The following is a 67,120-nucleotide window of genomic DNA, read 5'->3' as shown; positions in this document are numbered from 1 at the left end:
CGATGGCCAGGTTACGGATCTGCACGACTACATCGACAACCTTCGCTAGCAACTCGACGAGCTCAAGTCTACTTCAACTCCGGCCACTCCTCATCACGCTCATGCTGGATCAGCTTCCCTCAAGGTGCTAGGGTCCGCTCATCTAGACCCGTCCTCTCCGAAGGCGGCATCTGGGCCACATGGCCACAGCGATGAAACCCACCACCGAAGCGATGGTTCAGGGGTCGTCTACACCCTCGAACCACCTTCGGCCAGTGGTATGAAAAATGGATCCCCTCATCCTCATCCTCGCTCTAGTTTTGAATTCCATCATCATACTTCGTGCGGCCTATGTTCTCATATGAGTCCTGCTATGCCTCAGTTAGATTTTCCTAAATTTAGCGGTACCAGTCCCAAGTTCTGGATTAAGCAATGTGATACCTATTTTGATCTGTATGAGGTCCCTCCTGAGAATTGGGTCAAGTTAGCCACCATAAATTTCATCGGTACCGCTACTTTTTGATGCAAACCATAGAGCTTAATCTTAAGAAATGCACCTAGGAGCATCTCTGTCAATTGGTAGCAGATTGATTTGATAGGGATCCGTTTAATCATTTTATTCGCCAATTTTTCCATGTCAAGCAAACTGGAACTGTGGTAGAGTATATCACTCTGTTTGATGATCTCATGCACCAGTTGCTTGCCATGACCCACTCGTTAATCCTGCTATACTCACTGGCAAATTCATAGATGGTCTGAAACCTAAAATTAGAGCAGCTCTTTTATTACACAAACCAAAAGACCTCGATACTACGAGCTCTCTTGCCATTTTGTAGGAAGAAGTACTGGCTGGACCTATCGTCTAAGATTTCAAAAAACTAGACAGTTATGTCTCTCACAAAGCTGTAGTCAGGGCCACAACAACTTCTGGGATAGTTCCAGCTCAGTCTTTGATTGCTAAACCACCAACTTCTAAACCAATTGCCAAGCCTGATGAGAAGCTATCTGCACTGATGACTTATAGGAAAGCTAGAGGACTCTATTTCAAGTGTGGTGGCAAATGGGGACCACAACACAAGTGTCCAGCTACTGTTCCCTTAAATGTCATAGAAGAAGTTTGGCAATTCTTAGGAAACTCTGCTTACTGTTCTAATGAATCCAATTCTGATTCAGATCCTGATGAATTGATGGCTCTGTCTGACTAGGCTATTAAAGGCACCTGTGCAGCTCACACACTTAAGATTCATGCTTACATTCATTAGAAACCTGCTATTATTCTTGTGGACTCTGGTAGTTCTCACAACTTCATTAGTAAGCACATGGCCGCTGATTTACATCCCTAGACTCCCTTAAAACACTCTATGTCAGTCAAGGTAGCTGATGGTGCCACCCTTGCCTACTTCCATGAGGTGGTCAATTGCTCTTGGACAGCACAAGGAGTCATGTTTACTACAACCTTAAAAATTCTTCCTCTGCAGTGCTATGATGCTATATTAGGCATGGAGTGGCTTGAAACTTTTAGTCCTATGCAAATTCAATGGAAGGAGAAGTGGCTTAGTTTCAACCACCAAAATTCTACTATTTGGCTACATGGGGTTCAAGATGATGTGGCTAATGTTAATGAGATAACTTTGAATCAGTTCATAGCAATGGCGAAACAAGATTTAGTTTGGGGTATTGTGGAGCTATATTCTGTTGAATAGCCTGCTGAACTAGTTGCACATGCATTACACCCTGAAATTTAGGAGTTAGTTACTCAGTTTGCTGACTTATTTGACGAGCCTTCTAGTACTCCTCTCAACAACACTCTCACACATTCCATTCCTTTGGTTCCTGGCGTTCAACCCTTCAGGCATAAGCCAAATAGATACACTCCATCTCAGAAGGACGAGATTGAAAAGCAAGTGGCTCATTTGCTAAAATCCAACATGATACAAGAAAGTACCAGTCCATTTGCCTCTCCTGCCCTTTTGGTCAAAAAGAAATCTGGTGAATGGCGACTCTGTGTTGACTATAGAAGGCTCAATGCTTATATAGTCAAAAATAAGTTTCCTATGCCCATCGTTGAAGAACTTTTTGAGGAGCTGATCGTGTAGGCAAGCAGCACCAGCAGGGCTAGCCTGACCACTTCGACAAGCTCGTGGAGAGCCCGTGCACCAACCATGCCTACCCTGTCAAGCACCTCTACAAGGACTGCAAACTCCTCAAGCGCTTTCTATGACAGGCCGGTGGGCCAAAAGAAGGAAAGGGCAAGGAGGCTGCGGCCAAGAAAGGAGGTGCAACAGGCAAGGATGGGGATGGCTTTCCTAATCCCGAAGAATGCCTCATGATCTTCGGGGGATCTAATGCCATCTACTCCAAGCGCCAACACAAAGTGCGCTATAGAGAGGCATGCGTCGCCAAAATGGCCATCCCCTCCTTTCTTAGCTGGTCAAAATCTCCGATCACTTTTGATCAGAGGGACCATCCATCCCACGTCGCTAGACCGGGTCGCTACCCGCTTATCGTTGACCCCATTATCCACAAGAAGCATATCACTAAGGTGCTAATGGACAGAGGCCGTGGCCTCAACATCCTCTACGTCGACGCCCTAATGCCATGCGCATCCCCCGGTTGGAGCTCCGCCCAGTGAGCTCTCCCTTCCACGGTGTGATCCTAGGAACGCAGGCATACCCGCTCGGCCAGATCGATCGGCCCGTCATGTTTGGCGACCGAGCCAACTTCCACTCAGAGGTCCTCACCTTTGAGGTGGTCGATTTCCTAGGGTCCTACCACGCCATCTTAGGGCAGCCATGCTACGCCAAGTTCATGGTGATCCCCAACTACACCTACCTCAAGTTGAAGATGCTGGGACTGAACGACGTCATCACTGTGGGTAGCACATTTTTGCACACCTACACGTGCGACCGCGAGCATTACGAGCTCGCCACTGCCATCATCAACTCAGCCGAGCTCCCTTGGCTCGGAGAATCATTGACCCCAACAGTCCCGGACTGCAATAAGCCAACCTCCTCAACTGCCTTCCGCCTACTCGAGGAAACTAAGATGGTGGGAATTGACCCCACCGACCCAACCAAGATAGTGCGGATCGGGACCCAGCTCCTGGCCAAATAGGAATGCGAGCTCGCCAACTTTCTATGCGCCAATCGCGATGTCTTCGCATGGAAACCTTCTGACATGCCGGGCATACTGTGGGAGGTCACTGAGCACACATTACGCCTCGTCCTAGACTTGAAGCCCACCAAGCAATGCCTGCATCGCTTTGACAATGAGAGGCGTAGGGCCATAGGCGAGGAGGTCGCCAAACTCCTAGCAGCCGGATTCATCAAGGAGGTATACCACTCTGACTGGCTTGCTAATCCTGTTCTTATTAAAAAGAAGACCAGGAAATGGAGAATGTGTGTTGATTATACTGGCCTCAACAAGGCATGTTTGAAGGACCATTTTCCTTTGCCACGCATAGACCAGATAGTCGACTCCACCTCGGGATGTGAAATCCTCTCCTTTCTAGATGCCTACTCAGGCTATCACCAGATCACGATGAAAGAGTCCGACTAGCTCGCAACCTTGTTCATCACCCCATATGGTTCGTACTATTATGTAACCATGCCTTTCAGTCTAAAGAACGTTGGTGCCACCTATCAACGGTGCATGTAGCAATGCTTCGCTGACCAAATCGACCTGCTCAACTAGCCTAACCAAGTCGAGTGGCCAAAACCAACAATCGCCGTCTATGTTGATGACATAGTGGTCAAAACGGCTCAAGCTTGTGACCTGATCGCAAACTTGGCCGCAACGTTCGTGAACCTCCAAAGGTTCAACATCAAATTGAATCATGAAAAATGTGTTTTTAGGGTTTCAAAGGGGAAGCTGCTTGGATACATCGTGTCCGAACGTGGCATTGAGGCCAACCCCGAAAAAATCACGGCCATCCCCAACATGGGCCCTATATGCAACGTCAAGGGCGTACAAAGGCTCACCGACTGCTTGGCCGCCCTGAGCCGGTTCATCTCCCGGCTAGGTGAGCGAGGGATGCCTCTCTACAAGCTTCTCAAAAAGACAGACGCTTTTGTCTAGACTGAGAAAGTACAGCAGGCTTTGGAGAGCCTCAAAGCGTCACTGACGTCGGCCCCAATCCTCGTCGCTCCCGAACGGGGAGAACCCCACCTCCTCTATGTCGTGGCAAGCAACCACGTGGTGAGCGCATCCCTAGTCATTGAAAGGGAGGAGCTGGGACACCACCTTATGGTCCAATGACCCATATACTTCGTCAGGGAGGTACTCACCGATGCCAAGGTTTGATACCCCAAGGTGTAGAAACTTCTATACGCCATGCTAATGGTGATCCGGAAGCTCCTACACTACTTCACTGACCATGAAGTCCTGGTCATCACTTCATACCCACTGGGAGACATCATCCACAACCGCAATGCCATGGGACGAATCTCCAAGTGGTCACTCGAGCTAATGGGCCACGACATCAGGTATATCCCCCGCACCGCTATCAAGTCTTAGGATCTCATGGACGGAGGTCTAGCTCCTGACCCTAGATGTCACCCACGAGTACTAGATGATGTAATTCAATGGGTCCATAATGGCGCCTGGCTCGGGGGCTGGAGTGGTTCTAATCTCCCCAGACAGGAGCAGGCTTCGCTATGCGATCCGCCTCCATTTTTTGGCCTCAAACAATGCCACAGAATATGAGGCCCTCATCAACAGACTGTGCATTGCCATCGAGCTTGGAGCTACATGGCTCTACGTCCACGGCAACTTAGAGTTGGTCATCGACCAAGTCATGAAGGAGTCCACTTGCAAAAAGCCCCCTCATGGCAGCATACTGTCAGGAGGTGCGCAAGCTTGAGGATAAATTCTAGGGGATCAAACTACATCATGTCCCCTGAAAGGACAACGATGTTGCCTATTTTCTCACAAAATTGGCTGTCAGGCGGGTTCTGTCTCCAAATGGGGTCTTCATCAACGACCTTCTTGAGCCATCCACTCGAATCCTAGAAGGTCCGATCCAGACACACCCCGATGGCAACCTAGCGCATAGGGGCTCCGACCTCGGTGCCTCTATGACAACATCGCCCACCTATGTCGCAGTGGTAGCACTCCATCAAGCCGACTGGCGAGCATCGCTACTCGCCTACCTCCTCAAGGAGGTTCTCCCACCCAAAAGGACTAAAGCGCAATGGATCGCTCGATGCGCCAAGACATTCGTCACATTTGGTAATGAACTTTACAAATGAAGTCCATCGAGAGTACTCATGAAATGTGTCCCTACCAACCAAGGGAAACAGCTCCTCCTTGAGGTCCATGCTAGAATCTATGGACATCACGCGTCCCTGAGGTCGCTGGTCAGAAAAGCCTTTCACCAAGGTTTTTACTAGCCCACCGTGCTACGAGATGCAGATGAGGTTGTTCGCTGGTGTGAAGGTTGCTAGTTCTACGCCCGACAAACTCATTTGCCGACATAGGAGCTTCAAACCATCCCCATCACCCGACCATTCGTGGTATGGGGCCTCGATAAGGTAGGACCCCTCAAAAAGGCCTCGGGCGACTTCACTCACCTACTCGTAGCAGTGGACAAATTCACCAGTGGATAGAGGCGAAGCCCATCACCAACATTCGTTCGAAAGAGGCAGTCAAGTTCTTCCTCGACATCATCTATTGTTTCAGAGTTCCTAACTGTATCATCATGGACCACGGAACTAACTTTATCAGGAAGAAGTTCCTGGACTTTTGTGATGGATACGGCATCAAAATCGATTGGGCCTCGGTCAGACATCCACATACTAACGGTTAGGTCGAGCGGGCCAATGGCATGGTCCTCCAAGGACTCAAGCCGTGCATCTTTGACCGACTCAATAAATACATCGAGCGATGGGTTGCAGAGGTCCCAGCAATCCTCTAGAGCCTGAGAACGACCCTGAACCAATCCACAGGGTTCACACCCTTCTTCCTAGCCTACGAAGCTACAGCAGGGCTGCCCTCTGACCTCGACCATGATGCCCCAAGAGTGAAGGCCTTTGACTGCGACCGAGCCATGGAGGCTTAGTAGGACGCGGTCGACCTGCTCAAGGAGGCTCACGAGACGGCCATCATCCGCTCCGCTCGCTACCAGCAAACTCTCTGCAAGTACCACAAAAGGAAAATCAGAGGGAGGATCCTCGATGTCGGAGACCTCATACTTTGAAGAACCCAATCAACCAAGGAGAAACACAAACTCTCTCCCCCATGGGAAGGTCCCTACACGGTAACCGAGGTGATCCGACCGGGCACCTACCGACTGAAGGACGACAACGACAGTGTTCTCACCAACACTTGGAACATCGAACACTTTCATCCTAGGTCGCTCGAGGGCTCCACGAGGGTATGATACCACCTCTCTTTTTTACTATCATATAGTAAATACTTTTTACCCGAACGAAAGGGTGGTCTATTCCTTTAAATTACCCTACATAACTTTGTTTTAAACTCCCGACCGATCATACCCCGCCACAACCTACGGTTATGAGCAGCTGAGCCTTGCGGGCCACGCCTGGGTTCTTAAGGTTGTAGCCTATGGGTCAAACGGGCAGGTACAAAAAAAGGATAAAAAATAGAGCTATGCTAGGGTAAAAATAAAGAACGGATGGGACAAGCTTCCCCTTACAAAGTGATTCCATCACAAAACAAAATTGATGTATTCATGAATACAAACTATTCACACGGATGCTTCCCCACAAACTTATCCTTTACATATGCTGATTACTTCTACTCTAAACTCTACTATGGCCGCACGACGGCATCGGCTGATGGCGCGACCGACGAAGATAAGGGATGCTCGCTCTTCGATGGGGCGACGTTCGGTTCAGTCAGAGGTGGGACGACGCTCGCCTCCGACCCGCCCTCCACTCCATCCGCAGGCTGGATGACGTCTTCTTGACGCACGCCTTCAATTTTAGAGTCCATCGTGTTGAGTTTGTGTCATGGTCAAGGTCTTGTTGCTGGTTAGGTCGTGTTGGAGTCCAGTTCGTGTATTTTCCCTCATTGTTTTCATCAAATCTTTGCCGCCGTGACCAATTTTGCGCATATTATTTCCGTTTTGTCCTCTAATTCGGAGCCAATTCTTAAAACTGGTCTAGTTTTCGTATACGAACTCGGATTTCGACGTTCCATATATCAAAATCGATTAGAAATTTTTTTTGGATCCGTCTATCCCCTGCTTTATCGGAGTCGGAGATTTTTATTTTGGTCAAAAACTAGTCACAAGATCATCTTTTCGTGGTCACAAGCTTTTTGTCGTTTTTGAGCACATCTTCTGAAATTTCCACAGGCCACATCGTTCACTTGTTTAGGCTCATATTTTCTATGGTTACTTCTTTTGTGCTCCTAAGTGAAGGAAAAATATCAAAAAATAAAAAGAAAAAGTCAAAATTTCCCAAAAAAACTACAACAATCCAAAAAATAGAAAAAAGAGACGGGCAAAAGAGGAACAATATCTAGAGGAGCACATAGAGAAGGCTAAAGTGAGCTGTGTTAGCGTGTGTTGTCTTGTTCCTTATTTGTGTTATTGTTGCTATCCACCATACTTGTTTTTCACACACCTGTCACCTTGCTATCCATCATACTTATTTGTCACAGACCTGGTACTTGAAACATTTTAGACCAGCAACGAGAATAAGTACTTTGGACTATAATTTAGTATTACTTTCTGTTACTGACTTGTGTGCTAAATATGCATATTATTCTTTGTGTGCCTTCCAAGCTCCACAAACTCTTCAGATCAGTACAGAAAAAAGGGCCTTGCAATCTCAGTACCACTGCCTCATAGGTATCACGAACCAGCCGCCAGTTGTATCGCCCACTGCTTGTGTTGGTAAGAACTTTGTAAGAGCTTGGTAAGACGCTTCCACTTGCTGTGAAAAGTGACACCACTGCAACTACAACCACGTAGTCATTTGGTAGGGATAACTTTCACCGTTTGTTCCTGTTTTTGTGTTTACAATGGTAGGAGATGATCTGACTGGAGATAACAATCCTAAGAGTTTCAACGAGTGTGTCAGCTAAGAGCAACTGCAAGCTGTTGTAGAGGATGCCCAAAAAAGAATGAATGAGGCCGTTGGAAGGCCGTCACTAACGCACTCATTGAACTCAACATTGGCAACAACATGGAGAGATTGGACAAATGAATTTCCACGCTAACCGATAAGGTTACTGAGTTGGAAACCTTTGTGGCGGACAATAATGACGTCTTCGACAGCAACACCGATGGTCTCTTGCCAGAAGACATGGTGCATGATGCCTGTGGGAACATAGATCGAGCAGCCTTCCAACAATCAAGATTACGATGGCGTCTTCGCCGCAACACGCTAGGTATGGGTGGTGTCCACCACCATCAAGGTAATAATCACCGTGTGCCCGATGATCCTTATGCTAAGATTAAGTTCACAATACCATCTTTTTCATGTCATTATGATGCTGAGGGATATCTTGATTGAGAGATGACAGTAGAACAAAAGTTTAGCGCTCACCTTGTGCCTGAGCATCATAGAGTTCGACAAGCTACTAGTGAGTTTAAGGATTTTGCCATTATTTGGTGGAATGGGCTAGCTGCACAGGATGCTTTACCTGGTTCGTAGGAAGAACTTAAGGTAGCTATGCATGATCGCTTTGTACCTCCTTCTTATCATAGAGACTTGCGTAAGAAATTGATGCGTTTAGAACAAGGAGATAAATCTGTACAGGATTACTATGGTGAGCTCCAAAAGGGATTGATGCGTTGTAGTGTTGTTGAGGGGAACGAAGATTCCATTTGTCGTTTTTATTTGGGTTTGAGGCGCGAGATTTAGGACATTGTTGATTATAAAGAATTTAACACTGTCAACCAGTTGTTTCAGTTTGCTATGCTTGTAGAAAAGGAATTGTAGGGGCATGAACAACAGAGCAAGAGCAAGGTCAGCACCACATACACGCCATGCTCGGCACCATCTTCGGGGCTGACCAAGCCAACCACTTTTTAGGCGCATCCACCAGCGAGCAAGTGACCAACAGCCTCTAGAGTTACCGCTACACCTAAGGCACCTCCCGCATGACCTTTAGATTTAGGTAAAAATTCTTTGCAGGTGCCTACCAAGAGTGCCTCATCCGTTGCATCGACGGGACACACTTTGGGCATTCAGTGCCACCGCTGCCATGGCATTGGCCATGTGTAGAAGGACTGGCCAAGTCAGTGGGCATATATTGCTACAGAAGATGGTTACATCAGCACCTCTGACATTGAGGATGAAGAAGACCAAGATGCAGATGAGGAGGATGGCGAAGTCCTTGGTGACGAGGCCACGGCGGCCTATAGGAGCATCATTGTACAACGGGTGCTCAGCTCACAAGTCCAGCAACCTGAAAAGCTACAACGCCATAACTTGTTCTAGATTTTCTTCGTCATCAGCAACCGTCGAGCACGTGTCATTATTGATGGAGGTAGCTGCAATAATTTGGTGAGTTCTGAATTGGTCAAGAAGCTTGGCTTCACCACACGCCCACACCCATGTCCATACCATATTCAGTGGCTAAATGATTCTGGAAAAGCAAAGGTAACATAAACTTGCAGAGTTTCATTTTCCATTGGTTTTTATGTTGATTCTGTTGATTGTGATGTGGTACCTATGCAAGCCTATTCACTCTTATTGGGTCATCGTTGGGAACATGATAATGATGCTACACAGCATGGTAGAAGTAATAAATACACCTTTGAGCATAAAGGAAAGAAAATTACTCTGGTACCTTTGACCCCTGCTCAAATTGTACAAGCTGATAGAGAACGCGCTGCTAGTTTGAATGATGTTCAATCTAAAAATCAGTAAGTTGCTAATTCTATTCTCCCACCTAAAAAGGATAAGTCTACATCTAATTCTAAGGCCGAGGGGATTAAATTGAACGGTGGTGTTATGCTTGCAACAAAATGTGACTTTGCTGAAATTTCTGATGATGATATTTGCTATGCTTTGGTATACAAACGAGCTATGTTTTTGCTTGATGATATTGTTAGCTCGGTGCCTCCTACTGTCACTAACCTTTTGCAGGAGTATGAGGATATTTTTCTAGCTGAGATACCCCCGGGGCTGCCACCTATAAGAGGGATAGAGCATCAAATCGATTTGATTCCAGGAGCAACCTTGCCCAATCGAGTTGCCTATCGAACCAATCCTGAGGAGACTAAGAAAATTCAGCGGTAGGTCCAAGACCTTTGGGACCGTGGGTATGTACATGAAAGCCTTAGTCCTTGTGTTGTTCCTATACTTTTGGTTCCTAAGAAAGATAGAACTTGGCGTATGTGCGTTGATTGTAGAGCCATCAATAATATTACTATTTGGTATCGTCATCCTATTCCTAGGCTAGACGACATGCTTGATGAGTTGTGTGGTTCTATAATTTTTACCAAGATTGACTTGTGAAGTGGCTACCACTAAATTAGAATGAAACTTAGAGATGAATGGAAAACTGCGTTTAAAATCAAATTCGGGTTGTATGAGTGGTTAGTAATGCCTTTTGGTTTGACAAATGCACCTAGCACTTTCATGCGCTTAATGAATGAGATTTTAAGAGCTTTTATTGGTCGTTTTGTGGTAGTTTACTTTGATGATATATTGATTTACAGCAAGTCTTTTGATGAACATATGGATCACTTACGTGCTGTTTTTAATGCTTTATGTGATGCACGCTTATTTGGTAACCTTGAGAAGTGCATCTTTTGTGCGGATCAAGTTTCTTTTCTTGGCTATGTTGTAATGCCACAGGGAATTGAGGTGGATGAGATGAAAATTGAAGCCATAAAGAGCTAGCCGGTTCCCCAAACCGTCACACAGGTGAGGAGTTTTCTTGGTCTTGTAGGATTCTATCGCTGCTTCATCAAAGATTTCAGCACCTTTGCTGCCCCGTTGCATGAGTTGACAAAGAAAGGGGTGGTGTTCTATTGGGAAAAGGCACATGAGGAGTCCTTTGACACTTTGAAGGACAAGCTCACACATGCACCATTGCTGCAACTTCCAAATTTTGGTAAAACTTTTGAGCTAGAATGTGATGCTAGTGGAGTTGGCATTAGGGGTGTTTTGATGCAAGATGGTAAACCCATTGCTTACTTTAGTGAAAAATTGCATGGTCCTATTCTGAATTATTCCACATATGATAAGGAATTGTATGCACTTGTCCGTTCTTTAGAGACGTTGCGTCATTATTTGTGGCCTAAAGAATTTGTTATTCATTCTAATCATGAATCACTTAAGTATCTTCACTCTCAACATAATCTGAATCGTAGGCATGCTAAATGGGTTGAATTTATTGAATCTTTTCCTTATATTATCAAACACAAGAAAGGGAAGGATAATGTGATTGCTGATGTTTTGTCTAGACGATATACATTGATGTCCCAACTTGATTGTCGGATTTTTGGGCTTGAATCAGTAAAAGAACAATATGCGCTTGATCCTGATTTTAAGGACGTGTTGCTAAATTATAGAGAGGGACGTACATGGAATAAGTTTATGATCAATGATGGGTTTTTGTTTAGAGCTAACCGCCTATGCATTCTAGTTGGCTCCTTTCATCTTTTGTTGTTGCAGGAGGCACATGGAGGCGGATTGATGGGACATTTTGGAGTTAAGAAGACAGAGGAGGTGCTGTCCACATATTTCTTTTGGCCTAGGATGAGGCAAGATGTAGAACGGTACGTGGCTCGGTGCACCACATGTCAAAAAGCTAAGTCGCGGTTGAACCCACATGGTTTGTATATGCCTCTTCATGTTCCTTCTACTCATTGGGCCGATATATCTATGGATTTTTTGTTGGATTTGCCAAGGACTAAGAGAGGGAGGGATAGTATTTTTGTGGTGGTTGATCGTTTTTCTTAGATGGCACATTTTATTCCTTGTCATAAGAGTGACGATGTTGTTCATATTGCTGACATTTTCTTTTAAGAAATTGTTCGCTTGCATGATATGCCTTCTACTATTGTTTCAGATCACGATATAAAATTCTTGAGTCATTTTTGGTGCACTTTGTGGAATAAATTGGGGACCAAGCTGTTGTTTTCTACAACATGTCATCCCCAAACTGATGGGCAAACAGAGGTAGTGAATCGAACATTGTCCACCATGTTGAGAGCAATTTTAAAGCGCAATTTGAAGATGTGGGAAGAGTGTTTGCCGCATGTGGAGTTTGCATATAATAGGGCGGAATATTCCACCACCAAGGTAAGTCCTTTTCAGGTAGTGTATGGTTTTAACCCTCACGCTCCTATTGATCTTTTGTCTTTACCTACCACTGAAAGAACACATAGTGATGCTAGAGAGCATGCTAATTTCATTCGTAAGTTGCACGAAACAACTAAAGCAAATATTGAAAGAATGAATGAAAAGTATAGAATTGCTGGTAGTAAAGGTAGAAAAGAAATTAAACTTGAACCGGATGATTTGGTTTGGTTACATTTGAGAAAAGATAGATTTCTTGAACTGCGTAAGTCTAAATTAATGCCAAGAGCAGCTAGTCCTTATAAGATAATTAAGAAAATAAATGATAATGCCTACAAACTTGAGTTGCCACCCGAGTTCGGGGTTAGTCCCACCTTTAACATTGCAGATCTAAAGCCTTATTTGGGAGAAGAAGATGAGCTTGAGTCGAGGACGACTCAATTTCAAGAGGGGGAGGATGATGAGGACATCACTCCTTTGGATGTATCCACTGATCCTCCAACCGTCATGCAAGGTCCAATGACCCGGGCTCGAATACGTCAACTCAATTTAGAGGTGAGCTCATTCTTAAGCGATCATTTTCATACTTTTGAGAATAGACTACTACCTAATGATGTTATCTTGCTTATGAACATTGGAGAGGGTCATGAGGGACTTAGCGGACGTGGTGGAGGCGATGATGACCAGCAAGGACGTCCAACAGAAATCGGAGAACCGATCCAACTTTTTTTTGAGTCTGCCTCGGCCTCCAGGACCAGTCTACCTTAAACTGGTCACTCAGGACGCATCTGGACTCCATTTTCGACGATCCACATATGGTTGGAAAGCTAATTTGATAAGGAAGTCAATCCAAGTGGTTTCACATCAAAATCCCTTCAGACTCAACAGCAATCGTCAAAATAAGTCAGCATCCAGAATCTGTCAGGGTGCTGCGACACCGTCTTTTGGTCCGTTGGACCGTGTATCGTGTTTGGGCCCATTAGGGGGCGTGTCCAGGGTAGGCGATGACCCTAAGACCTTTATAATCATATGACACCACCGACATTAGGTTTCGGGTTTTGCTTAGATTAATCTATCAAGAACAGTTTCGCCGTTCATCGGTTTGTGAGACCCCAACTTCGTGAGATTAATCATTCATCTGCAATTTGGTTGCTTTCTTTCTTGTTCTTGTTTGTGTTCTTCGTTGCACAAGCAAGGATTAGCTTTCTTGGCGAGGTCAACCAGATCCATGTCTTGGTTTATAACCAAAGGAATTGTGGTGCTAAGATTGCAGGGTTCGATCTTTCGATCTGAAGCCGGATCGGTGTGTCATTCTCCGCCACAATGATAGTTACCTCTACCTAACGGAAGATCGGGATCCTCATTCCCATTAAGTGGTAATCAGAGCTAAGGTATATTGTCAGATTCACATTTATCCCCTAGTTTCAAGTGTTTCGCATTTGTCCCATAGTCCAGTGCCATACTTGTTTTTTCCTGTCCTAGAACCTTCCGCGCCATAGCCTTTGCATATTTCAGTTTCAGAGTCCGTCGTGTTGAGTTTGTGTCCTGGTCGAGGTCTTGTTGCTGGTTACGTCGTGTTAGAGTCCAGTTTGTGTGTTTTTCCTCATCGTTTTTATCAAATCTTTGCTGTCGTGACCAATTTTGCGCACATTGTTCCTGTTTTGTCCTCTAATTCGGAGCCGATTCTTAAAACTAGCTTAGTTTTCGTATACGAACTCGGATTTTGACGTTCCATATATCAAAATCAATTAGAAAAATTTTTTGGATCCGTCCATCCCCCACTTTATCGGGGTCAGAGATTTTTATTTTGGTCAAAAACTGGTCACAAGATCATCTTTTTGTGGTCACAAGCTTTTTGTCGTTTTTGAGCACGTCTTCTGAAATTTCCATAGGCCACATCGTTCACTTGTTTAGGCTCATATTTTCTATGGTTACTTCTTTTGTGCTCCTAAGTGAAGGAAAAATATCAAAAAAATAAAAAGAAAAAGTCAAAAATTCCCAAAAAAACTACGAGAGCCCAAAAAATAGAAAAAAGAGAGGAGCAAAAGAGAAACAATATCTAGAGGAGCACATAGAGAAGGCCAAAGTGAGCTGTGTTAGCGTGTGCTGTCTTATTCCTTATTTGTGTTGCTGTTGCTATCCACCATACTTATTTTTCACACACCTATCACCTTTCTATCCATCATACTTATTTGTCACACACCTGGTACTTGAAATATTTTAGACCAGCAACGAGAATAAGTACTTAGGACTATAATTCAGTATTACTTTCTGTTACTGACTTGTGTACCAAATATACATATTATTCTTTGTGTGCCTTCCAAGCTCCACAAACTCTTCAGATCATTATAGAAAAAAGGGCCCTACAATCTCGGTACCACTGCCTCATAGGTATCACGAACCAGCCGCCGGTTGTACCGCCCACTGTTTGTGTTGGTAAGAACTTTGTAAGAGCTTGGTAAGATGCTTCCACTTGCTGTGAAAAGTGACACCACTGCAACTGCAACCACGTAGTCATTTGGTAGGGATAACTTTCACTGTTTGTTCCTGTTTTTGTGTTTACAATGGCAGGAGATGATCAGGCTAGAGATAACAATCCTAAGGGTTTCAACGAGTGTGTCAGCCAAGAGCAACTGCAAGCTATTGTAGAGGATGCCCAAAAAAGAATGAATGAGGCCATCGGAAGGCCATCACTAACGCACTCATTGAACTCAATATTGGCAACAGCATGGAGAGATTGGACAAACAAATTTCCATGCTAACCGACAAGGTTACTGAGTTGGAAACCTTTGTGGCGGGCAATAATGACGTCTCCGGCAGCAACACCGATGGTCTCTTGCCAGAAGACACGGTGCATGATGCCAATGGGAACATAGACTGAGCAGCCTTCTGACAAGCAAGATTACGACGACGTCTTCGCCGCAACACGACAGGTATGGGTGGTGTCCACCACCATCAAGGTAATAATCACCGTGTGCCCGATGATCCTTATGCTAAGATTAAGTTCACAATACCATCATTTTCGGGTCATTATGATGCTGAGGGATATCTTGATTGGGAGATGACAGTAGAACAAAAGTTTAGCGCCCACCTTGTGCCTGAGCATCATAGAGTTCGACAAGCTACTAGTGAGTTTAAGGATTTTGCCATTATTTGGTGGAATGGGCTAGCTACACAGGATGCTTTACCTGGTTCGTGGGAAGAACTTAAGGTAGCTATGCGTGATCGCTTTGTACCTCCTTCTTATCATAGAGACTTGCGTAAGAAATGGATGCGTTTAGAACAAGGAGATAAATCTGTACAAGATTACTATGGTGAGCTCCAAAAGGGATTGATGCGTTGTAGTGTTGTCGAGGGGAACGAAGATTCCATTTGTCGTTTTTATTTAGGTTTGAGGCGCGAGATTTAGAACATTGTTGATTATAAAGAATTTAACAATGTCAACTAGTTGTTTCAGTTTGCTATGCTTGCAGAAAAGGAATTGTAGGGGCATGAACAGCAGAGCAAGAGTAAGGTCAGCACCACATACACGCCACGCTCGGCAGCATCTTTGGGGCTGACCAAGCCAACCACTTTTCGGGCGCCTCCACCAGCGAGCAAGCGACCAATAGCCTCTAGAGTTACCGCTACACCTAAGGCACCTCCTGCACGACCTTTAGATTTAGGTAAAAAGTATTTGCAGGTGCCCACCAAGAGTGCCTCATCTATTGCATCGACGGGACGCACTTCGGGCATTCAGCGCCACCGCTGCCATGGCATTGGCCATGTGCAGAAGGATTGGCCAAGTCAGCGGGCATATATTGCTACAGAAGATGGTTACATCCGCACCTCTGACATTGAGGATGAAGAAGACCAAGATGTAGATGAGGAGGATGGCGAAGTCGTGTTTGGGCCCATTAGGGGGCGCGTCCAGGGTAGGCGACGACCCTAAGACCTTTATAATCATACGCCGCCGTCGACATTAGGTTTTGGGTTTTGCTTAGATTAATTTGTCAAGAATAGTTTCGCCGTTCATCGGTTTGTGAGACTCTAACTTCATGAGATTAATCATTCATCTGCAATTTGGTTGCTTTCTTTCTTGTTCTTGCTTGTGTTCTTCATTGCGCAGGCAGGAATTAGCCTTCTTGGCAAGGTCAACCGGATCCGTGTCTCGGTTGATAACCAGAGGAGTTATGGTGCTAAGATTGTAGGGTTCGATCTTTTGATCTCAAGCTGGATCGGTGTGTCATTCTCCGCCACAATGATAGTTACCTCTACCTGACGGAAGATCGGGATCCCTGTTCCCATTAGGTTAGCACTCCCAATGTCCCATAGAACATCCTGTCAGAGATAAGCTCTCGAACCTCGTTTGGGACCTCCACCAGCTGGATGGCGGGCGTGCTGGTGCTCGGCGTCGACCCGAACACCTTAGAGACAACCACCTGGGTGATGTTGTGGATTTGGTCGAGCCCCCCATGAGAGCACATCGCTCTTCAAGGGACTCGGCCAGCGCCTCCGCGCTTCGACCGATCGCCGCCTTGGCTGTCTCCAGCTTCCGCTCTAGAGAACCAATTCTTCCGCCCTATTCTAGAAAAAGCATGACAAGTTCAGAAGCAAGGGAAAGGAAAAACCAAGACATCAACCAAAGGCATAACAGGTATGTACCGAGGCGGGTGTTCTCGAGGATGGAGAGTCCTTCCTCCTGCTGGGTCACCTTCTCGAGCAGCCGAGTGTTCGACTCCTTCGCCCTAAGCACTTGCCCCCGAAGCGCGAGCACTTCCCAATCGACCTTCGGCCGGGCCTTCTGCTCTATCTCTAGGGTCTCCAAGGACTTTTGGAGTGTCACCTTAGTCTCCGTCAGGTGGACCTTTGCTGCCACGAGTCCCTGCTTGGCAGCGGTCGCTCGTTCCACCGCGAGCAGCTCCGCCACCCGCACTCCCATCGCCTCGGCCACCCGATCTTGGGACTCGTAGTGGGCGGACTCTAGCTGGCACTCAAGCTCATCAACCTGCCATGACATAGTGGCTTCTCGCTCCATCCAACCGTGCTCCTCTCGAAGGAAACAGGACTTGCGGATCAACGTTACCTCTAACTCCTGTAAAGCAAGAAGCAAGCACGCTGAGACAACAAGTAGAAGACCAAGGAGTTGAGGACAAACACTAAAAACATAGAAGGCTTACCTCAGCAATGTGTGGTAGGTCAACTGAGACCACCTGATGGATGAGCTCAACCCGCTCCAAGGCCTCCTTGAGCTTTGCCTTGGTTTGGGCAAGGTTAGACTCCATCAATAGTCCACTCTCCTCCAGGAAGTGCCAGAGCGCCACCTCCTCCCCATCACAAAGGATGAACAGAGCCTTCCTCAGGTCGCTGAGGCAGGACCACACCAGGTCATGGGTCGCCCCCAACCTGCTGGAAGTTCCAGTTGTCGTAGCATCATGCGGCGACCGGACCACCACCAGCTCCTGCGATGGCGGGATGGCCGGTGGCTCCACCCTAGCGCCTACCTCATCAGAGCAGGGGATCTCCGCTACCTTGACCCCATGGCCTGTCGGTGAATATTCTGCCTCTGACCTAGCCGCATCACCTCCCGACGCCTCCAGCTCCAACCAGGAGGGTGAGCTGTGCATCCCTCCGCTAGGTGAGGCAGGGAGCCTGGTCTCCCTTCTCTCTTCCACCATAGCTGGTGTGGGAGGGATCACAAGGGTCATCTCAGACCCAGCCTCCATCATTGCCACGGGGATTGCCACCATCACCGCCGCTGCCCCTACCACTGTGCTCATGATCGATTGGGAGGGTGCAACCCCCCAGATGGGAAGGACACACCGTCACCAGCTTGCTTTCCCTGGCGCTTGTCACAACTCGCTGCTGGCTGGGTATCCACTCCTCCCGCATGGGAGGCGTGGGTGATGCTCAATCCCATCAATACCTGGCCGCTGTAAAAAAAGTACAGGTCAGTCATGCTCAAAAACTCAACTATGAGATCAAAAAGGGACATGGATGCATACCTAGACAAAAGCGGCAGGGCCCTAAAACCCCGACCCGCTGGCAATGAGCCTGCCAGACGAGGACCACTCAGAGGTCATGACCCATGCCCCCTCGTATCGACCGAGGGAGGAGTTGACCCGGCCGGTTCCCAATCGGCCCACGAATGGCCACGCCTGTCGGCTCGTGGTGCGCTCGCCGGAGCAACTGATGGGGCTTCCTTGACACGGGGATGTCACCGCGCCTCCCTGCATCCCACCCACCACTGGCGGATGCGGTCACAGGCGCCCGATGCTCCACCGAGGTCGCAATGATGCCCCGGTTTCCGTTGTCCTCGGAGGTGCTCGTGTCACCACCCATCTTCATGGGCTCCTCCGACTCGAGCTCTGCCTCCATGTCGCTCTGGTTTTCGCCAACCCGCACCCGTTGGGCGATCTCCTTCTCCTTATCGTGCCTCCGCCGAGCCTTCTCAGCTCTCTTCTTTTTGTTGGCGTCCGCCGCCTCCTTCTGGGCAGCTTGCTGAGCCGCGCCCTCTGCCCCCCTTGGAAGATGCGGTTGAGATTTGTAACCGGCAAGTCCCTACAAAGCGGACGACTCGAAGTCAAAATACAGGAGAGCAAAATGAAAAACACAGAATAAGGAGAGGGTAGCGTACCAGAGTGGATAGCTTCACGATGTGGAGGGGTCCGGGCTTTCCTTCGAGGGACTCTTGGGCCCTCAGATGTAGAAACCGGTCGAGCTGACTCTAGACCTCGTCCTTCGCTAACTCCACCAGCGACGTGCGGTCGGGATCTGTTGGGCCCAAGTAGTTCCACATCAGCCACCTCCTCTCCGCTAGCGGGGTGACCCGATGGCAGAAGAAGGTGTGGAACACCTATAGCCCATCGAGGTCATGCTACACCAGCTTCTAGAGCTCCGCCTCGATGACCTCTAGCTTGTTCTGCCGACTAGACAGCCCCCACGACCAGCTCTCCTGCCTCTTCAGCCTCCTTTCGGTGAACGGCGAGAATGGTGCTTCCACTGGGTTCCTGATATAAAACCACTCCCTATGCCACACCCGATTGGAGTCATAGGGGGAGTATGCAGGGTAGGAGCCTGGTGGCCATGGCTTCTTCTACAGTGCAAAGCCCCCAACCAGCACGATCCTAGGTAGCTTCCCCTCCTACAAGGCTCTCTCGGTGAAGATCCACCGGAAGAAGTCCACGTGCGGCTCCATCCCAAGGAAGGCCTCGCAGACGGTGACAAAGCCAGTGACGTGCAGCACCCTAATCAGATTGAGGTGCTGCGGCTCCAGGCCCCACTCATTAAGGAGCCCATGTAGGAACCAGTGCGTGGGATATCCTAGCCCATGCTAGTGGAAGGCGAGGAAGGAGATAACCTCGTCGGACCGAGGTTGCGAAACAGCCTCCCCGGGCGTAGGAGCCCTCCAGTGCGCCACCTCCTTCGACAGAAGAAGCCCCTTCTCAGTGAAGGCAGCCAGCACTGCCTCATCTACGTTGGATGGCCTCCAGCTCGACATTGCGCTCTAGATTCACGAACGGATCTGTGAGTTCTCCTCTCTCTCACTTTACTCTCTTTCTCCTAGGAACTGCCTCGGCGCGTGAATGGGCTTGGCAAAAAGGAAGAAGGATGAGAGGCAGCAGTTGGAGAATAGGTGAAGGAATAGGACGAAAACCCTCTCCCTTCCCCTATTTAAGGAGGAGATGTAGCAGTTAGGAGAAAGGAGAAGGACTGGGGCGAAAAACCCTCTCCCTTCCCCCATTCAATGCGGATGGGATGCGGTAGGATGCGCCCTGACTGAAGGGACGCGCCTTGCCCAACGAAACGACGCCTGGTTAGACAGGATGTGGCCTAGGCATGGCCCACCACTACTGCATGCTGGGCATAGGAAACAATGCGCAACCACACACAAGCGGCCCTCCGCCTTCCCAGGCAGGACTTGGAAGGGCCCAACGACAGGATCTCCATCGAGGAGAGACCAATGGGCTCCCTAAGTCAATCGGACAGCTCAGGCGAATGCCGAGAAATAGGTAAGGAGCAGAGGGATGCCCCATGTGGGCTATGCTGACTCCACCATAAATGACGGACACGGATCATGTTCGGACATATCCGATAAGAGCTCCTCAAACCCGTCACTCGAGTCATCAAGGTAACTTTACCAAATGTTCTTACTTTATTTTCTGATTCATGATCATTCATTCAACCATTCTCATGCATGCATTCACACATTCATTCATACAATCATTCATTCATCCCATACATCCAAAGCATCGCATATGCAATTAATGCAACACAACGCTTTGTGTTGCATCACGAAACGGTAGTTGCCTCATTCAACATGAGCAACAACCGACCGAGGTTCAAAGGCTGGCCCGCGAAGGGCTCGAGGCCACCTCACGTCAAACAGAGCCAGGGGAGAAAATGCAGGTGAGCCCCAGAGGCCCTCGCCTAATCTGCCCAGAAGCAGACATGGTCATCTCAACCTTCTCATTCGATCCTAGCCTCGAGCCATGCTCACAGAATCTCCATCAAGGGGAGGCCAGTGGGCCACCTGAGTCGCTCTCCGGAATGACCCAGGCATCTACCGGGAGGTGGGTTAAGGAGCAGTGGAATGCCACATGAGGGCTATGCCGACCCCGTCACAAACGACGGACCCAGATTCTGCTCGAACGCGCCCGTTAGTGAGCCCACCGAGCGCGTCACTCGAGCTATCAAGGCAAGCGACGTTAGCTCAGCCCCTTCGATTGCAAAAACCATGGACGAGGTAATGCACAGAACTAGGCCAACCCCTACCAAACCCAACGGGGCTTAGGGGCTCAGGTCACCCGACGCCGACTCAGGAAATAAACCGACCGCGTAAGCCACGGGCGGGACAAACACGAGCGAACACCCCGAACGATAGAAACATAGGAGTCTACGGCCCCAGGAAAGAGTACCAAGATGCTCAGCCTCCAACCGACTCACCAGTTGGATGCAGGCTCGGGGGCTACACCCATGGGGTGCGCTCGCGCGCACCCGCCGGCAAGTCAAAAAAAACCCCAAACGATTTTACCCAAATCGCTCGGAGGCTTGGAGGCTACACCCACCGGGTGCGCTCGCGTGCACCCACTGACAAAAATGAAAAATCCCCTAGATGATTCTACTCGAATTGCCCAAGGGCTCGGGGGCTCCTGTCGGGTTCATAAACCCGGGGTCCCTAATGGACCTGCTTCCCAGCAAAAGCACGGCCCAGCAGACGATGTTGCGAATGACGCACAACTCCTGGGCCATCCCAGATACCTAAAGAACAGACCGGAAGGCTTGGCCAAGGAGGGGACCGCGCTCACTTCTGACTCTGACCCGCCTCTCCGATCGGAAGGCCTAGCCAAGGAGGGAACGACGCTCGCTTTTGACTCCGACCCGCCTCTCCGACCGAAAGGCCTAGCCAAGGAGGGAACGGTGCTCGCTTCTGACTCTGACCCGCCTCTCTGACTGAAAGACCTGGCCAAGGAGGGTACCATGCTTGCTTTTGACTCCGACCCGCCTCTCTGACCAGAAGGCCTAGCCAAGGAGGGAACGGTGCTCGCTTCTGACTTCGACCCACCTCTCCGACCGAGAATACACCGAACCTCTGCTTATGGCTCTTCTCCGACCGACGCAGTCAGAGCCAACTGGGAACGATCGACCGGGGATGCCCGCTCGGTGAGGACCCAAGAAATTAGCTGGAGCAGATAAGGTAAGGCACTCAAAGTCAACCGCACTACCGAGGACCGTACCCTGCACACCTACAGGACAGTACCACCAGACCATGTTAGCCAGGCATGTCAGAACATGAACAGTGTTGTGGGCGCCGATGTTTGTCCTACAGTATGGTAGGTGCCGACATTTGCCATACCAGAAGAATACGATGGAGCCTACCACATGCATCTAGGCGTCAACAGTATTGTGGGTGCCGACAAACCGTCTTATACCCGATGGCATGGGCAATAAGACTAGGCAGCACACACACTCTCTTTCTCTCACTCTCTCTCTCACTTGTAAGGCCGTCTCCTTCATCTATAAAAGAGGATGCGCCCTATCCCAACAAAGGGACGACGAGGAGGGACGATCGAAACAGACGGATCATTCTGACTCACTCTCTGCTAGCTTTAGACATTCTAAAGCTATACAGAGCATATGTTTCAATACATAGTGCACATAGGATCTCCTGTCACTCTCGGCCCTTCGGTCCAGAGTCCAACCGGACCTCTAACACCCCCATCTTACTCCCACTCGTTTATAACCCCACAACAAACTTTGAGCACCTGGGCTCAGGAATAAAGTCACCGACCGACTCAAACTGGACGTAGGGCACATTGCCTGAACCAGTATAAACCCTGTGTCATTGAGTGCTAGGCCACATCCGACCACAACGTATAGAAAAATGACAAATATTTACTAGTTGGTCACTTTTTCGCACCGACCTGTATGAAGTAAAGACATACGAGAATGGATATTATTTAGAATATTTAAGGGTTTTTCTTGAAGGAGAACTTAAACCATGTGCTTACATATTTATTTTATCTTTGAAATTAATATCCTGAAGTATTAGTAGTAGAGGTGGTGCATTAAGTTTTAATTCCCGTTAAATTAAGTGGTTCTCATATACTCGTAGAAGAGTTAATGGTTAATCTATTGGCTTGAAGACTAATGTGAAGCATTTAATATTTTTAGTTGCAATTTTTACTTGTAGTAATATATGTTAATCTTGCATGAAATGAATTATGTTTTACATATAAACAATTGCCTATTGCCTATCTAAATAAATTTTGCATTAATTTATCCACAAAGAAGCATCGGTTAATCATGAAGGTTATCATTTTTTGTGCACTACTACCATGTAGGTAGAAGGGAAATTGAATTTTCTAGAAGCACATGAATAATTAGACTGTACTGGCATATAAAGTGATCTTAGAAGGATCAATTTAGCCAATAAATAGTATAATCCATATACCAAGTATTTAATACTTTAGCCTAGAAACTAGAAGTTTATGTCCTACCCTGAATCTGTTGTTGTACAGTGAATAGTACACTGTATATGTGAATTTCATGCCATCACCAATGAATACCAGAAGTATGATTGGAATCTATGGAACATTAGAAATGATTATTTATAGATGATGCATGTAGTATATTACCACTTGAAGTAATTATGGCGTAAAAAGGGGAATGAATTTTGGGTAAAGACATAAGAAAATATGGGTAATATATATTTAATAGGCATAGCCTTCCTAAATCTATCTTTAAGGGCATGTATCAGGACTTGAAGTCATGGCCGCGTCCCTTCCGACCGAGTTAACTTTCTCTACATTGCAGTAATTGCAAGCTTGTAGTTTTGCACTTTGTTGTTATCTATTACGTTGAATTGAATACCAACTGTCACATTACACATGAATGTGTATCACTATGCTGTGCACTCTCGTCGAGCTACAACTATCTCCACTCTTGCATAAACATTAGCATAGCAGCTATAGTTGTATCTAGTAGCTACCTTTGCACTTCCCTCGTAATTAAATTGGCTAGCTAGCACGCTATGTCCATATAGTTCTCGTTGAACTAAGAAATAATTTGCTTTCTCAATGCATCATATGCATAAGCAATAGATTGGTCTTGGACCAAGCAGCCTAAGATCAGGGGGAGCAAGTTAATATGAAATTTGCTCAACGAAGACTAGCCCAAGTGATGGGACGAATAATTGTGAAATTAATATGGTAGATAACACGCTTATGATGATTTGGGATTTATGAAGAAAAGGCATTTGGAGAATTTTGCATTAATGGCAATTAGAAAGTCTAAAAGAAATTCCATGTGAGTTTGATTGTTGTGTATTCTATATTTTTAAAGTATATGATCCATTTTTTATGTATGAGTACTTGGATCAATTATTTTGGCTAAACAATAAAGAAGCTAGACAATGAAATAGTTTTCTAAACTATGATATGTACAAATCAGGGGAAGAACATTCTGAGTTTGTAGGAATGCTGAACATTCTTAAGTGCTCTTTATGTATTCTAGCTCGCTCCATTAATAAATAATAACCCAATGTTTAAATATGTGCGTTAATATTTCTCATAAATCTCTATCATAGCATACATGAATGGGCCTCCACTTGTAGTTGAAGATACATGAATTTGAATTATTTTAAGCCCATCATAGGGGATATCTTTTGAAGTATGCTATTAAAGATTTAATATTGGCATTAGGGGGAGAGAAAACATATGTTGAATGCCAAATATTATTTCCATAGAAGAAAAATGATCTTAAGAGAAAATATTTCTTAAAGTTTGAAGCAGGAATAGTATCATGCACTAAATCAAACAATAGTTTGACTAATGCTCTTATGAAGCATGAAGCAGAGCATATGCTAGATATTGTTGAAAATAAGAGGAGTAACCTGAAGTTATAAATCAGAAGTTATGTTTATTAGTAGTAAACTAAATGTTATATACTATCAAGTTAAAATCTATGGGACCCCTATAGGTTCTAGTTTAGTGTATATTTGTTAAATGAAATAAGAACAAATTCCTCCATTCTTATGAAGAGAACACATCATGAAGAAGGTTAAGCACCTCATGAAGAGGATCATCATAAAGATGAAATTCAACACACTAAGTGCACGCATCATTAGTGTTGATATGCAGAATAACAAATCATCTCTTGTTTGGGAAATGACAAAGAGATAGAATAATCTCACATTGTGAGAATATTGGGAGAGAATTATAGTTATCGACAACGCTACATCTATAATTGCAAAGAATTCTCTTATGAGGACCTGGATCCAAAAAAAACAAAGTTCATGACAAAGTCGCTTGAAGCGATTATTTCAGGTCAATAAAGAAAGCAATTGATGATGAATCTCCTACTAAGAAAAATAAATGTTCTGCTATATCTCTGGCAAATGTAATGAATGAATATGAAATATGCAGTTAATAAGTGGATTATGAAGATCCATATTGTTCCTGAAGAATATAAACCATAACATATAAAAATTAAATCTCATACCAAGTATTAAAAAGTCTAAGGTATAATATATTCCTGAAGGAATATTGAAGTCTCAAGAAAAATATGTCCTAGAAGAAATAGTCATTGAATGACTTTGTAGTGAATAACACTATCTCATTGTGTATGTCAAATAATAATCTCTCATGTAGTAGAGACTATATCTCATAGAAGAGAATAATTATTCACTAAGAATGATAACATCCTTAAAGAATTTAATCTATGAAGGATTTACCAGCCGATTCTTGAAAAACACCGTCAATCCCTGAAGTGAATGTTGACCCAAGAGAAAGAAAATGAGGAATCCTATATATCATGAAGGTATCATACAAACACTCAGAAAAGTGTATATTGTAAGGCTAGCAATGAAGTTTTGGTATCCTCTAAATACCATAGAAGGTATGAGAATATTGGTGATTTTGGCAATTGAATTATCCACTAAATGCCAAGACTAGATTTATTATTTAGTGGTACAATAAAAATCCTGAAGATTTATAGAACATATAATTTGAAAATCCACTAAGGAAGAATTATAAGTATTCAAACTCTAGTATAAGTTTGATGCACTATCTAGAAGATATTGAATATTGTAAACTATTTACCCCCCATAATCCTCTGAAATGATTTATTATTCTGAAGGATAAATTTTATTTGTTTTGCATAACTAATAAGTGGTCATTTATGCATGAAGCATATTGCTCTTATTTACTCATATTATAATTTATAGAAGAATTGTGAGCTAATATTTTGAAAAATATCGTATTGTGGTATTGTATACCATCATTAAGCATACATTTACGAAGGTAGTTAAAACTGCTAGAATTATAAAGATCAAGTAGATCATATTTGCTAAAATATTAAAATTTATGCATTTATTATGAAGATAAATATCTATTCATGAAGAATAGAATATCCTGAAGAATACATGATCAAGAAGGTTAAATGTTGTACTCTTTTTCTCTACGTGAGTTTTTATTTGAAGGTTTATCACACAAGGTTTTTAATGAGACAATATGTGCAATGCAATTAACGAATGTGACGTACTCTTTTCTCCGAGAACCGTTTTCCACTGGATTTTCGGATGAAGTTTTTAATGAGACATGTGCATATCGTGGTAATCACCCAAGGAGAAGTGTGGTAAAACATACAGACTCTATCCTAGAAGGAAAGGAGAAGGAATTATCCTAATCCTAGTTGGTTTATATATAGGCTCTTACCAAACTCTTAGACATTGGCAGAACTATATATAAGCGGGAGCTCTATATTGTAAATACCAATATTCAGAGGAATAAAGAATAGTTTTCCTATTTTATGTCTATTTGTTCTCTACTTTCATCTATTATGTTGATTATGAGAGACAGAGAGAAGAAGGTTCTCACCGCTGGCAATATGTTTTATAACCCAAACTACAGTCAGCATGAGCATACGACACGATCTACAACCGATGCATAGTCAGCATGAGCATACGACACGATCTACAACCGATGCATAGCAGGAGACAACATTTTGTTACGAGCACCAACCAACATGACATGACATCAACATGAGGAAATTATTCCGAGACATCATTATCTCGTGCATTCGAGGCTAGACCATATATAATTGATGCGCCAGCCGCCAGGTATTTATATATAAATATCGGATAAAACTAGAAAAGCTACGGATGAATCTATACACGGGTGCCCCCTCTTTTATAGTGATAGTATGGTAATTTTGCAGCTCTGCTAATTTGCTCCCTCTGGTTCTAGACGTGTAGTTAAATTGGGACGGAGGGAGTACGTAAAATTCCATAGGGTGAGAAAATATAAGAAAGCTAGTAAAAACTGTAAAATGACACACGTACTCTATCAATTACACCTTCAATTCATCGCAAAAAAAAAAATACACCTTCAATTTTGTGCTGCCGCGGAATACACAGCACCCATATATGGAAGGAAGCAGAAAAGTCTTCGCTACCAACATGGATAGAGCAGAACCTGGGTGAAAATGCGAGTCCATTTCAGGTTTTCAGGTCAGAAGTCTGTCCAAATCAGCGATGTGGGCGCAGATATCTCCCAGCTGATCCTGGCCACAGAAACGCCACCCAAAGGGGACGCAATGCAATTGAATCGCTTACCATGCATACCACTACTTGCAATCCATCCACTTGATGAGATAAATAAAAAGATAAAGACTTTAACCGGGAAAGCGCACGAAAACTGCACTCCACTGAACAATTAGCCTGATCTGCATCTGCAAGTAGATATATAGATCTGACCGGAACCGGAGCGGAGTTTGCAAATTGCAACGGCAGCAAAGTATCCCATGGCCATGGCCGGCAGCTGTTGGAGTGATGGGTACGTGCATCCAAAGATGTTTTCACGAAGCGTGGACTGCATGCCACATCGTGGGTGTGTGGTCCATGTGAGCCAAAGCCCACAGCCAGCCAGTTTGATGGCGCTCTTGCTCTAGCCCAAGCGCAGACACATACATGGCTGCATCACCTGTGCAGATCACGACGCCAGTGAAAAGGATTAACGGCAGGTAGCCTGTCGGCCTTTGGAGGGGAGCGCTGCTGTGACAGATAGTTGCTTACATTATTTGGCTCCTCCTCCTCCTGCTGCTGCTGCTGGCTGGTCCTCCTCATTTGGGATCTCTGCCCCTGCGTTTGATTCCATCTCAGAGCGGTAGCATCAGAGTGCGATTTGGCGTCTGCACATGCTCATTTCCATGTGTACCTGCAGTTTCTATTTTTCTTTCAGAATATACAGGTTAGCTCTGGCTGCAAATCTTTGCCATGTGCAACAGGATTTCCAATCAGTGCCAAGGAAATTTAAACATGATTCGTTTCTAACTTTTATCAACAGCTAGTCGGCTCTGTCTGATGTCCAATGACAACAGACAGCAACAACCATCTGATCGCTGTCAAGCTTATCTGCGTATATGAGCTGATGCTGCTGGTTTTTGCTTTCGCGTGGTACGTGGACGGTCATGGCGCTGCAAAGTTCCTTTCCAACTTTCGAAACAAGATATTTAGTTTTCGGATATCATATATTCTTTTAACTAAACAAACAGATAATTTAGGGATCAATACGAGGAAGAGGCGACACTGATGTCACACTGGTGAGGGATGGCTAAGCCTACATGCTACTCTAGCCAATCAGGCATGTCATACTAGTGTTTAGTTGTGACTCGACCTAAATGGAACTTTTGCTTTTCCAAATGGAAAAAAAAATGAACGTCAAGGGTTTAAAGATGCTATCTAAGTGCTTATCCTTTTCAGGGAACAGCGACTGTGATTTCAGAATCCCTTCTTTTGCGGGGAAGCTAGGAAACCCCTTAGAAGTGAATGCGTATTGGAGTTGGAATAGATAGCAAGCACCATATATAGGCCTATCATTGGTCCCGGCATTAAATCTTTAGTTGTTGACAAAGGAATCTTGGAAAGCCAAGTGATGGGCGGCATAATCTTATCCTATGTTGTACTCCTACTGTCCTATCTGTGTACCACACAACAGAAAGTCGTGTTAAGCTCTCCAGCAATGTTGCTAGCTCTAGATAAAACATTCATGTGGCAAGGCTGCCTGACATACAGGCAGGGAAAGATTGATCAAGGGCATCCAGGAACTCAAAAAAAGTCAAACCCGATTAACGCTTAGAATATCATGCACATCAGGAGTTTCACAGGTACTGGCTACTGCATCGAATCATGAACGGATCAACAGCCTTGTGTGTAGCAAGTCAACTGAGCAACTCAAGTGTGATTTAGATCAGAAAGAGGTGTTAGTTTAGTACCTGTGTCGGTGGGATGAACGAATTAACAAGATCTTGGTTTTGAGATCCAGCCGTCCAAGAATACTGGGAAGCCAGGGACAGTGACGGAACATGCAGAGGCGGCAGTAGAGCAACAACCTGTCCAGGTTAAAAAAACACGCGCACACACAAAGTAAGGGATTTGCAACGCACATGGAAGCTTAAACGGCAATTTACTTTTCTGAGGCTGTGGGCAGATCCCAGAGTTGGGATTGTAACGAGGATGGACAGCCTAGGATAACTCATGGCTGTGGGCCCCTGGTATCTTCAGATCTCTACGGCAAACTACAAGCATGTGAAGATATGTATGGCCTAGCTTATCTATCAGATGGAGAGAGAGAGAGGTTGCCCAAGTCCAAAAATCCTGATATCTTTAATCCCGGCAAAACCTGCGTGGCATATCTGCTTCACATGTTTTTAGGCTGGCTTGTTGTTTCATTAAACCAACCAGATTTGGCTCTCCAATTGGCTGGCTGCTGCCTGCACTTCCCTGATCTTTCCTCGAGTTCGATAAACAAATAGCGACGCAGCATACCTCCTGCTAACTAACGATCTCCAGCTTCTCATCCTTTTGCACTACGGCCGCCCTTATATCCTGCTTACCCTTCAGCTTCACACAGCCTGTCAGCCATTGCATTACTAGCTTTTCTTCACTTTTGGTTGGCATCTCTTGTTTCTAGTACAAAAGGATGCTGTTTGCTTCATAAGCACAAGGAGAGATAGAGCGTGGAAGCTACCCCCACAAAGTGAACTCTCCCGCAGTTAGGCTCTGAAATGAGTAATGGGTGCTGAGGATAGAGTTGAACAAGTCACCTCGAGCTCCCATTCTGTCTCCCTGCTAACATATGGAGATTGCCACTGGCTATGATCTGTAACCAAAGGAGGAAAAATGCGAGATAAGCAGCTGGACCATGAGAATCAGGGATACAGGTGAGTAAATCTTCAGTTTCTCTTTGTTTGATTCTTGGTTCAGTGTTAGGCTGTTAGCTCAGTATCCATATTCACTTGTAAGCATAGTGCAATTGACTCAAGCTATAGTTATAATTTTTATGGCAAATCTCTCCGGCTCTAACTGATGCGTACTACACAAGGTACTGATCTTTCAAACTGACTGTTTCAGGTATGGCTATTGATTTGCTTCATATTCACAGAATCCTCTCCACCCTGTTGGAGATAAAGGGAATAATCATCGCGGGATATAAAAAAGGTAGAGATAATATCCAGAAAATAACCAAATTATTGCTGAAAGCTGGTGAGCAAAAGCTTTTATGCACCTTGGAAGAGCCAATGGACGAGCACTGCATACAAGACAGCAAGGACTCAATTCGGAGAGCAATCATGGAGCATGATAAGGTCTTCAGACAGCAGGTATGTAGTATGTAGCCTTGTACTCCAGTAGTCCAGTTATCCAAATCACAAGGATTCACCAAATATATAGAACATAAGAAAGCAAGGAGATCAGGCACCCTAATAGGTCTTGACTCCTGAGCCTTTTGAATTTGCTGATGTATTTTTGCACACATAGACGATAAGTTAACATACTCCTCCAGTTTTGTAATATATTGTAGTGCATACTACTGCTTATGCTGCATTAAACCTTCATCTTTCTAGTGATAAGTTGACAACCAGTTATTAGTCAGACGTAAGTTGTCTTGTCATTCATGCAACAAGAACTTTTGCATCTGATACTGCTTCTTTCCATCAGGTGCATGAGCTGCATCGTTTGTATCATGTACAAAAATCATTGATGGTTGAATGCGATAACCATAGTTATCAACCGAGAACAGAAGAAACTCATGAAATGGTGCAGGGATCAAGGTCGAATCTCAAGAGTAGTCCTTCTACCTCAGGGACAAATCAATCTGCTCACCTTGGTAATGCCCAACACTCAACTCCCCAGCAAGTAACTGAAGATTTGAGTCTTCATGAATGCAAGCCAGTAAATTGCCTCAGCCTCTTTAGTGAAGAAAACTCAACAGTCAAAGAAAGATTTCACAGGGAGAACCATAAATTAGCTGAAGATGAAAGTTGGAATGCCTCTGTAGAGAGTGATCTTGACCTCAAACTAAGCATTGGCCCCAGTTCACATTCACCAAAAAGACCGCACTGGCTATTCTCAGGAAGCAGGGAAAGAAACCCTTCTGGTCAGCATCGATGAGAGCAAGCTAGTAAACATCTGAACATTTAGTTTGATGGCACGAGAAGCAAAATACAGCACAGTTTCATATGCTGAGAAAGCTGAAGCCTCCATTAAAAATGGCATGTGGATTTGTGGAAATACAGATCTGAAGAAAAATGCACTTCTAACTCCCATGGCACCTTGGCCAAAAAAACAAGGCCCATAAATGCTTCCATCAGATTTCGATCAGAATTCTTTAGTCACTAATGATCTGTATGCCAAAAATGTAGAGTCTCACAGGTACCAATACTTGCTATGGCTAGGACAGTAGGACTGCACTAATGTAATGCCAAGCAAAAGATTGGTGACAATTCAGTTCTTGCTTGTCTTGTGCATAATTTTGAGTTTCAGAACAAAAGCGATAAAAAACATTAGGTAAATATTGAATTTGAAAGAACCAAAAGAAAATTCCCTTTCAGTTCTCCTACAGCAATAATAATATTATAGTTACATTCAATAATATACTTAGTAGTTTTGAATGACCCGCCACGATTGATGCTTTACTATTTGCATTTGTATTGTGTGAACTCCATGCTTTTAAGTATCATTTTTCAAAATCAACATGTCCATTTTTACAATCAAACACCCACTTCCTCATTACCCATGCATTGCCAACTAGATCTGCCCTGCATAGCTCTTCATTGCAAACAAAGATTGCCATTATTATTATTTTTTTTTTGAATTCATAAGCGTCTTTCCAAGCTTTGCCCTGCTGTTCAGAGTTGACCTACCTATATTCAAAAACATGTCAGATAAATAAGTTGGACAAGGTACTATTAATTGATGGAGGTTTATTCTCCCATGTTTTTTTTTTCTCAATAAAATAATACATATCCTGCATTCACCAGAATCCGCCGCATGAGCATTCTCCATCTCTGAAGTGATGAAATCTCATATTATCCCTGACTATAATCTCGATGTGCTCAACTTTTGACACCAATCTGATAAACAAATGGCAGTCGTCACATATCCTTAGATTCTTTACTATCCTAATTGGGGATCTAGACTCAAGTGTGAGCAACCCAAATGACATAGCGAGCTTCTCACTATGACCCATTAACAACCTTTCTTTCTCTTCCTCGCTTACATTATAAACAACTGAACTAAGGATTGGTACATAACCTGCAAGCTTCAGTTTTGCCCGTAGCTCCAATAATGTTTTCTTTATTTCATGCATCCATGGGTGCGTATTATCACCAGCAAAGAACTGATGCACACAACCATCACGGCCTTCAAACCAGCTCACTGCAGGATCCTTTTTCAGCCCCCGAATTCTCATCAGTTTCCTAACCTTCAAGACCTCATCCCATTCTCCTGCTGATGCAAGTGTATTTGATAACAACACGTAGTTCCCTATGCCCTCTGGCTCAAGCTTAAAAAGATGTTCAGCTGCAACCTTAGCGACTTCAGTATTTCCATGGATTCGGCAAGCCCCTAAAAGTGCCCCCCAGACACCACCATGAGGCTCCACGGTCATTGATTTCACAAGGTCAAGGGCTTCAATCACCAATCCAGCCCGACCAAACAAATCAACCATACAAGCGTAGTGGTCTGCGGAAGGCAATATCCCATACCTGTCCTTCATCTGCGCAAAGTAGTAGCGCCCTTCTTTTACCATCCCCGCATGGCTGCAGGCTGTCAATACTCCAATGAAGGTAACATGGTTGGGTTCCACATCTGCCCTCCTAACCATGTCCTTGAACAAAGCAATTGCATCATTGGCCCTCCCGTGCGATGCTAGGCCAACAATCATTGAGCTATAGGTATACACGTTCTTCTCTTGCATCCCTTCAAAAACCCTGCGCGCCTCGTCAATGAGACCGCACTTGGCATACATGTCCACCAACCCCGACCCGACAACCACACTCCTCCCAAGACCACTCCGTTCTGCAATTTCCTGAACCCAGGCGGCTCGCCTCACCGCACCGAGCTGAGCACAGGCTGAGATAGCACTGGTGAGTGAAACTTCATCAATGGGCATCCCGGCCCCCGCCATCTGCTCAAACGCCTCGAGCGCCTTCACTGGCATGGCATTCTGCGCATACCCCGTCACCATCGCCGTCCACGCCACCATATCCTTAACCAGGCAGAGCGCAAACACCTCCTCAGCCGAACCCATATCACGGCTTCTAGAATACGCCGCCACAATGCTCGTCCACGAAATGACATCCTTCACCACCATTTCATCGAACACCTTACGCGCGGCACCAACGTCCCCACACGCGACATAGGCGCCGATCAACGAGTTCTCAACAAACCGGTGCTTATCGAAGCCTCCGAGAAGGAGCGACACCGCGTGCGCGCCAGCCGCGGCGGGCAGCCAGCGTGCGGCCGCGGCGGACTTGGCGAGCGGGGAGAAGGCGAACGGGAGGTCGCGGCCGTGCGCGCGGCGGAGGCCGGAGAAGACGCGGAAGGTCTCCAGCGGCGGCTGCGTGAGGTGCGCGAAGCGGAGCAGCGCCGCGGCAAGGAACGGGTCCGGCGGCGAGAGCGAGGAGAAGACGGCGACCGCGTAGCGGAGCGGCGTGGGCGTGGGTGGGAGCGGGAGCGCGGCGAGGCGGCGGAGCAAGCGGGAGAGGAGGAACGGGGTGGAGGGTGGAGGGAGGTGGAGGCGGACGAGGAGGCCGTGGAGGTGGCGGAGGTGCGGGAGGGACGGCGAGGACGCGACCGCGGCGAGCAGCAGCGAGGCCAGCGACGGCGGCGGGCGCGGTTGTGGAGCGGGGAGCCGCGCGGGCGGGTGGTCGTGGCGCAGGGCGAGGTGAACCATGCCGGCGGCGCAGCGGCGTCACGGGCGCGCCGCGCCACCGCGCGGCGGGCGTGAGGCGAGGTGCGGCGCCATGGAGACGGAGGCGGACGAGCGTCGCGGCGTCGCGGGCGCGGCAGGTTGGTTGGTTTCGAAACGGGCGGTTTGTCGTTCGCGGGGGGCGGCGGGCTTAGGGATGCAAAATCCTCTTCTGGGCTGTGTGGACGTCTGGGCCATCGGCCGTTTCGGGCGGGCGGGAGCGGTGGGCCAGGCCCATCGTTTGCATGCCCACGGAGTCGATCGCGCGCAGATTGGGTTTGGGCCTGCTGGGCTCCATTCACCTTCACGACGCTGCAAGTCTGCAACGTCCAAGAGCAACCGCATGATGGATCCATCTCTTTTCCAAGGCTACTGATTCCGAAACTCCTGGTTCGGTTTCTCTTCATTCACGTCGCCTCCTACCCGGATCCGGATGCCTCGCGAGCACTGGAGGCCGCAAACGGCAAACCGAACGACACACAGGCACACACGTATATCCTCGAGCGATACGATACCTTCCCTTCCCCTGGTCATCGCACGATCTGCATCTGCTTTACATGCAGATCGATCTATCACACTTGGTGACCGACCGACCGACCGACCCCGGCCAAGCAAGCAGCGCAACGAAGGCGCACGGCCACTAGCTTCAATCAATTGCAAAGGAACTTTGATATATATGGCTCCGTTCGCTTCGCTGAAAAAATAGCTGATTTGTTGTGAAAGAAAAATAATGTTTCAACTAAAAAAACAAGCTGAAAAATACAGATTATAAGATAAGCGCGCAAGAGCATAATAAGGTGCGCCACCCAAATAAAACCAGGCGTGGCTGCCTCCACCCAACACGGAAAAACGGCAAAGATTCGGCCACTCCAATCGCGCGCACTCGACTCGATCCCCGAGGCCCGAGCGGTGAGCAAATCCGCGCACAGCCCTATCGCATCCACGCACCGCCCTATCAATATCGGCCGGTGGGGCAGCGCACCGGAGGACGGACGGTCGTCGATCGCCCACTTTGCCGCAGCGTGCGTGCGCGCGCGTGCGAGGCCGTTGTTTCCGTTGCTTAAAGTTACAACTTACATACAAGTGCATCACTAGCATCTCGGTAGCGCATACAAACTTGCATTTCTAGCAATGCTTTCAAGATGTGCACCCAAGTATCAAGACGATCATCTATCGAGAATTCGAGATCACTCGTGCAAATAGCGTGGCTATATATACATATTACAGTACCTTTTTTAGCGTCACAACCTACTGATTAAGAAGAAAAAAGTATATATTGCTGGGTTTTTATATAAAGGTTAGTACCCTTCGTTCACATATATATCGTGTTAATAACGAGAGGCCAAGTCGACACGCCGACCCTAGCAAGCAATGACAACCAGATGATGCTCGTGGTCGTGGTCATTTGTCGTGATGTCGTACCATTGGATGGTGGTTATTCCACTCCTCGAGTGACAGTGTGGTGTGTGACACATTATTCTAGCACGTATTGTATCATAAAAAAATCAATACAATCCTATTTTTTTAATTATTCAAGCTATTATTAAGTTTAACCAATTTGTAGAGAAGAGTAACAACCAAGTAGATATACTATGATATAATATATTTCATGATAGATTTAATAATATTTATTTGGTCCTAAAATTTGGTAGCCTTTTTCTAATATAAATTGGTTGTGTGCAACTTACGATAAAACTAGAATTGTATTTTTTTAATACAAGTAAAGGGAAATCTATAATTTACAACATATTGTCTTACTTTTATGTCCCTAAGTCGCGTGCAAAGAGTTTGGATACATCCGTCATTTACAATTAGTAAGTTATATGTGTTAAATCTTTTGTGGTAACATTGTCAAAGTCCATCCTTTGGCATATAATATAACTAGGAGAATACCCCGCGCGTTGCTACGGGGATTCTAGATAATTTATAAAGAAATTAGACTATTTATATTTATAGTTATATGGATGAAACTATCTTAAATTAATTTTGGTGAATGATTTGACACATCGATGTGGACAGCTAAATGCATGTTAGTGGATGAAGAGATAACTATCATAATTACATATACTAGTTGGCTATAATTGCAAGTTCTAGTGGATTGTTGATGTGGATAGCTTGCTTGTTGAGAGAAATCTCTAGTGAGGTTTAGTTTTATAAGAGTATAGGATTGTCATTGTTAGCTTAACTGGTGCCTCGACTAAATAAAATTCTGAAATGAAAAAAAAATCAAATAATGGTGTCATTCCCGAATTGGATTTTGGGAAACCATAATATAAAGTGAAATCGTCCTTGTACACCATTCTTTGCAAATGAATGGAATTTCAGTATATGGTGTTGAATCGAGGACTTTTGCTACAAAAGGGATGTGTGGGAGTTAAAGGGAATAATAATGTTGGCCACTACTTTGGAACAAAATGGCTTCGGAAAGGGTGGTCTTCTTACACCAACACTTTTAAATATATTTTTTGCGGATATGTTAGCAATATTATACTAATAGCAACAGCTAAGGAAATTCGGCAATCATAGGAATAGTCCTGCATTTAGTGGACGAACTCTAGACTTGGTATATAAGCGGGTGATACTATCGTCTACATGAGACATGGCCTTTTTTTTCGAACCTGCCGAGAAATATATTTAGATAAATCTCTGAACCTTCCATGTTCAGACCAGTCTAGTTACAAATCGTCGAGCAGTCATGTCTAACATCTACAATGCCCTCCATGACAGATTTGATAGACATGTAAATCCTAGTGCACCCATCTAGCATGGCGAGCTCAGCTCAGTGCGACCAAGAAGACAACTTCAGTGTAGGTCTACCAGCCGAGAGGCATCATGTGGGCATGGAGGTCAGCTAACATCTAGGCGTTGTGGTAAATTTGGCCGAGACCCAACCATGCTTAACTACTACGACGATGGTGCACAACTGAGCAATATACGTCTCTACATGTTGCAAGGGCGTTGTCAGCTCTCGCCGTCAAACGTACCAACTGGTGGGGTCGGGGCAAGAGAGCTATGCAAGTTGATGATAATGGCCATGTTTGCTTGTCTTATAATCCGTACTTTTTAGCTTATTTTTTCAGCTGGAACAATGTTTTTCTCTTACAACAAATCAGTCGGAACAGTGTTTTCACTTGTTTTTTCAGCGAAGTGAACAGAGCACTTAGGCTCTCTTTAGAAGGGCTCCTTCAGCTCCAGAGCTCCGTGCTGCAATATCGAAGGAGTCACAAAATCGTAGCTTGTCCCAACTTCACATTGATATGGGAAAGAGAAAAAAAAGTGGCTCCGTGATACAGTGCTAACTACAGTGACTCAGTAGTCGGAGCTAGAGCACCAAAGACCTATGACAAATGACCTCTTAGGAGAGGATGTCAAAGCGAATAACAACCTGTTGCAACGTACGAACACACATTTTGCTAGTATCATGTAACACTCAACTGTATATGCCTTTCTCTTTTTATTTATTGTAATAATAAATGTATAGACAGTTTAGTAGATCATAGAATCAGCGTGTTTGTTGCTTCTGCATGTCCTATTCCTCCTCTGCTTGATTCACCGACGGTTAAGACTGGTGAAAAGGAACTAACCGACTAACCGTTGTCAGTCAAAAGAAGAGAGCCCGCCGTAATCTCGGACTCGATCCGATCTTATGGCGCATTCTTTTCGCTCACAAGGTGACAAAAGCATGGCCCCTCGACGAAAAGCCATCTCCATCTGCACGCGCGCCCGACCGAGCCTTCTGGACGGCGAAATCGCCATCCGATCCACCCATCCATGCTTTCGCGTTCTAGAGCATGCTGTGGCCGATCCTGGATCTCCTGCCTCCTCTTCTCGCCCATCCACCCAAACATGCTTTATAAGAAGGCCCTCGTGGCCGCCATGTAACTCCTCGTCAGTCTTCACTCGAACTCGAGCGCCATCTCTTTCCGAGTAATCATCTATGGCCATGGCTTCCTCTGCGTCAGCTCTCCTTCTGGCGGTCTCCCTCGCCGCTCTGCACTTGTGCTGCCGCCATGGGCAGGGTGCCGATGCCGGCCATGGCATCACTGCCATCTACAGCCTCGGCGACTCCATCACTGACACGGGGAACCTCGTCATGGAGGCGCCTCCGGGCATGTTTGAGACCATCATGCACCTCCCTTACGGCGTCACGTTCGGGTACCCGACTGGGCGGTACTCTGACGGCCTCCTCATGATCGACTTCCTGGGTATGTATATGTGACGTCACTCTACAGAGGCTAAGCTTAGTACATACGTATACACAGTCGTGATCGTGAGTTCGTGACATGCATAAGCACAATGCATTGATCTGATCGATCTGCTTTCGTGATCTGCGTCTATATATGCGCAATGCATGGCATGGATGCAGCCCAGGACCTGGGTCTCCCGTTCCTGAACCCGTACCTGGGCAAGAACAAGAGCTTCGACCACGGCGTCAACTTCGCCGTCGCCGGAGCCACCGCCGTGGACCCGGCCGACCAGTACAACCTCACCGTCCCCGTGCCGGTCGCCTCCAACTCGCTCAAGGTGCAGCTCCGGTGGTTCAAGGACTTCCTCAAGTACACCTTCGGCATCGATCGAGGCAACCACTTCGTTCCTCCTCGATCAACCGTCCTCAGCTCCCTCCATGGATCGATGCACTGCAAGGCTCAAATTCTTTGCATTGTGTGACTGCATGCACGCAGAGATACGCAGACGGCTTCAGAAGTCTCTGGTTTTGGTCGGGGAGATCGGTGGAAACGACTACAACTACGCCTTCTCTCGGGACAAGCCGGTGGCCGAGGTGGAGAAGCTCATCCCGGGGGTTGTAAAGACCATCATCGACGCCGCCAAGGAGGTGCTGGACATGGGCGCCAGCCGAGTCATCGTCCCGGGCAACTTCCCCATCGGCTGCGTGCCGGGGTACCTGGCCATGAACGCCGCCAAGTCGGAGCCCGCCGACTACGACTCGGCGGGGTGCCTCCGGGAGCTGAACGACTTCGCCGCCAAGCACAACTCGCGGCTCCGGCGCGCCGTCGCTGACCTGCAGGCGTCGTACCCGCACGCCGCCGTCGCCTACGCCGACTACTTCGACTCCTTCCTCACCCTCCTCCACAACGCCTCCACGCTCGGTACGCACACACGGTCACACACATGGCGACATGCGTAACGCGAGTCGTGCAGTGCATTTCGACGCGCAAGCATTCTCTGTCTGTTTCTTCTTCACAGGTTTCGACGCGGCGAGCACGCGCAAGGCCTGCTGCGGCGGCGGCGGCGGCGAGTACAACTTCGACTGGCGGCGGATGTGCGGCTTCGACGGGGCGGCGGCGTGCGCGGAGCCGTCCACGTACCTGAGCTGGGACGGGATACACATGACGCAGGCGGCGTACAGGGCCATGTCCAGGCTCATCTACCACGGCAAGTACCTGCAGCCGCAGATACTGAGCTTCCCGGAGAAATATGGCCAGACGTAGACTCGCATCATGACCATATATAGAATTTAGGTAGAAATACACTCGAAACTCCGGCTACAAATAAGGCTCCGATTGGTTCAGCTAGCTGTCTTGGTAGTGCTAGGACCTGGGAGCGTCAGTCAGCTGTATCGGTAGTATATTACTATATGCTATGAGCTCTGTACTCTTAAAGTAATGCTATCATCAAGCTGTGAGCAAAATACACGTTGCAGTCCTCCAGCATCCAGCTGGTGCAGTCAGCTGCACAAAATCCATGATGAACACAGAATACAAACGTGTGTACCAGAATGGATGCAGAGGAAGAAACTGTCAACAAGGCATGGGTTGTTCATACCTTGTCCTGCTGCCCCTACAGGTACTTAGAATTTTTTTTAATGGGATGGGATTTGCCACAAGAATCAAGGGTTTCGTTCAGCAGATGAGGATGGCAGAATAGGCAATGGTGAAATATTTGATGGCAGAATAGGCGATGGTGAAATATTTACACTGATTTGATAACACCTAGTTAAACTCAACATCATGGTGAACTATTCTTTATACAAAGTTCATTGAAAGTGGACAGCAGCATCGTCAAGTCTGGGTCTAGTTCATGCTTCTTCCATGCTTCCTCAAATTGTTGTCCCTTGCAGCTGCATCAGTAAACCTATTACTATAAGAAACAGGGATATAAAATGGAAGTTGATACAGCAACCTTTTCCTAGTTCATGTGGCACAACCAATACCAAAGGCAATAGGTTACGTCCTCATTAAGAAGAAAAAAGAACTTCGCCATGTTTGCACAGTACACTGTACCCTCATCCCTCAGGGGAAAAGGGGATGTTTAGCACAAAAGGATGCGAAGATAACGAGAATAAATACATAATCAGACCCATCCCATAAATGAAATAATGTAACCTCTATGCTAAGTTCCATTGTAATAATCCCAATTGCTGAGTTGGATACATCAGAAGGTAACAACAACAACAACAACAACAACAACAACAACAACAACATAGCCTTTCAGTCCCAAGCAAGTTGAGGTAGACAATATGCAAGCTAGTGGCACCTAGGAAATAGAACAGCAGCCAGCAAGACAGAGTGCACTGTTACACCTAGGAAATAGAACAGCAGCCAGAAAGACAGAGTGCACTGTTTCTGTTTTAATGAACTACTCTGAACAAAATGGATTTTCATAGAGCAAGTCTGATTGCCACTAAAGTAGCTCTTACTGTGCCACTATGCATGCACAAGAACTGTTACTAAAGGAGAGTTACTTACTTCTGAAGCAGTACAAGTATCTCCAGGATATGACCTCGCATGACTTCACGGTTGCTCCTTGTCGCTGATTCTTTATATAATAGAACAAGCTCGTCCACCAGTCTATACACAAAAGAAATGGATTTGAAGTCACTAGTTAGTTAATAATGCATTATTCCAAACTTCAAAAGAATAATTCTGACTTTGGATCAGGAATACTTGATGCTATAATATAGGGAGCACAGCAAGCAGAATTTGATAAGTAAGAAGACATATATCACATCTTCTAATACCTTAAAGTATAAGGTGACTTCCTGATCCAGGTAAGCTTGATAATGGCATGGATTTGCTTTAAAGTCTGAAAAAATATTCATGGATCAAATTCATAGAAAAAATCCATAATCAATTAGGTTAACAAATTCCATATCCATAAATTGGTGACATTATCTGATAGGAACAAAAATGTGAAGATGTATTATAGTACTTTCTTTTGATGCTAATTAAGAAGTCGAACATTTTCCTTACCAGAAGAACTGTTTTATCATCATCAGTGTGCATCCATTGGAAAAAGAGTGAGAAAAGGCGGCGAAAATGTGCCAATAGGAAGAGGCCCATAGCATTGAAAACTGGCCCGATAAGGGTCAGCCACGCAACACGGCGCTCTTTATTTAGTGGCTGCCGTTCCAGGTGGCCCAACATCTCACTAAGCATTCGATCATACCTGTAACCAATTTAAAAAATGAAGTTGAATAAAAGAAAGATGAGGGAGTTCAAGAAATATAAACATATTTTGTGGATGTTCATACTAGAGTCGAGCAAAATTTGCAATGCAAGCATATGAAAGTCATATAGAATGCAAAATATCAGCCAATAGTCAACTCAATCACTTAATTATAGGCTGTGTTCTCCACAGTAACCACTAACATTTTACCTATAGGTTATTCAGCAATGATTCTGTATCTCAATATAACTGCAACAAATGCTATATCTCCCTTAAATATGTTGAAATTTTTGGTCCAAACCATTCAATTCGCAAATGTTTGTTTTTCACAAGCTAGCTGTGCCTCATTTAAACATATAAGGCCATAATTTTCCCTGTGTCATCTTCGTCTAATTTTTTGGTACAAAATTTAAAAGGGATACTATAGTTCACAGTTCATAAACTGAAGTGTGATAGAAATAACATATTATCATATAAAATTCTGAATATCCACAGCCCAGTATAATCTCACAGCAGAATAGGTTTACCTATTTGGAATCTGTAAGCTAGGAAGAACAGACTTGATCACAACTATCTATAAAAGGAAAATATGATTTAAATTAGATAGAAACTTTACCAAGGACTACGGGGATTGCTCCGCTGAGTGCATGTCAGCAACAGCACAGATACCTCAATAACCTGGTACCATAACTGATCATCCACAGGAATGTTCTGGCAGCACGCGTCAAGTATGGCGTCTTCGTACAAACTTAATTCCGTCACTTTCACATTCTTCGCTATGTGTACAAAACTAACCATTCCTTGTTCCTGTCAATTATATGGAACAATGTCCATCAACAAGGCCAAATCAAAATTTAAATGAATGCTACTGAGACAAAGTTGGCACTAACATACAGTCTATACTACTGTTATCCCCAGTAGAGAAACCAAAACAGCACTGTACCTTAACTTCTGGCGACCAATGATCCAAGGTTGTCAGGGCACATGGAATGACTAACCAACACAAATCCCTAAGCTTAGGGTAACTTACCTGAAATACAAAAATAGAAACTGAAGTAAACATCTCTATGCAGCCATATCACTACTGCTTCACTTACTGATACAGCTCTGCTGCATGCTAGTAGCCTAGTACTACAAGTTTCCAGTGCAAAATGTTCTCATAGCAGTAACATTTTATCCGAAGAGCAGTACCAAATTCTCCTAACATCAGCTTCTTTTGAACTTCTATAAAAGTCATAACCAAACGATTGGCAAGAACAATGCCACAGTACCCATCACGGAGCACAAACCTGAGACACCAGCCACCGGAACTGGTGCGCGGCGACCGCAGCGTGCTCCTTGGGCGGCTTCACAGCGCCAATCTCGTCGCTGTCAGCGTCAACGCACGAGTCCTTCACCACGGCCTTGAGAGGAGGCACCACCTCCGGCGCCACGGCCACCACCATCTCCCCGACGCTGCCCCAACCTCCCGCCGCCGCCATCTCCTTCACCGCGGCGGCGGCCGCGCCCGCGAGGCCCGCCGGGACCCAGTGCAGGGCGGGGTACTCCGGAGAGGCCGCGAGGACGGCGGCGCAGAAGAGGAGGAGGTCCCCGGCCTCCTTTCCCGCCGGCGCCTGGGCCTGGGGCGGGGGCGGGGGAGGGGAAGGCGAAGGGAGGAGGGAGGCAAGGAGGGACTTGACGGAGGCGGATGAGCCCGCGGGGGGCTCGTACGGCGCCGCGGCGAGCGAGTCACGGAGCGGCGCGGAGATAGTGAGCAGAGCGGTGCGGGGGAGCGCCGCGGCGGCGGTGGCGGCGGCGTGAGGCATGGCGGACTGGAGGGTTGTAGGCTTGTAGCGCCTCGTCGCCGGCGCCGGCGTCAGTGAAGGGTCGTCTTTGTAAAACTCCACCTGCCATTTTTTGTAAAATTATTAATTGGGCCAGCTGGGCCAAAATACAACGATCTTTTCCACATGAACAGGCCCGACTAAGTTTTACCGCGCACGCGCACCACCGGGGACCAGTCCAGGTCGTATGCGACAGGCCCACAGGGAAAGCACGACGGGGATTTTTTTTTTTTTTTTGATGGGAAGCACGATGGGGATTCGGCAGGTGGCAGGAACGCTATAAGCTAACCCAGCTGTACCTCACCTCCCAGCAGATCGTTCCAGTCCTCTTCTAGTTATCCCAGCTTTAACCAATTTTGGATAGAGTTCACACGGTATTAGGGTCCTGTTTGGTTCCGAGCTCTGACGACTTTAGCTCCTTAAAAAATTTTAGGCAGCCTTCTAAAACTTTCTAAAGAGTGTTTGGTTCCACCTTCTAAAACTGATTAAAAGCAATAAATGCACTTGCAAAAAGACCATGCAGCCCTCCTCCTTCTCTGCATGCGCCTGGTACTTTCTCTGCATGGCGCGCCCCTGGTCACCTCCTCCTTCTATTGCTGGCGTGCCACCTCCTCTTGCTGGCGCCGATTTTTTTTTTGTTGCTGGCGGCCAAATATGTTTATTCCATTCAATAAAAAAAGTTCATACAAATGTTTACACTCATACAATTGAAAAGAAGTGTCCATAAATCATCCATACAAACAATTCAACACATCAATAAAATCACCATTACAAGTTGACATCTACGATCTACTAAACACTCCATCGGCTATCCAATCACGAAATTCGTTCATGTTTACATCTTCGTCTCCATGGCGTACATTTGACACATTACCATTAGAAGAGGATCCTTCGGCGAATGGAACATAGTTCTCATCATGATCAACCAAATCAAAGTCCGCATCTCTCAAAAAACTATCTCTAATAAAATTATGCATTGCCATGCACGCAATAATTATATGGCTTTGCTTTTGCATTGGATAGCTAGGAAGGTCAAGCAAAATCCTCCACTTCATCTTTAGAACTCCAAACGACCGTTCAATGACATTACGAAGTGAAGAATGTGAGTAATTAAACAGTTCTTTTTTACCTCTTGGCATTACTCCTTGTCTAAACTTCGACAGATGGTACTTGATTCCTTTGTACGGTGCAAGATATCCCGGTTGGTTCGGGTAACCCGAGTCAACAAGGTAGTACTTGCCTGCACAATTATAAAAGCACGGGGCTTGTTCGGCTGGCTGTAAAGCCGCTGGTGCTGATTTGTATGGCTGATTTTTTAGAGAGAAAAATACCGTACCATAGCTTATAAGCCAGCGAATAAGCTGGCTGATAAGACTAGCCGAACACTCCCATGGATTATTTAAGTCATAGAACAAGTGTTGTAATAATGAGAACATGCATACATACAGTTGTCATTACCTTCGGGTGGATGCGGAAACTTGTCTCCAAACTTGTCAATTGCATCTCTGAACACCCTCATATCATGAACTGATCTAGGCCAACCAGCCACCACAAAAAGTAAACCTCATATCGAAATCACATATGGCCATGACATTCTGACTCGTATATCCATGTCTTCCCATATGTTGAACTACCTTGTTACTTGGCACTCTTACAGGAATATGAGTACCGTCTATAGCTCCAATGCAATTGTCAAAGAATGGTGTGAAGCGAGGGCTTTGCAACCTAGGATGCACATTCTTAAACTCGGGGTCCTTTGGCTTAATGATGTCGACTGCTAGCTTGTTCACACTCTCTAGAACTTTATCAAACTTTCTACATATTGTTTCTAGTGATCTTGTAAAACGATCTTTAACTTGTCTAAGAGATTGTCACACTAAATAAACTATTACACTAACAAATTATCACACTAAGTATTGCAATGTTAGAGACAACATATCACACTAGAGAAACTATTACACTAATAAATTATCACACTAACTAATTATCACAACTCACTATCTACATCCACAAGTACCTAGCATACATTTCACTTCCATATAGCAACTATACATTTCATACATAAGAAGAGAAGCATTGACCATGTATAGGCAATTACCTGAGACTGTGTGTTCAGATGGCACGTCGTCTTCTTCGTCACCGGCATCTACATCCACTGGATTGTGAAAGCCATGGTCTGCAGAGGAAGACGCACCACGTCCTCCTCCCAAATGTCCTACACCGTGACTGTCAATACTCCCTCGAAGCAAACCTTTGCCTCGTCCATGTCCAAAACCAACTTTGCCTCCAAGCAAACCTTTGCCTGTACCACGACCTCCGCCATCAGGTGCTCAGACTCTGCCTCCAGGGGCCCAAGGAGGTAGCGGATGCTCATCACCCTATAGAATGGCTTGGTACGACTCAATGTTGGGGAAGACGTCCGCCTGTGAATTGAGATCCAAATGCTCCATGTGGCAGCGGGGAGCGGACAAGGAGGGGGCCAGCTACGAAAAGAACGGCCCGAAGTCGTCTTCGTTCGCATCTTCCAGAGATGAGCGGATATTACCTGCACCGGAGGAAGAACCTTGGGATAGGAAGTCCCTGTAATTGTACTTGTCCATGGGCACGCGCGTGGCCGGGCTGGGGGAGGGCACGACTAGCGGTGGGGAATGGCACGGGGAAGGAACCAGCGCACAAAACTAGATGAGCAAAGGGAAGCACAACGAGAAGTAGAGGGAAGAAACTGTGGTGGCAAACGGGCAAAGTTACTGCCACCAGCAACAAAGTTTAAAAGTAACCCGTCAGGTAAAGGACAACAAACTTTTTGCATATGCAAACGACATGAACCCGGTAGGATCCTGAAAACAAAATCTATTTTGAAGTACGAAAGATATGTGATCGATGAGGTGAATACAAAAGCGTAGGATCAGGATCAAGATCATATACTGACCTGTGAGTTACAGGCTACATATAGGTCTATAGGATTACATTACAGCGCCTATTAACAACCAACCAGCTCATGAAACCATCTGAATTTCGCTGATACAAAGCAACTGAATACACATCACTGCTAGGCTAAAAAAGTCATAATTCGGGGGAGAAGAGAGCAAGAGGGCAAGGTAATGCGTCTCTAATGCGTCTCTATCCCCTGGCTGAGTTCAGCGACTTGCTTCCATGGATCTGGAGCGGCAGGCAGCAGAACCGCCAGCGCAATCATCGTGATCGCTACACGAATTCAACCGGCTGGCCCCCTCCAGTCCCCATCATCTATCGGGAACACAAGAGAATATGACACCCAAAAAAAAGGACAAAAAATCTCAGCGCGGTGGAACTGAAATATGGGGATGACGGAGCAGCAGGCGGCAACGAGACAGATGGATACGGAGCTAGGATCGGGCAGGCGACAAACCAAGAGATCGAGAGGCGAAGGATCCGGAGCCTCACCTCTGGTGTTGCTGGCGTGCTGCCTTCCTCCGCCTGGGCGCCGCTGGGCGATGTGAATCGCGCTGCCGATGCAGATGCGGAGTGAATCGCGCTGGGTGGTGGGGGAGGGCACGGGGCGACATTGATGTTGAGGCGGGGGAGTGTCCGTCCGCTGGTTCTTGGGCGCGGAAAACGGCGACGACGGCGGATCCGGCGGTAGACCGGAGGGGGAGGGCGCAGACGGCGCTGTGTGGCCTCGGACGCCGACGAGGAGGGCGGATCTAGCGGCGGCGGGGATGGGGGCGACGGGGGTGCGCAGGGTGGAACGGGTAGGCGTGGGGGGAGCGCAGGGTCGAAAGGGAGGCGCGGGGGGTAGGATGCATGCGGTCAGGAGGGGTAGTGGGGGTCCAGGATGGACTTTAAGAGCTTTTAGGAGGGGTAGAGTTCCTAAAGTTTTTGGACCCTCTAAATTTTTTAGGAGCTTTTAGGAGAAGGTGTTTGGTTCTTTATGTAGATTTTAGGTAGATTTTAGCTCCTAAATTATTTAGGAGGGAGGGCCTAGGAGTGTAACTATCAACGGAAAAGCTTGGCAAATACAATACAAATAAAAGCAGAAAAAACATGAATCTTCGAAAAAAATCATTTAAGCAACATGGCACCCATAATAAACACAATAAGCATTGGTGACATACTGACATCACACTTCACTGTAAAAATTCACACTTACCATTCTTCGTGTCGCCTGCAACAGTGGTTAGTTTTTGCATCTACCCCTAATAATGTTTGGGAAGAAAATAAGTATGACATGTTTCAAAAAAAAAAAGTACAAGTACGAGCGAATACTACGGGCAGCGTCAGCAGACAGACGCACGCACGAGCGAAAACTACGGGCAGCATGAGCAAGCAACCCGACCAGCTTGATCCTATCGCAGCCGTCGACGTACCCCACGGTCACGATCCAACGGTTCAGATCCCCCGGACCGGACGCTTCGGGTGCACGGGCGAGGCGGTTGATGGGCTTGTGCCCTTGTTGTCCGGTCCACTCGTTGCGCCCCACTTGCCTGTTGCGTCCCCGCCGAGACAGCGAGGCTTCCTCCCAATTCCAAGCCAAGCCCGAACCCACGACCTCCGTCCATTCCGCTCGCGGCTGCTTCCGCCCTTCGGCCTCCGCCCAAAACCCAATCCACACTCCAGAGCCGGGCCAGGCCAACCAAACCCTAGGCCACCTCGTCGCGGCTGCTTCGCGCGCGTGGCATCCATGGGCTGACCGCGTCGCGGTGGGGAGCCCGGATCCGGAGCTAGGGTTCCGCCGTCCTCGGCGGCACCGCCATGGAGTGGGACAGCGAGTCCGACGGCGCCGGCAGCGTCGGCGCCGGCGAGGAGGAGCAGGAGGAGAAGGGGGAGGAGCGGGGAGGCGAGGGTGGAGGTGGCGACGCTGGGGGAGCTGGTGGGATGTTCACGTTCGCGATTGAAGGCATGCTGCGCGCGTCCGGGCCGTGCGGGCTCGTCGTCACCGACGCGCTCGAGCCCGAGTGCCCCATCATCTACGTCAACCGCGGCTTCGAGGAAGCCACGGGCTACCGCGCAGAGGAGGTCCTCGGCAGGAACTGGTTGGTGCTACCTTATCCCATATGCTTTCATTTCAATTCGTCACGCAACTAGTTTCATTTTGGTTGCAAGGATTGCTCTGTGCCACTTAGAATCATACAGAACCTACTGTTAGTTCTTTTGTTAGCTATATATACGTTGTATAAGCATCTGCGGTCATGATTTTGTTTCTTAGAAACGAGCTTAGGCTGGTAGGTCCTCATTTTTGCTGTTAGACTAGTCTCCCCTTTCAACTGGTCACACACCAGTTTCATTTGGTTGGAAGGATTGATCTGTGCCACTTAGAATCGAGCAAAACTTACTGTTACTGTTAGGTCTTTACTTAGCTATACGTTGTAAGCATCGATTGTTGTCATGAATTTGAGTAAGAGAGCTTAGACTGGGAGGTGCTCATTTTAGCTGTTAGAATACGCTTCCTTTCTGTGAAATAGCAAGTGCCATCTTCTTTCTATTGTTAGGTGCAAGGGTTGGCCTCCTCTTGCTATTGTTAGATGCAAGGAAGCAAAACATAGTATTACTTTTTGTTTGTTTTGTCATGGTTTCTGTGTTGGTGATTGAGTATTAGAAATGCGGCTACAAACTTACAATAGTAGGTATGTAGCAGGACTGGTCGGTGCTACCTTATCTCATGTGCTTTCCTCGATTTGTTTCACAACAATTTGGTTTGGCTTCAAAGATGGTCTGTGGCACTTAGAGCAGAGCTTACTGTTATTTCTTTTGTTACCTACGTTACAAGCATCCTTTAGTATTAGAGGTGAGCTTAGAGTGAAGGTGCTCAGTTTAGGTGTTGGAATACTCTTCCTTTCAGCAAAATAGCAAGTGACATCCTGTTGCTACTTCTAGGTGCAAGGATTGCTGCCACATAGAATCGAGCTAATATGTAGTATTGCTTATCTGTTTGTTGTCATGGGTTTTTGTTTTCATAATTTTAAATATTATTAGATGTTATTCGGCTTTGCTATTAGAACACACACAGAGTGAACTGGAAATAGTGGCATCATTTTGGTACTTTGGGATTCCTCTCTACTGCTTGTGTTCATTAGCTACTAGAAAAGCCTTTCCTGCTAGCGCTGGTTGTCTATTAGAAGCGAGCTTAGACTGGAAGGTTCTTAATTTAGCTGTTATAATGCTCTTTCTTTCAGCAAAATAGTAAGTGTCTTTCATTTGCTATGATTGGGTGGAGTGATATTGTTAGGACTTGATGCCCTACCAGAGTTGCTGCGCAGGTTATAGGGGTGGAAGAGGGGAGGACGTGGTCTGTACTCTCGACGTCGGTGAGGGCCCGTGGCGGCGAGAGCGGCGGCTGCTGCTGCAGCCCTAGAGTTCACGCGGTGCTACAGTAACTAGGGTACTGTTCACGTGAGGGAGAGGGCAGGGACGGCTGCCTCCCAAGGGAAGCCAGCAACTTAATTGTTGTTTTCTGCTTAATTCCAATCATCCCAGATTACAAGTATTTATCCTTCCCTATAGATGCTATAATTAAGGAACTATATCTATCTCTAAGAAAATACCAAATAAGCGATAAATTGGGCCTCTAAGCCCCTTAACAGACCGCCCCCCTAGCCACTATTGGGCCTGCGCCTGGCATAGGGGATGCCGGTCATAACAGATATCCATTTCAGCAAAAACATAGTAGTGCTTCTTTTTTTTTTCTTTTTCGTCATGGGTTCCTGTTTTGGTGATTTTGAGTATTAGAAATGAGGTTAGAATGGTAGTTGTTTGGTTTTTCTGTTACATTAGCTGCTAGAAAAGCCTTTCCCGCTAGCGCTGTTTGTGTATTAGAAGTGAGTAGACTGGAGGGTTCTTTATTTAGCTGTTATTATGCTCCCCCTTTCAGTGAAATAGCAAGTGGCATCCATTTGCTATTATTAGGTGCAAGTGGCATCAATTTCAGCAAAAACGTAGTAGTACTTTTTCTTTGTTCTGTCATGACGTCATGGTTTCCTGTTTTGGCGATTTTGAGTATTAGAAATGCGGTTAGCATGATAGGTGCTTGATTTTTCTGTTATATTAGCTGCTAGAAAAGCCTTAACCGCTATCGCTGTGTGTACTAGGAGCGACCTTAGACTGGAGTGCTCTTCCTTTCAGTGAAATAGCAAGTGGCATCAATTTGCTATTATTAAGTGCAAATGGCATCCATTTCAGCGAAAGCGTACTATTACCTTTTTTCTGTTTCGTCATGGGTTACGGTTTTGGCAATTTGAGTATTGGAATTGCGGTTAGAATGACAGGTGTTTGGTTTTTCTGTAACAAGACCTGCAGTTTCAGTGAAATGGAAAGTAGTGACATCCTTTTGCTACTTTGGGCTTCCCCTCTACTGTTTTATTTATTTAGCTGGTATAAAAGCTGCACGAACAAACCACAGCTCTCTGGGTAGCTCAGCTGGTATGTACGATGCACGAGTGAATACTACAGGAAGCAAGCAACCAGGCCAACTTAATCGCATCTCAGCCAGTCCATGTACCCTCATGGTCATGGCCATCACCCAATGGTGTAGCGGACCGGATTCTTACGGTTGATGGCCACTGTACCCTTGTCCCATCCACTCGTCAGTGTCTGAAGCACTCCCTGAGATTCCAGCCAAGCGTGAACCCACCATCTCTGCATTGAAGGCATGCTGTGCGCATCTAGGCCGTGCGGGGTGGTCGTTGTTGATGCGCGAGCCCGACTGGCCCATCATCTACGTCAACCACGACTTCGAGGAGGCCACGGGTTACCACGCCGAGGAGGTGTTCGGCATGAACTGGTTGCTGCTATTTTATCCCATTTGGTTCAATTCGTTACACACTTTCATTTGGTTCCAATGGCTCATCTCTGCCACGTAGAGTCGATGGTTCTTTGTTAGCTAATAGGTTTTAAGCATCTGTTGTTGTGATTTTGAGTATTAGAAGCGAGCTTAGACTAGGAGGTGCTCAGTTTAGCTGTTGGAATACTCTTCCTTTCAGCAAAATGGAGTGGCATCCTTTTGTTTTTAGGTGCAAGGATTGCTGCTGCTTAGAATCAGGCATCTGATTGTGCAGACTGCAGGGTTTGCCTAATTGAAAATTTATTAGAATCACGTTCTGATTCTTTTTACTCTAGATTAGAATCAAGTCTATTTATTCTAGATTAGAATTACTTAATCATCTCTCTTCCAGTATGTGGGTTACCTTTGATACTTCTCAATTATTATGATTTCATTCTAGGATTGTTTGGCATGATAACATACTACTGATTACAAAGAAAATCGTATGCTTGGCTTTAACTGGCATGGTATTGATGTTTTGAGGTCATGTCCTTCAATATTGTTTGGAGAGAGAAATATCTTAGGTAAGTTAGCACTTCAGATGTGAATCAATAGATTGATTTCTAGGGAAAGAAAATGATGGACCTGATTAGTCGAGGGTTTATGTTTAGTCAGTCTTTTACCTGTCCAGTTTGCTGGAATAATTTAGTAATTGATGATTGAACAGTTAATACTTGATAATGGTTGATACTCAAGAGGTCTGATGTGATTTTCATCTGTACTCTGAAAACTATGGTAGCTGCTCTATGGTAGGTACATGTGATTTAGAGGGATTTCCAAGATAATTAGCCTAGACGAAAATAGCACCAACAAGCTGTAACTCGAAACAGGGAACATAGAGTAGTGTAAGGAAATGATTAACTGGGAATCTGTAATTCTGCTAAAAGTAGTAGATAAAAGTGAAGATTGGAAAATATCGTGAATGCACATTGGGTCCTAAACTTGATTTTGCTTCTTGATGATTGCACATCAATTCTTTTAAAACCTTGTATTTGAGTAAGACTTGCAGATACATGATTCATATCAGTAACTAGTAATCCAAGTGCACTTTGGTGTTCTTTATGTTGGATTATAGTTCAAAGATATCTGGCGGTTCATGGGGGTTTCGGATATGGTAGTAGGAACCAGGAGGGAGAGGAAGTCTTAGACTTCGCCATAGCTTTTGATCTGATGATAGCTAACACTTTCTTCCGTAAGAGAGTCCCATTTAGTGACATTTAGTAGCGGCCAGTACTCTAGTCAAATCGACTTTGTCCTTACAAGAAGGAGGGATAAACGAACATGCGTGGAGTGTAAGGTGATACCTGGAGAATGTGTGGTCGCTCAACACAAGCTGGTGGTGGTTGACTTCCGCTTTCTGGTGCAAGCTCGTGGGAACAAACAAGCTAGGGTTGCTAGAACGAAGTGGTGGAAATTAAAAGGGGAGGCATCAAAGGTCTTTAAGGAAAAGGTCATTGAAGAGGGCCTTTGGAATGATGAAGGCGATGCAAACAGCATGTGGGAGAAGATGGCAACATGCGTTCGGAAGGTTGCTTCAGAGGTGCTTGGAGTGACCAAAGGGAGCGGATGCGACTCGAAAGACACTTGGTGGTGGAATGAAGATGTGCAAAAGGCTATTAAGGAAAAGGAGTTCTATAAGCGCTTGTATCATGACAGGTGTGCAAACAACATAGAGAAGTACAAGGTGGCAAAGAAGACTGCAAAACGAGCGGTGAGTGAGGCAAAGGGGCGAGCCTATGAGGACCTTTATCGACGTTTGAGTACGAAGGAAGGAGATAAGGACATTTATAGGATAGCTAGGGCTTGCAATAGGGAGACAACGGATTTCAACCAAGTCAAGTGCATAAAGGATGAGAGGGAGCAGCTCTTGGTGAAGGAGGATGAGATCAGACATAGATGTCAAGAGTATTTTGATAAATTGTTCAATGGTGAGAACGAGAACACCACCGTTCAGCTGGACGACTCGTTTGATGACACTAACAGGCGCTTTGTGCGGAGGATTCAAGAATCGGAGGTCAGAGAAGCCTTGAAAAGGATGAAAGGGGGCAAAGTGATGGGTCCTGATGGTATCCCAATCAAGGTGTGCAGGTGTCTCGGGGATATAGCTATAGTATGGCTAACCAAGATGTTCAACAATATCTTTCGATCGAACAAGATGCCTGAGGAGTGGAGAAGAAGCATATTGGTACCAATCTACAAGAACACGGGAGATATCCAAAGTTGTACTAATTATCGGGGAATTAAGTTGATGAGCCACACTATGAAGTTATGGGAGAGAGTCATCGAGCAGCGCCTGCGAGGAACGACGCAGGTATCAACAAACCAATTTGGTTTCATGCCCGGAAGGTCAACCACAGAAGCAAACTTCTTAATAAGACAGGTTATGGAGCGGTTTAGAGAGCAGCAGAAGGACCTCCACTTGGTTTTCATTGACTTGGAGAAGGCTTATGACAAGATACCAAGAAATATTATGTGGTGGTCTTTGGACAAACATAAAGTCCCATCAAAGTACTTGACTCTCATCAAGGACATGTACAACAATGTTGTGACTGGTGTTCGAACAAACGATGGTAACACATATTACTTCCCGATTAAAATTGGACTTCATTAAGGGTTAGCCTTAAGCCCGTATCTCTTTGCTTTGGTAATGGATGAGGTTACCAGGAACATACAAGGGGATATCCCTTGGTGTATGTTGTTCGCTGATGATGTAGTGTTAGTGGATGAAAGCTAGGTGGGAGTAAATAGGAAATTAGAGTTATGGCGGCAGACCATTGAGTCTAAAGGTTTTAGATTGAGTAGAACTAAAACCGAATACATGAGATCCGACTTTGGCGGAGTTGTACAGGAGGAGGGAGATGTAAGTTTGGAAGGTCAAGTAGTGCCTAAGAAGGATACCTTTCGGTATCCGAGATCGATGCTATAGAGGGATGGAGATATTGGTGCGGACGTTAGCCATAGAATCAAAGCAGGGTGGATCAAGTGGCGACAAGCTTCTGGCATTCTCTGTGACAAGAGGGTACCACAAAAGCTAAAAGGCAAGTTCTATAGAACGGCTATTAGACCGGCTATGTTGTATGGAGTAGAATGTTGGCCTACAAAGATTAGACATGTTCAACAACTGAGTGTTGCCGAAATGCGTATGTTGCGATGGATTTGCGGTCACACAAGAATGGACCGAGTTTGGAACGATGATATACGTGATCGCCTAGAGGTAGCACCAATTGAAGAAAAGCTTATCCAACATCGGTTGAGGTGGTTTGGCCATGTCCAAAGGAGACCTCCAGAGGCACCAGTGCATTATGGAGTCCTAAGCCAAGCTAATAATATGAGAGGTAGAGGAAAACTGAAATTGACATGGGGGAGGCAATAAAAAGAGATTTGAAAGCTTGGGATATACCTAGAGATCTATGTTTGAATAGGAGTACTTGAAAAACAGCTATTGAAGTGCCTGAACCGTGACTTGGGGCTCTTGGTGGGTTTAAACTCTAGCATACCCTAACTTGCTTGGGACAGAAAGGCTATGTTGTTGTTGTTGTATAGTTCAAAGATATCTAAGATATTTAAAATTCCATTCGTATCCAAATAGATATAATACTTATCCATCTGATATAATGCAGTTGTATTGACAAATAGGAATTTAGAGTGAGCCGAACATGCCACTTTATGTCTAGTAGCTAGTTTTTAGTGTTCGAAGATATTTGGACTGACATATTTGTCGGGACCTGGGCAATTTTCAAGTTCCAGGATTTATATGTTACACCCTATGCAAGTAGATGTTTAGCGTCCTGTGGTGTAGCTTAGTTGGTTACCTTGTTTTGGCTCCGTATCAACATTCTTACCCTGTGTATTTAAGTATGTTCTTTCGCATTTGTTGTGTTTGGCTGCCAAACACCATTGTTCATGTTAAAACATGCAAGGATTTAGGTATTGTCATGGGCTAAGACAACCTTAGTTCTATTGGCAGTGCTTATGATGTATGGTACTCGGATTTTTGTGGTTGGCAGCTCCTGTCTGCATGCATCTCTCATCTTTGATTGTTTCATTATTTTCCTAAATTATGCCACAATAATACAATATAACCTATGCAATTTATTTATTGCTTTATTTACTGTGATATTTCTTCTCTCTTTCAGCCGATTCCTGCAGTGCAGAGGACCATTTGCTCGAAGGAGGCACCCCCTAGTTGATGCTGCAGTGGTGTCAGAGATTCGAAGATGCATAGACAACGGCATTGAATTCCGTGGCGATTTACTGAATTTCAGAAAAGATGGAACTCCATTGATGAACAGGTTGCATCTGACCCCTATATATGGAGATGATGAAACCATAACCCATTATATGGGCATTCAGTTCTTCACTGATGCTAATGTTGATTTGGGACCACTGCCCTGTTCAATGACAAAGGAACCAGTGAGGTCAACACGGTTTGCTCCAGATAACTCATTTCGACCCATTTCTACGGGGCCAGAGCACAGCAATTTTTGCCGGGAATATTCTAGCCTCTTCCAATTAACAGATGAAGTGCTTTGCCAAAGTATACTGTCAAGGTTGTCACCAAGAGATATAGCGTCTGTGAGCTCTGTGTGCAGGCGCTTGTATCATTTGACAAGAAATGAAGATCTCTGGAGAATGGTTTGCCAGAATGCTTGGGGTAGTGAGACTACTCGAGCTCTTGAGACAGTGACTGCCGCAAGATGGCTGGGCTGGGGTCGGCTGGCAAGAGAACTGACAACCCTGGAAGCTGTTGCCTGGAGGAAATTGACAGTTGGGGGTGCAGTGGAGCCATCTCGATGCAATTTCAGTGCCTGTGCTGTGGGGAACCGTGTTGTTCTCTTTGGCGGGGAAGGTGTTAACATGCAACCGATGAATGACACATTTGTATTGGATCTGAATGCTAGCAATCCAGAGTGGAGGCATATCAATGTGAGCGCAGCTCCTCCAGGTCGCTGGGGCCATACTCTGTCATGCTTAAATGGCTCTTGGTTGGTTGTTTTTGGTGGATGTGGAAGGCAGGGTCTGCTTAACGATGTATTCATGTTGGATTTGGATGCTAAACAACCAACCTGGCGTGAAATACCTGGAGTTGCACCCCCAGTTCCGCGTTCATGGCACAGCTCCTGCACTTTGGATGGAACGAAGTTGGTAGTTTCTGGTGGCTGTGCTGATTCAGGTGTACTCCTCAGTGACACATATCTTCTTGATGTAACCATGGATAGACCAGTTTGGAGAGAAGTTCCTGCATCCTGGAAACCGCCATCTAGGCTGGGGCACTCAATGTCTGTGTATGGTGGCAGGAAGATCCTGATGTTTGGTGGTCTTGCTAAGAGCGGCCCTCTGCGGCTCCGGTCTAGTGATGTGTACACAATGGACTTAAGTGAAGAAGAGCCTTGCTGGCGATGCCTCACTGGTAGTGGAATGCCTGGGGCTGGTAATCCAGCTGGTGCAGGTCCACCTCCTCGCCTGGATCATGTTGCTGTGAGCCTGCCAGGTGGAAGAATTTTGATATTTGGTGGCTCAGTGGCAGGTCTTCACTCGGCATCACAGCTTTATCTGTTGGATCCAACTGAAGAAAAGCCGACCTGGAGAATACTGAATGTTCCTGGGCGCCCTCCCCGGTTCGCCTGGGGCCACAGCACCTGTGTTGTTGGAGGAACAAAAGCGATAGTGCTTGGTGGACAAACTGGAGAAGAGTGGATGCTTACAGAAATACATGAGCTTTCTTTGGCAAGCAACTCAGTTTGAGTTCCTGAGGGGTTTCTAGTAAAGTTCCTTGCAAATTAATGCGGCTTCTCATGCAACCCGAAGCTTGATTGTCTTCACCAGCAGAACTAGAAGAATGAACCATGAGCATACTGAATCTTCTGGCAGCTACTTGGCTTTACTTGGAAGATGAAATGGTTTCCACTGGTTTGCTCGCTTAATGTAGACAAAGGGTAGTGATATGTTCATTTTTATTGCCGTTTGTTTGGCCTTTTTTACCAGATAATCACAACTCATAAGCTACTATTGTGGAATGAGCACCAAATTTTATATGTATTCTCAGATGTTTTTGACATGCAAATTTGCAATATGTTAGGAAAACAAAGGACTACCCTGTATATAGTTTAATCTTTTGATGTACGGTACATGGAAAACTTGAGGCTGCTGCCCAGCTAGAAGGCGTGATGCATGGTGATCACCGATCAACCATGTTTTTGTATAGAACATGTAATATGTAGAAATTTCAGTCTGGTGAGCTTAGCTCAGTATCGGTTTACTTGTCTTCTATTTCACATGTTGTATTATCATGGACATGATTAAGGACAGTGGTTATGTATATGAAACAATGCCAAACTTCAAGTGTAATTAATTGTTTTCAGGAGAAACTTGATAGGATCATACTCGATGGTAACGTATCGAGAGGAGGTTCCTGTTCCTCGACAGCCTGCAGGTTACCAGGTAAAATTTGTAAGTCAAATGATAGCATAAGGGGCGTTTACTTTGCATGTTAGCGTTTTACCTTCCTCACATCCAAAGTTTGAAACCTTGGATTAAATCTAATGGGTGCTAGCCTGACTGTCACCCAAATTTGTAACCGTGTCTGCAACACCCTAAGAAAGAATTCATGTGCTTTTTAGGTGTTTTAATCGTGTGTGCAACACCCTATTGGCCTGTCGGCTCACGGTAGACCGACAGGTCCCTAACAGTCTTTTTTATGGGACGAAGGATGTAACACAGACATGAATCCGTTTAACTATCCGATTTTATGTTTGCATTAAAGTCATAGAATACCAGATCGATTATATACATGGTGAAACTATTTAAAAGTTATGTTTATGACAAATAGTTAATGACTAATCATATAAATTTTAATATTTAATATTTAAATACAGATATTAAGTTAATTTAATAATGCCTTAATTCAATTTGAGTATTGCTATAAATTATACTTCGATGCACCACTCAATTTATTGTGCTTGAAAAATATCTTTACGCACTTTACTTCATTAATTTCTTTATTTTATATATGATTGAAATAATTATTTAGTTATAGATCTTCATTTTTATATTTAATAATTAAAATTGTTTCGTTGAGATTTGGCTTATGATGATTTGTCGTGAGTGGAAAACACTGTACCTTCGCTGAAAAATACTACTGGAGCAGCTCAAGCCAACAGGGCTAGTTGATGAATCCTAAATACCATGTGTGTTATATACTCTTGATTACTTTAATCCTAAAGATATTGTTCTTCCAGAACTGTTAATAAAAAGAAAGATCCTTCCTCAGTTTGAATAAGCATGCAATTCTAGCTCTCTATCTTTGTCCCACAAATAATACAACTTCAGTCTTAATGTAGCATGCATAGTAGGCCCCGTTATTATTAATAATTAATAAATATATCTACAACACCATATCATGATTCATTATCATCCCCACAACTTCCATCTTATCCTCTCTCTCTTCCCCGATTGACCATCGCCCCACGCGACATGACTGTGTTGCCGTACTATGAAGAAGATGGCCTTTGGGACAGTGGACCAAGCTTTGACAGAAGATACGTCGTGACTCGTGACGACGAACTCCACAGCGTCGGAGAAGTACGAGCACAGCCGATGGCCCTGTCGGCTCACGGGAGGCCAACAGGACCCTACCGACCTATCGCCTCACGGTAGGCCGACAGGTCCCCATCGGCCCTAAACAAACCGGCAGGCCGGTCGGCACCGTCAGTTGCCGATAGCTGCCATGCTACTCTAGTATCTAGTACGGAGTATGCCTATGCTGTGCTACATGACGTAGGGTGGCTCATGTGGCCGTGTAAGAGCAACCACAATGTGCTTCAAAACCAGTCCATATGGACTAAATTATTCCTTATGGACCAGCTGAAACATTGTGAAAGAAGCAGTAGAGGAGTCCATAGCAGAAGTCACCCATAGGACTATGGACCGCCCATAAGGAATAAAAAAAATATTTCTCTCCGTCTCTCTCTGTACCCGCCCTCGAGGTTGCCTCCCCAGCCATTTGCGCCGCGCGCGAGGCCGCCTGCCCGACCATCTGCGCCGCCCCGAGGCCACCACAGTCATCCGCGACGCTCTCGCCGCCGTTGCCGCAGCCATGCATCCATGCCGCCCGTGAGGACACCGTCACAGGCATCCGTGCGGCCCACCACCATCGTCACGCTGAACATGAGGAGGAGAAGCGGCCACCAAGCGGTGGCGCCTCCACTCCGGCGAGGGAGAAGCGGGTGAGGGAGGGGCTAGACCTCGGCCGCCCGTAGCCTCGCCGGTGGAGGAACAGAGGACGGACGGACCAGATCTCGGTCACCCTGGCCAGATCTTGGAGGAGAAAGAGGAGGTGGGCGCCGGCTTTTCTGCGGCGGAGGAGGTGGGCGCCGGTCTCTGCAGGAGAAGAGGAGGACGGCGCTAGTGGAAAGAATGAGCGGCGCCAGAGCGGAGTCGCGGAGAAGATGCGCATGCGCATGCGCCGCGAGAGGAGCAGGCTGCGGAGAAGATGCCGCTCATCAGCTGGGACCGTGTTTATTTTTATTTTTATGTGGCCCCACCTTATGGGCTGGACATTGTGGAAGATGAGATAGCAAAAGACTACTGATGCTGAGGCCCACTCATATGGACTGGTATGCTATATACATTGAGCTTGCTCTAATGTAGTACTCCCTCCCTCCCTCCATCCAAAAATATTTAAAATGATTGCCTCGTCGCCACAGGAGTAGGGCGTTAATCCATACGTTTCGCCTTCTGCTTCGTTTGCTCTTCTTGCCACTGGAGTTCAGGACTTCATGCCCAAATGGCCCGAAAAGAATGCAACTTTATATACATCCTCGTTTAATATGATCAAAGTTTGATCAAACAGAAAATACTCCTATATTCATGATAAATCTAACGATACTTATTTAATATTATAACTATTTTATACTCTTTATCATATATATATATATATATAATTGGTCAAACTTTTTTTAAGGAAATAATTGGTCAAACTTGAGATATTTAAAATGATATTGTGATAGAATTGTATTCTTTTCGGATGAAGTAAGTAATATATATGGGACGCACATAAATAACAGAGGATATTGGGTCGAAAGTATCGTTAATTGCTAGTTAGAAGCACATTGCTACTGAGAAGCACACAAATTATGAAATCAAACTTGTTATATGTCTATAAGAATTCATTTGGGACTCCAATTTCTGCATTAGTGCTATTTAAATTCCTGGACTCAGTAATCATTCTGCTTGGGCAAATGTAACCATGCCAAATGCCAAGGGTGGTATGGGAATCAAGAACATTTATCTCTAGAATGATGCTTTACTCACTAAGAATCTTATAAATTTTATAATAAGGTGGATGTACCTTGAGTGCGTACTACTCTATTCTTCAAAGGTGCCCCATTTAATGCGTACTATTTTATAATTAGCTTCTCCTATAATTCATCCTTTTCAGGTTGTTTTTTTTTCAGCCGGAACAGTGTTTTTCTCTCGCAACAAATCACCCGAAACATTATTTTCGGCTTGTTTTTTCAGCGAAGCGAACCGGGCCAGTATCGATTATTTGCCTCTCATGAGATCTGCTACAATCAGTGACCCCTGAAAATAAAACACCGAAACAATTGTGCTCCAAATGCTGATCTACACAGGCCTTAATTAAAAAAGAGTTGTGCATTTGGACAGCAAGAACTTGTATTCCGCAACTGTTCACCGTTCCTATCCGAAGCTCAAAGCCAACAGTGAGAGGAGTCCTGTCTCCTGTGTCGATTGAAGGAAGCTGGATCCCTTTTTTGTGAAACATTCAGCTCCGCCCCCTTTTTTTGTGAACATCCAGCTCCGCCCCCTTTTTTCGTGAAACATCCAGCCCCGCCCCCTAGGCCGCCGCCTCCTGCCCCCACCGTACCCGCAGGCCGCAGCACGGTATGCAGCCACCGTCCCCGCGCGCCCCAGCGCCGCGCTAGCTCCTGCCTCCGCCCAGGCGGAGAACGAAGCGGCGGCCGTGGCCACCGCGGTCCGCAGCTTCCCTTCCGGGCCGGCGGCCGCCTTGTCTCCCAAACCATGGATGATGGTGTGGTGCTGGACGTGTCGCCTAACATGGATGGTGCGGCGCCGGCGGACGGCAACAACGGCGTTCCAGTACAGGAGCACCACGGAGGCCCCTTCTACCCTCCCGTCGTCAGCTCCACGCCCGCGGCCTTCTGCAATGCTCTCCACGGCGGCGAAGATAGTGTCGCCACGGCCGGCGCCAATGGTGGCGGGGGCTTCCAGTTCCACTTGCACCCCAGGCTCGAATCCGACGGCTCCCTTTGCGTGACGGAGGAGGCCCTCCGGTGCAGCGAGCAAGATCACCACGGTACGCGCTCCATCGTCCAGGACTAGTTGGATCGTAGGTGGCCTGTCGGCTTGCGGTAGGCCGACAGGACCCTATCATGCAAACTGGCAGAGCGGAACACGAGGCAAGCTGCAGCTGTCTTGTCTTCTGATCCCGCGCTATGCTGTGCTACAGTACGCGGTGGGGTGGCTCACGTGGACGCGACGCGAGCCGCCCTGACCGTTCCCATCGGACCCTAGCATCCTGTCGGCTTACGGTAGGCCGACAGCTCCCTACTGCCACCCATTTGCATGGGGAACCGAATCAGTCAACCAACCACCCCGTCCCATAAAATCCCATAAAAGACGCGTCTTCTCACTCTCAAAAAGTAAAGTATTTTTAACCAAAATACATTTTTTATATATAATTAGTATTATTAGATAGATCTTTAAATACATTTTTTATAATAAATTTATTTAGAGATATAAATATTGCTAATATTTTTCAATTTTTTTAAAAAAAAATTGATCAGCCTTTTTTATGGGATGGAGGAAGTAACACAGACATGAATCCGTTTAACTAGACAGACTTGTATGAAAAACAGGGTCGAATCCTCTTATTCTCTCGGTCCGCAACAGAATATAAATTTAGTACGGTCCTTCTTCGGTTCCAAAATAAGTGTTTATCTCGCACTTCGAGGAGTTAAATATTTTTTCGTTTGACAAAAATACAAATATTTATAATGCCAAATAGGCATATTAGATCAATCATCATGTCATGCATTCTCATAGTTAAACGCATTTAGAGATACAGATATTAATGAAGGAGGGAGTCCTGCTTCATTCATCACGGAAGTTGTGTTTGCGTGTCCTCACTTAATGTAATACAGGAGTAAACTCTATCCCCTTCAAACTATAAGGTATTTATAGGATCTTGACTTTGTGTCAAGCTTCTTTTACGCTTGAGCATAAAATTACTCCCTCCGTCTTGAAAGAGACGCAATTTTAGATGATTTTTTTGTTTCGATATCCAAAGTTTGACCAAATATAGTGCTTTTGACACCAAATAAGCATATTATGGAAATATACCTCGTGACAAATCTAATGATATTTATTTTATATCATAACTATTTATATTTTCATATACATAATTGAATAAGTTTACTGTACTGTACTAAAATACGAGACTGTGGTAGAATTGTTTTTTTTTTGGACAGGAGGAGGGCTACTCCATGTCACTAGCAAATGCCAAATAAAATGAATAATGCAAAGAACGAGGACCAGGAAGAGGTTTGCCTGCTGCATGCTGGCGTGCTCAATCCAGGGCTAGGCGCCTAGGCCGGATGCTCTTTTTTGCCTATGGATTTGGCCCGTTGGACGAGTCGGGCATGGCGGTGCGGGCAAACGGGCAACGGCCCAGGCGTGCAGCTGAGCAGGGCGGAGGCAGCATGCATGCCAGTACCGAAGAGCGGGAACCTGGGGTTGCGATCTGGCAAAGTGAGCACTGAGCAGGGTGAGTGAGACACGGACAACTGCCTCTACACTACACGCCTGCCACTCCTAATTCCTAGACTTGAGTGGCTAGTGAAGACCGCTGCACTGCACGCCAATAAAGATGGAGTTTCAACACAAAAAGATGGGTAGACATCTATACTATAGTATAAAGAGCGTGCAACCTCAGATCTCCGATCTCTCTCACAAATACTGTTACCGGCATAGTCACTGCTGGATAAACAGTAACGGGTTTTATAAACAGTGCAGGATCCGCAGATAAACAGTAACGGTTTTTAATAAACACTAACGGGTTTGCGAACACTGCTTTACCGGATTTTATGAACAGTGACGGGTTACTATGAACAGTGTTTAACCCATCACCGAACAACAACCTATTTTCTTTTTTTTTTACGCCTCAATACAAATCTTTTTTCTCCACTATTGCCCGCGCATAGCGCGGGGTTCCCTGCTAGTTTACTCTGTGCACCAGCTATGCTGTGCGACAGTACGTGGTAGGGTGGCTCACATGGACGCGACGCGAGCCGCTTGACCGTCCTCGGCTGGTCACCGCGCCAGACTACAAGCGGGTGGCAGTCACTGGAGGAAGTAACATGGTGGGGTGGCGCAGGCTCGCAGCTGTGCCTCGGGCATGTTTGGTTTCAGCGGCTACTTTTTAAGCCCCGTTCGGATCAGCCGCTGCAGCTGCGTTAAGGGCCTGTTTGGTTCCCTGCATCCACCTGAACCAGGCTGGCGGGATGCAGGGACCGGCCGTTGGGTTGCCTGCTCACCTAGTTGAACCAGGCTCTGTGCGTGCACGAGGCACCCCGTGGCCAGGCTATGCAGGAACGAGCAAATCGGCCGTTCCTGTCGCCTGGCTCGCGGGATGCAGCTGCTTTCACACCTAATGACACTATTAATGTATGATTAGTGAATATCAAGTGATATTAATGTATTTTAAAGATGTTTAAGACATAGTTAGATAAAATAAGTAATTTAGGAGTGTATTTGCATAAAATAAAAAATCATATTCATAACCTTGTAATATTTGTATCTCATGCAATATATCTTCATACAAGCAACCAAACAGCATCTCTTCTCAGCCAGGCTAAGTCGACGCAGTCAACCAAACATGACAAGGTCGCATGCACTCAGCCTATCCCATGTGAGCCAGGCTCTCAGATACGAGCCAGGCTCTACTAGTATGCGAACCAAACAGGCCCTAACAGATAGGTCGGACTTCCCCGCGCCGGTGGAGGTGGAGGTGGAGGCGAGGGTCGGGACCAGGCGGCCCTTGTCCGCCGAGACCAGCGCCGGTCAGCTTGCTGCCTGCACGTGATTTGGTTGCAGCCCGGGTGACATACCTGCCCCACGCTTCACCGGCCTGACTCGGGCGCATGGATCTGCCGTGAACATCAATCAAGAAGAATTTAAACAGTTTGGTTTATGTGCTCCCCATCTTGCGTAGACCTACATGTTCACGGCCACTGGAAGCACAGTGACATTACCCTCCTGGACTCAAGACCCTCCTCGCTGGCCTATCGGCTCACGGTAGGCCGACAGGGCCCTATCATGCAAACTGGCCTCGCTGCGTCAGACCGTGGAGTGGGACACGAGGCAAGTTGCAGCTGTCTTGTCTTCTGATCCCGCGCTATGATGTGCTACAGTACGTGGTGGCCTATCAGCCCACGGACGCGACGTGAGCCGCCTCGACAGTCCCTACCGGCCGGTCGGCTCACGGTAGGCCGACAGGACCCCAGGCCTATCGGACCACGGTAGGCCGACAGATCCCTATCAGCGGGACTGGCAGGCTTGTCTGGCCGGTTGCCGACAGCTACCATGCTACTCTAGTACGTACAGAGTATGCCTATGCTGTGTACGTCACGTAGGGTGGCTCATGTGGCCGTGAGCTCACTTCGGGCGCGTGTGGACGCGAGCCGCCTTGACCGTGACCGTGATCGCCTCGTCGGCACAGGAGTAGAGCGTTAATCCATACCTTTCGCCTTCTACATCGTTTGCTCTTCTTGCCACTGGAGTTCAGGACTTCATGCCCAAATGGCCCAAAAAGAATGCAACTTTATATACATCCTCGTTAAAAATGACCAAAGTTTGATCAAACAGAAATACTCCTATATTCATGATAAATCTAATGATAGTTATTAAATATTATAACTATTTTATTCTCTTTATCATATATATATATATATATATATATAATTGGTCGAACTTTTTTTTGAAGGAAATAATTGGTCAAAGTTGAGATATTGAAAATGATATTGTGCTAGCATTGTATTCTTTTCTGATGAAGTGAGTAATAAGCCTGATCGCTGGGGCTGGCTGGGCTGGCCAACCCCCTCACATGAGTACTGTTCATCTTAACCAGCCAACAGTATTTCTCTCTCACATAAACGAACCAGCAACGATACGAACCAGCCAACCGAACAGGCTGAATATATATGGGACACACATAAATAACAAAGCATATTGGGTCAATAGTATCGTTAATTGCTAGTTAGAAGCACACAAATTATGAAATCAAACTTGTTATATGAATATAAGAATTCCTTTAGGACTCCAATTTCTGCATTAGTGCTATTTAATTTTCTGGACTTAGTAATCATTCTGCTTGGGCAAATGTAACCATGCCAAATGCCAAGGGTGATTTGGGAATCAAGAACATTTATCCGTAGAATGATGCTTTGCTCACTAAGAATCTTATAAATTTTATAATAAGATGGATGTACCTTGAGTATGTACTATTCTTCAAAGGTGCCCCATTTAATGCCATCTAAAGGTTCTATATGGTGGAAAGGATGTTTTCAATCTGATTATACCATATGCTACTTGTGTTGTGGATTCAGGAGCTTTAGTTAGTATCTGGGAGTACTGTTTCCTGGATCAACATCTTCAAACTAAGTTCCCCACTGTGTAACAATTTGTTAGGAACTCTTCCATTTCTGTCCAGAGGGGTATCCAAACAACAAACCCGCTAGACCTCTTCTTATCAATGTCTCGAGTTGCCTACAATGAATACTTGCAATTCAGCCAGATCATTTCAGATTTACTACATTGGTAATGCTACTGACAAATGGACCTATATCTGTGGTACTCATTTTTCCTCAGCAAAGTACTATGCCAGACATTGCAAACCTCTTTCTCCCCCAGCACACCAGTTAGATGGCTATGGAAATCCAAGTGTGTTCCTAAGATAAACGCCATGTTCGCTTGACTTATAATCCGTACTTTTTCAGCGAACGAACAATATTTTTCTCTCATAACAAATCAGCCAACAGTACTTTCAGCCATGGCTTATCAGCCAAGCGAACAGGGCAAAAATTCTTTGCTTGGCTGCTACTCAATGATCATCTAAATACCAGGAATATGCTGAAGAGGCACAATAAGCACCTGGATGAGGGATACAACTACGTTCTTTGTCAGGAAGGAGGAGAGGAAACAACACAGCACCTTTTCTTTGACTGCACATACAGTGTTACTCGATGGTTTAGCCTTGGCCTTCTTTGGTCACCTCAAGGTAGTGTCTATCAGCTGTTGGATCAACATATGTTGACCCTGCAGTTACCTTTCTTAATTGAGACCTTTGTGATTGCAGCCTGGTGCATCTAGAATGAAAGTAATGTGTTGATTTTCGATGGAAAGTTACCTTCGGTTGTTGCTTGGAAGCAAAGTTTTACAAATGAAGTTAAGCTCCATTTGTATAGGATCAAAATGTAGCTTTGCACCCTTCCATCATGAATTTGTTAAACCACTTGTAATGTCGTTTTCCTTTCTTCCGCTAGTTTTTAGCTTGGTAAGTAGCTCTCAGTTAGCTTTTGGCTAACCGTTTCTATTCTTGTTGCCTCAGTTCTTTTAATGCAAGTGCGGGGGAGCTTTGCTCCACAGTTCTAGTTCAAAAAAGTGCTCACATTTTCAGAAGACTATTAGACTTAGCATTTGCGAGGCCATTAATAATATTTCAGACAAAAACACTAGCTGGTATTAAATGATTCAGATTATTTGGCAATCTAGCTAGGGGTTCCATGAGAAGACAATAAGCACGAAAAGCTTTAACTTATCAAAAACTACGTAGTGAATCATAGACACAGAGGCGGAACCAGCAACTTTGATTAGGGGGACCAGACAAACATAATGACACATCGTATGTGTGATAAATATGTACATATGTGTACATTTCAACATATTTTTCTATGCTTCTACATATGTAGTTAGTGTTCATAACAAAGAATCACAACATTATGATAAAATACGAGTTAAAATGAGCTAAATATGCTTTGTATTGTCTTATTAATAAGCGTATTAAAAAAATTCACTGTTTTTTTTGGGGGGGGGGGGGGGGGGGGGTGTGGGGGGGCGCACGGC

The 67,120-nt window shown here is 45.8% G+C and overlaps 5 protein-coding genes across 6 annotated transcripts; 3 read left to right on the top strand and 2 right to left on the bottom strand.

The window, feature by feature from the left end:
- The first annotated feature begins 29,256 nt into the window (after positions 1 to 29,256).
- Positions 29,257 to 31,500, top strand: LOC136529614 (uncharacterized). The gene is made up of 3 exons (XM_066522690.1): positions 29,257 to 29,906; positions 30,097 to 30,344; positions 30,682 to 31,500. Exons 1-3 carry the CDS (start codon positions 29,888 to 29,890, stop codon positions 31,132 to 31,134), a joined length of 720 nt encoding a protein of 239 aa, XP_066378787.1. The 5' UTR covers positions 29,257 to 29,887; the 3' UTR covers positions 31,135 to 31,500.
- A 496-nt stretch (positions 31,501 to 31,996) lies between these two features.
- On the bottom strand, positions 31,997 to 34,027 carry LOC136528793 (pentatricopeptide repeat-containing protein At5g44230-like). The gene has a single exon (XM_066521779.1). The coding sequence runs from the start codon at positions 33,917 to 33,919 to the stop codon at positions 31,997 to 31,999; it is 1,923 nt and encodes a 640-aa protein (XP_066377876.1). The 5' UTR covers positions 33,920 to 34,027.
- A 3,637-nt stretch (positions 34,028 to 37,664) lies between these two features.
- Positions 37,665 to 39,559, top strand: LOC136528795 (acetylajmalan esterase-like). The gene is made up of 4 exons (XM_066521782.1): positions 37,665 to 38,139; positions 38,301 to 38,513; positions 38,617 to 39,042; positions 39,140 to 39,559. Exons 1-4 carry the CDS (start codon positions 37,872 to 37,874, stop codon positions 39,382 to 39,384), a joined length of 1,152 nt encoding a protein of 383 aa, XP_066377879.1. The 5' UTR covers positions 37,665 to 37,871; the 3' UTR covers positions 39,385 to 39,559.
- Positions 39,560 to 39,819: 260 nt separating this feature from the next.
- On the bottom strand, positions 39,820 to 43,231 carry LOC136528794 (uncharacterized protein At2g39910-like). Of its 2 annotated transcripts, none has more exons than XM_066521780.1 (7): positions 42,631 to 43,231; positions 42,285 to 42,371; positions 41,958 to 42,148; positions 41,146 to 41,341; positions 40,914 to 40,978; positions 40,642 to 40,743; positions 39,820 to 40,013 (listed from the first exon to the last, which is right to left on the bottom strand). In XM_066521780.1, the coding sequence occupies exons 1-7, from the start codon at positions 43,144 to 43,146 to the stop codon at positions 39,902 to 39,904; spliced, it is 1,269 nt and encodes a 422-aa protein (XP_066377877.1). In that variant the 5' UTR covers positions 43,147 to 43,231; the 3' UTR covers positions 39,820 to 39,901. The 2 variants fall into 2 exon arrangements, with proteins under 2 accessions (XP_066377877.1, XP_066377878.1); XM_066521781.1 differs by lacking the exon at positions 39,820 to 40,013 and adding an exon at positions 40,047 to 40,429.
- Positions 43,232 to 47,669: 4,438 nt separating this feature from the next.
- On the top strand, positions 47,670 to 57,327 carry LOC136525252 (adagio-like protein 1). Its single transcript, XM_066518256.1, has 2 exons — positions 47,670 to 48,176; positions 55,096 to 57,327. The coding sequence occupies exons 1-2, from the start codon at positions 47,896 to 47,898 to the stop codon at positions 56,702 to 56,704; spliced, it is 1,890 nt and encodes a 629-aa protein (XP_066374353.1). The 5' UTR covers positions 47,670 to 47,895; the 3' UTR covers positions 56,705 to 57,327.
- The last annotated feature ends 9,793 nt before the right edge of the window (positions 57,328 to 67,120 follow it).

Source organism: Miscanthus floridulus, chromosome 19 (genome assembly GCF_019320115.1).
Source record: "Miscanthus floridulus cultivar M001 chromosome 19, ASM1932011v1, whole genome shotgun sequence".
NCBI lineage: Eukaryota > Viridiplantae > Streptophyta > Magnoliopsida > Poales > Poaceae > Miscanthus > Miscanthus floridulus.
The sequence above is the reverse complement of the archived record's forward strand: the minus strand, read 5'-3'. Positions and strand labels throughout refer to the sequence as shown.

Bases quoted from the DNA above. Each gene is read 5' to 3' on its own strand.
- LOC136529614 (XM_066522690.1), top strand. The intron at 30,345-30,681 runs GTATGTAGTATG...TCTTTCCATCAG, and splicing joins ATAAGGTCTTCAGACAGCAG to GTGCATGAGCTGCATCGTTT.
- LOC136528794 (XM_066521780.1), bottom strand. From the start codon at position 43,146: ATGCCTCACGCCGCCGCCACCGCCGCCGCGGCGCTCCCCCGCACCGCT. The intron at 42,372-42,630 runs GTTTGTGCTCCG...TTTGTATTTCAG, and splicing joins TCCGGTGGCTGGTGTCTCAG to GTAAGTTACCCTAAGCTTAG. The intron at 41,342-41,957 runs GTAAAGTTTCTA...AATTGGTTACAG, and splicing joins AGCAATCCCCGTAGTCCTTG to GTATGATCGAATGCTTAGTG.
- LOC136525252 (XM_066518256.1), top strand. From the start codon at position 47,896: ATGGAGTGGGACAGCGAGTCCGACGGCGCCGGCAGCGTCGGCGCCGGC. The intron at 48,177-55,095 runs GTTGGTGCTACC...TCTCTCTTTCAG, and splicing joins GAGGTCCTCGGCAGGAACTG to CCGATTCCTGCAGTGCAGAG.
- LOC136528793 (XM_066521779.1), bottom strand. From the start codon at position 33,919: ATGGTTCACCTCGCCCTGCGCCACGACCACCCGCCCGCGCGGCTCCCC.
- LOC136528795 (XM_066521782.1), top strand. From the start codon at position 37,872: ATGGCCATGGCTTCCTCTGCGTCAGCTCTCCTTCTGGCGGTCTCCCTC. The intron at 38,140-38,300 runs GTATGTATATGT...GCATGGATGCAG, and splicing joins CCTCATGATCGACTTCCTGG to CCCAGGACCTGGGTCTCCCG. The intron at 39,043-39,139 runs GTACGCACACAC...TCTTCTTCACAG, and splicing joins CCACAACGCCTCCACGCTCG to GTTTCGACGCGGCGAGCACG.